This window comes from Zingiber officinale, chromosome 8A, assembly GCF_018446385.1.
Source record: "Zingiber officinale cultivar Zhangliang chromosome 8A, Zo_v1.1, whole genome shotgun sequence".
Classification (NCBI taxonomy): Eukaryota; Viridiplantae; Streptophyta; class Magnoliopsida; order Zingiberales; family Zingiberaceae; genus Zingiber; species Zingiber officinale.
The window spans coordinates 26133113-26205201 of record NC_056000.1 but is presented as its reverse complement, the minus strand read 5'-3'; the positions used below and the strand labels follow the sequence as shown (position 1 = coordinate 26205201).

At 41.5% G+C, this 72089-nt stretch overlaps 3 protein-coding genes and 1 pseudogene across 3 annotated transcripts; all 4 read right to left on the bottom strand.

Moving 5' to 3' along the window:
• Positions 1-4529: 4529 nt before the first annotated feature.
• Positions 4530-10542, bottom strand: LOC122008113 (probable cellulose synthase A catalytic subunit 5 [UDP-forming]). Its single transcript, XM_042563720.1, has 14 exons — positions 10168-10542; positions 9880-10075; positions 9385-9590; positions 9208-9310; positions 8938-9112; positions 8580-8846; positions 8158-8503; positions 7945-8082; positions 7703-7828; positions 7405-7617; positions 7017-7296; positions 6222-6418; positions 5784-6134; positions 4530-5695 (listed from the first exon to the last, which is right to left on the bottom strand). Exons 1-14 carry the CDS (start codon positions 10246-10248, stop codon positions 5111-5113), a joined length of 3264 nt encoding a protein of 1087 aa, XP_042419654.1. The 5' UTR covers positions 10249-10542; the 3' UTR covers positions 4530-5110.
• Positions 10543-62551: 52009 nt separating this feature from the next.
• LOC122010627 lies at positions 62552-63583 on the bottom strand (annotated as a pseudogene).
• Positions 63584-64254: 671 nt separating this feature from the next.
• LOC122010626 (glutathione S-transferase T3-like) lies at positions 64255-65376 on the bottom strand. The gene has a single exon (XM_042567140.1). It carries the CDS (start codon positions 65374-65376, stop codon positions 64255-64257), a length of 1122 nt encoding a protein of 373 aa, XP_042423074.1.
• Positions 65377-67360: 1984 nt separating this feature from the next.
• On the bottom strand, positions 67361-70431 carry LOC122008112 (probable L-type lectin-domain containing receptor kinase S.5). Its single transcript, XM_042563719.1, has 2 exons — positions 69100-70431; positions 67361-68462 (listed from the first exon to the last, which is right to left on the bottom strand). Exons 1-2 carry the CDS (start codon positions 70385-70387, stop codon positions 67648-67650), a joined length of 2103 nt encoding a protein of 700 aa, XP_042419653.1. The 5' UTR covers positions 70388-70431; the 3' UTR covers positions 67361-67647.
• Positions 70432-72089: the final 1658 nt, after the last annotated feature.

The window sequence follows — 72089 nt, the reverse complement described above, 5'->3', positions numbered from 1 at the left end:
TTCGTATAGAGGAATTGGTGGAGGAGCTGGGGCTAACGAATCGTCTGATTTTTGCCACATAGGTAGAAGGAACATATTTGCTGCTTCTTAGCCTCTGCAAACAGTACGAGGTTACGTCTTCTCAGGCAAATTGAACGGCAGGCACTAACCTCTTAAAATACACTTTTGGAATTCTACATTCTTAAATTATGCGCAACATTCTTTTTCTCTGTCAGCTTGCAGGACGTCAGGTGAGGTCATTATTGCTTCCTTTCTATCAATCTTCTATTATAGTTCTGTTCAACCCTCTTCGGAATGGAGGCTTATGGTACAATTGGGGAGGGTATTAAATTGCATCGTCCTGAAATATTAGTGTTATAACTAATGTTATATTTTTTTAGTAATAGGTGAATGAATTTGCCTGCTGGTTGTATTCATTCTTTGTTGCTTCTTTCCAATCATCTCGAGTTTATTGTTGTAAGTTCAATTAGAAAACATTCTTGCTGCTGATTCAGTCATACCATCTTCACTGAATGGGCTTGAAAAATAATTTTATATTTGCTTTACTTAGGGATGGCAACGGGGCGGGGCGGGGTCGGGTTTGCCATTCCCATCCCCGCCCCGTTTCCATTTTTTCGGGTTCGGGGATTCCCCTAACCCGAACCCACGGGTTCGGGGATTCCCCATCCCCGCCCCATTTGTAAATTAATTTATATTATTATTATTATTATTTAATAATAATTATTAATGATAATATTAATATTAATATCAATATCAATAATATTATTATTAATAATATTTTCAAAAATTTTAATATTAATATTAACACTATTATTAATATTTTTTTAAAAAATCATATTATTATTTATTAATATTAATAATAATAATATTCGGGGCGGGTTCGGGGATGGGGATAGTATTCCCATACCCGCCCCAAACCCGCCCCATCCCCGAAAAATCGGAGATCCCCATCCCCATTTCGGGTTTTCCCCGCGGGGCCCCAAACCCACGGGGAAAATTGCCATCCCTGCCTTTACTTATTTGGAAATGTTTCTAATGTCCACTTCTATTTACCAAGAGGCTTCTGAGTCGAGATTTATTGGGGAATTAGGATGGAGGAAATGTTGGTTGTTTTCTTGTTCGGAGATGAAATGTTTATGCTGTAGGAGTTTCCCTCTTGTTTTCCTTTTCTTTTAACAAAAGGAAAAGGTTTTTCCAATTAAACTTTTCTACACTTTCTCATATGCATTGATATGAGGATTGGTGAAGGTTTAATTCCACAAACTATAATTCTTTCAATTTGAACCCACCCTATTTGAATTATTCATGATACTCATCTATAAACTATGTTAACTGCACTCAAAAAGACAACCTTTCTTGAGATGCAATGTAACTCATACCCAAATTAACGTCTGCAGTATCTTATTGCCATCCCTAGGCAGGGCCGGCCCTGAGGCATGTCACCGGGGGCGACGGCCTAGGGCCCCTGATTTTTAAGGGCCCCTAAATTTGACATGCATATACAATATATATTATATATAATTAGATTGTTTTAATAAAAATCCAAAAAAATATATATTTTATTAGATTATTTTAATAAAGGTCCAAAAATATATATATATATATATATATATATATATATATATATATATATATATATATATATATATATATATATGTTGTTGCATTGTTTTAATAAAGGTCCCAAAAATACATATTTCATTAAAATTTAAGAAAAAAAGAAAAAAAAAAGAGTGTAAACTATCCTTTTTCCACTTTCTAAGACTTTATTTATGGTACAACTCTTTTTTCATTAATTCGTTTACAGAAGTCAGAAGACTCTGAAGAATAAAGTCTTAATCTTGGACCCTAATTTTCTCCCTTCTCCTTTGAATATCTTCTAATTAAATTAGAAAAGTCAATTATTCAATTGAAATTTTAGTTTCATCAATATAATCATTCATCAATATATAAACTTACAACGTAAGTTACCCACTTATCTATATTTTTTCTTATTGTCAATATTCAATGATTTTTAATATTATATTAGAGTTCAATATTTTATGATTTTTCTTGCAAATTTAAAAGTGTTTAAATAAATCATCCCAATTTTAATCATCATAAAATAGATTATATCGATTGGTTCGAGCACAAATAAGACTTTATTCCTCTTTCACTATTATTTTCACTGCTTATGTTTATTTCATTGCTAGCTTTGTTGCTAGTTTTGGTGTTTTATTTTTACAATTAAAATTTGTAGTATAAACATGTTTCTAAGGAAATATCATTCTGGGAGTCAAAAAAGAAACCAAAAAAAAGAATGGAATAGATTATTAAAACTTACAACGGTGTTCTTCATAAGTTTTTTAAAGTCAGCTCTTCAATTGAATGTTCAGTTGATGAATTACAAGAAGAAAGTGAAGAAGAACTAAATGATCATGCAATAAATAAACAACAATCAAGTAATCAAGAAGAACTAAATGATTATACAATCAATGAGCGGGAAGAATTGAGATAAAGTGATGATCATAATCATGCAATGAATGAGCAAGAAGAATTAAGCGAAAATGATAATAATGATTTGAATGTAAATAACTTGACAATTTTATACATTGAAAATGAAGTGTTAGAAAAATTTGATTTTGAAGACCTTATAAATGATTTTACTTCTCAAAATACTAGAAGATCTAGATTTTTTTCAATAATTATTTTATACTTTTTTTTTTTTTTTGTATTTGTAGGTATCATTCATTTTTGAAGAAACTTGGGAAACGTATTTTCTATGATGTTACAATTTTTTAAGAGTCTTGATAAATATATTTTGTATGGAGTTTATCATATTTTAAATAAAATATATTAATTTCTAAATTTTTCTATTAAATTCTATTTAAATTGTAGGTTAGTAAAAAAAATCTTATAGAGGTTGCTTTTCTCTTTTCGCCAAGGGCCCCAAAGAGGTCCCTTTTCTTTTTTTACCAAGGGCCCCCGAAAGTCAGGGCCGGCCCTGTCCCTAGGCTTGCTATCGGTGTAGAAGTAGCTAAGCTTGCAAAGAGGCAAGATATTGGTGCTGGTTCAAGCCCTGTTTAGGTGATAGTTGCAAAGGGGGGAGGTGCCCTTTTTGGCTGTGGGCACGTGTGTTATGAACATTGATTTTCTTTTATTCACTTATAAGACTGTGTATAATAATAGATCAGTCTTTGAAATTCCGTATTAACGGGAGTACTGGGCGAATTTGAATAAGTGCACCTTGATTTATAGACTACTGCAATGTTATTGGAAGATTTTAAGTCAAAATGCCAAATTTCATGTGCCGTTTGTCTTGGATAATGAATCCATGTTATGAGCTGAGTCTGAGTTTGTTCACTAAACTATCAATGAGCTCTAATGGCTTTCCTAATCAAAGTGACATGTAAACTAGGGTTAAAGTTTGTTTACTAGAAGGGAAGGACTCTTTTTAAGTTTTACGAGTCAATAAATCCATGATTTAAATTTTGAACAGTTTTACTAATGTTACAGTGGAAACTTGGATATCACTATAATTATTGTATATGAAATATGAATATAACTCATGTATTTACACTCCCAAACAAATAATTAATTAATTTTGAAAATTAGAGGCTTGGAATAAGTGTTAGTCAATGTTTAACATATTGATAAACTATTAAATTGTTTGTACCACTAACCACTGCATTCACATTCATCCTCAAAAGGGCAAAAACCTCTCTCTCTCTATAAATATATATATATATATATATATATAAAAGAATACCTTTATTTTCAGTGTTGTTATATGAGTTACGACTAATAGCTGTTTTAATGTAAAAAATTAATTCTTTTATTTTAGTCAAAATTACTATACACAATGAATTATTATATCAAAAATATTCTTTGATCAAAATTATTTAAATTTTATCAAAACCACTTTAAATAATTATAAAAGCTATTAAATAATGGTTACATTGTTACAGTACTTAAATCTCACCCTAAATCTTAAAATCTTGAATCTTAACCCCTAAACATTATTATATCAAAAATACTATTTACCAATTTAATCAAAATTATTTAATTTTTATTAATCAAAATTACTTTAAAATAGTTGTAAAAATACTTAAGTAGCTGCTACATAGTAGAATGTATTAAATATCTACTACATAGTTATAGATAAATCCTAAAACCCTAACTTTAAACTCTAAATCCTAAATACTATTATATCAAAATATTTTTGATAAAATTATTTAAATTTTATCAAAATCACTTCAAAACGATTATAGAAACTATCAATAGCTACTATAATACTACAATGGTATTATATTAGTTATTACATATTATAGTAACTAGCGAATAATTGCTACATGTTGTAACAATTACGACTAGATGCTCCAACGATCGTGAAAGTAAAGATACTCTCACAAAGTGAGGTGTCCTTTTGATATATATTTTTTGAAACGTACATCTGACAATTTAATAAATCTAGACATCCTTTTGATTTTTTCCAAGAATTCTATAGTCATACGTTGAGAGACAAGAACAAGATTCATCGAGCACATGGCTGAAGCACAAACAACCCTGCAATTTATGGGCTATAAAAGTGCAAAATACAGAAGGTAATCCCTCTGAGGGTTTAACATACGAGTACACAAGTTTCTTTGGGATAGCTACAGATGATGATGAAGGTGTAATTAAATAAAATACATACTATAAATCTTTTCTCTTTATATCGTTCTGTATCTCCATAAATAAATAATTCCCCCAAAAAAGAGGTAATGAAATCAACCAACAGAATGTTTGATGAACCTCCACCACGACGGAATCAGGGAAGGCATGCCTTATTGTGAAGAATTGATGTACAGATTAACTGAAATGAAGCTTGAAGAAGATGGCCCTTCTCTTGCCATTCGTCAGAGCTGAACTTGCAACTGCATGCTGTTCTTACACAAACAAACAGCTTCACCGATTCTGTGATACGAGTTTGTAGCTAGAGTAGAGAACAAAACGAGGAAAAAAGGAGCACACTGTCTTCCTATCGATGAACGACTGAAGAAACTGTTGTGTATCAGTGTGGATGTCCTGTAATATGATGCCAACGAGTGAACCGTAATCTAGGAACATTCTGATAGGGGGTCTCTCATGCTCAGTTGCAGTCTAGTCCACACTCCTCCAGAAGAGGGCCATCTGATTTTGGCAAGAATGGATCAATTCGTACCCAGAGCAACGAGAAAATTGATGCAAGGAGGATGGACCAGACGATGACGATTGTTGGTGTCCGGTTCTGGCGCCCAACGAGACCTTTGAGGAAAGGATATAGATGGACGATCACCCAGAAGGAGAAGAAGAGCTTCCCAAATAATGGCCCCCATGATTCATACCCATTGTTTATTGCATTAGAGACACCCGCTACGACGCCAATGAAGTTCACAATAAGCAAAGTTGTGGGAGGGATGAGCAGTGTGGTCCACTTGAACGTGTACAACTCGGAGAACTCTTCGTCATCACCGGCCTTTGATGTCACAGTGAAATTGGTGTCTATACCGGCAAGAACCTTTAGAAGCCCCTGAAACACAGCAAAGAGATGCGAGGAAACACCTCCAATAACCCAAAACTGTTCATTTCTCCACCAGTCATCAATGCCAACACCACTCCATCTCATTTCAAGGATACCCGTCGCGAAGATACAAATGAAAAGTGACAAGAACCAAAGACTCGCTACATTAGAGAGCTGCAATTTAGAACATACATTTGTAAGCCTCGGTGAAAAATTCAAATGTAAACAACAAAAAAAAGGAAAACAATAAGGGCAAACCTACTTCTGGAGTGATAAATTTTCCGGTGAGCAAGCAAACAGCAGGCAAGGTACAGTATGCCAACAGAGGAATCGAGGTCCAGGGATAGATAGTAGCATTGATATACGACATCCTTTCCAGCCATTTGAGCCCGCTTCCATATCCATACCATAGAGGGCAGTGCTTGCTCAAGAAAATTTCAACGGAACCAAGAGCCCACCTAAGAACCTGGTGAAGACGATCTGAAAGATTAAGAGGAGCAGAACCTTTGAATGCGGGTCTTGACGGTACACAATAGATAGACCTCCAACCATGGCAATGCATCTTGAAACCAGTCAATATATCTTCTGTCACTGAACCATAGATCCATCCAATCTGCAGCAAGGAAAAAAAAAAGTAGAGAAAACTAAGAAAGATGTCTTGACTTTAAACTAGAAAAATATTCAAGACGAGATGAAGCACCTCTTTTCCCCAATCTGTCTTGTCTTCGTAACCACAGCCAATAACATGGATAGCTTCCTTCAACAAAGAAGCTGGAGTAGCACCTTTCGGTGTTCCACCGTTCTCTAGGAGAGTGGATGCAACAAACACAGGAGACTGCCCAAATTTCTTTTCTAACTTCTGCTCAGCTGTCATATTGTGTTTTTCAATCCCATTGCCTGTTAATAGATGAAATATTAGCATATGGATGTTCATAAAAAGAACATAGATATAACAACAACAATCAAGCTTTTAGTCCAAGAAGTGGCTATATGATTTCTCCTACAAGATTAGGCTCGATATAACAATAACAATCAAGCTTTTAGTCCACATTTGTATGAATTTTGTCCTATTTTATTGTTATTAACCAAATCTTCTTTGGTCTCCTTCCTCCTTTACTAATGTGCGTATTTGTCATGTTCTCACATTGCCTAAGTGCCAATACGCTGGGAATCACCCTTGCAAAGATGCAATTGAAGAAATGTCTGAGTTCTTTAAGAACTACATTCTCTCCTATTGCATGCCTCTCAATCATGTCTATGACCACTTGGTTACCAAAACTAGGAGATACTATAATATGTACCCGAAGATTGCTAAATGTAAAATTATGATATAATGTACTTAAAGGTCACGGGTTAGAATCCTATAAACTGACTCTTGCAAAAAGCAGGATAAGGATGCGTACAATGGATCCTTACCCAGGACCCGCATAGCGGGAGCTTCGTGCACTGGGCTGCCCTTTTGTACTTAAAGAAATCGATTGCATAGACATCATACCTTTAGCACCTTCTTCGACACCTTCAAGAGCATATGCTGGTCCTCCAACAATCTCAGCACTTTTCAAACCAGACCTTTTCTTTTCCTGCTTACTTTTTGCGGCCTTCTTCTTCCTGCTGCCAGTGCAACAGCAGCACCATTTAGGCAAACAGTTGCAAGTCCTATTTGGAGGCTTCTTTTTCTTTGGAGCATCAGTTCCATATAGTGATTGTCTTCTAAAAGCGCATCCTGTGCCAACATAAATAGGTCCTTGAATCCCATCCAAACCTTTCATATTGATCTGCAGCATCATGTCTTTGTTTTAGTTCTCAAAGCATGTGAATACATAAACTTTTAGTTACAGATGTATGATGAATACTCAAAGGGAACTGCAGATGCCAACACTTACATCAAAAAACACAATGTTCCGATTAGCATATCGATCGTGTCGATCAATGCCATCGAACCTCTGGGGGAACTGCACATAGCACACTCTTTTTCCCACAAGTGGATCCATCATAAAACACATTGCTTCTCGTACTGCCTTGCAATTGTTGAAGTAATGATCACAATCGACATTCAGCAGATAAGGTGCATTTGTAAGTACAGCGGAGACTCGGACCTGCCAAATGCATTACAGGAAATGAGCAAACCTGCAGCGATTTCGATATTCAAGTAGGCACTCGAAAGAACAACTGGTTGCTTACCAAAGCATTCATGGCTCCAGCCTTTTTATGGTGATTGAAACCAGGTCTTTTTTCTCTTGAGACATAAACCAAGCGTGGAAGTTCATTCCCATCGACATCATGCCCACCACTTTGCCCCAAGAAGACCTTAAAGATATACGATTGTCAGCAAAAAATGGAATTTGAATTTGCAAAACAGAGAAGCCTATTTCCAACAACAACAAAAAGAAATAAGAAATGATAGAAGAAAGCACAAGATTTACCTGAATCATGCCTGGATGGTCACGGACATTGTTTCCAGGCCATGGTGTTCCATCCTGCATTGTCCACCCTTCTTCAGGTGCCTTTTGTGCTTTTGCAACCAGGGCATTTATTCGTACCTTAAATTCCTCATATTCTCTCTGAAAACAGAAGTAATTTCAGTAACACAAATTTTATACACACATTGCCAGTGATATTCATAGCTATTTTTGTACCTTCATTGCTCTTCTCTCCTTTACAAATGAAGGATGGACCTTATCCTTCAGATAATCGATCTTTTGTTGAAAATACCACTCAGGTGCACGAGGCTCTATATTGAATTTCTTACAAAATGGAACCCATTTCTTTGCAAACTCAGATGTTTCTGACAATGCTTCAAATGTCAGCATAGCGGCACCATCATCTGAGACATAGCAGGATACTTTTTCCACTGGGTAGTCCACAGCGAGGATCGAGAGAACAGTGTTTGCAGTGATTAAAGGGGGTTCCTTCATAGGATCGACTGTACTCACAAATACATCGATTGGAGCTAATTGAGAAGGTTGCCCTTCTTTTTCATACCTAAAAACATGAATGAACAATTAGGCACAAATTGACTATGCTAACAATGAGATTTCATGGTGACAGCATGAATCACCTTAACGATAATCTATCAAGATAAGTTTCCCTTTCTATTGGAAGCCACTTGGGAAACTGATCGAGAATCCAAGAAAGGGCAAACCAGATTTCACAGATGACTGATATGAGCCACAATGGATATGCATCTTTTGCAGGGTTTGTAACCCGGTAATGGAAGAAGAATCCAGCAACTACAAGTCGAATTAAGATGATCATTCTGTATGGATTTATTTTACTAGAAGGGATCGGTAGCTTTCGAGACAATGGTTGCCTAGCTTCATCCATTCTACAAAGATAAAATGAAGCAAACAATTTTAGGAAGTTTTTAGAATGTGATTCTCAAAGGTTTTAGGAGTTTAGCGGGCATTGGAGCTTACAATGGTAAATCAGACTCATCATCATGATTATCTATTCCTTTATTGCCGCCATTGCTCCTCGTCATATGCAATTTCTCTTGCTTTTGCTTCCAACTCTCCATCCGCTCCTTCCATGCCACACTCCCATATCCATAAGCAGCAAGATCCTTCGAAGGGTCCATCGATCTAGGTTGCACTGTGATGAAATTGCTTTGTTAACAATTTAGTTTGTACAAGAAGATCCGATGAGCAAGATATCATGCTAGAATATCCGAGAGGTAGTGCAAATACCTGGAAGATTGTGATCTGGAAAGGGCAGAGGATGAATCCTTTTCCCTCCACCACCCATGAAAGAAGGAACAAGGGCATGCTGCTCAGGAGGAATGTCATCAACCTGTATAACAAATATTGGAATTCATTCAACAGAACTGAAGTGTATAACCAGAGCAATGTCTGATTCAATGATACCATCTCTCCATTGGTGAGAAGTGGGACTTGGGGCAAAGGATGAACCATATAAGGGTTGTTTATGTCACCATGTCGACCATAGCTCATGTGGCCATGCAACATGGCCTCCGCCATGTACTGTGAGTCATGATCATCACCCCATTCAAATTCATGTTCAAGATCATCGACATCATCCTCTTCTTCATCTCCAGGCACACGAGGGCACCCTGAAAGTACAAGCGCACTGAATACAACAATCTGATGCAAGTAGGATTCAGATGGAGAGAAATACGACTACAAGGGAATTAAAGGATGAAACCATAGTGGAATTCAATACAACAATGATCATCAACACTAGGGCTTAGTATTAGGACTTGGGGCCAGAGGCAGATATCTAGTGACAGGGAACTTTTCATGTGTTTGATATAATGTCAAATTAAAAGAGAAAAGTTCAGGTAGATCTGGAAATAAAAAAAGCAGCAGGGAGGAGAATTAGCGTTTTCTTTCTTTATTTACCTTTGAGCCGCTTGAACCTTGTTTTGCATTGAGGGCAGACTTGGTTTCCCTCCCTGCGTTCGTACTCATAGCAAATCCTGCAAATGGGGAACGCGCACTCGTTGCAAGCGACGAAGAGATCGCCGTCGACGGTGAGGCCGACGTCGTCGCCACAGATCTGGCAGACCTGCCCGCTCAACTGTTGCAGCGGCCTCGGCTGCAAGCCAAAAAAAAATAAATCGAACAAAAGTCAGATCTTTATGAAAGAAACCGATAAGTCAATTAAAAAGCAGCAGAAGCAGAAATTACCCCCGATTCCCCATCACGGCGGATGACCACGAGCTCGTTCCGGTTGTGCGAGCCGGCGACCAGCCCCGCGCTCGCCTCCATGCGCCGGCAAGAGATATTACTTCAAATCACGGGATAGAAGCAAAAAAAGACAGCAACTTTATTCAAATCAAGGCTACTGCGGCGTCATTAGAGCACCATGGTCGCATCCCTATGCTTCTTTTCTCCGGGAAGACTCGGCACTCTCAGAGCCCGCAGCAGAGGAGGTGAAGCTGCTCTTTATCTCCTCTCTCTCCCTCTCGGATTCACACACTCAATCTCTGTCTTTCGCTAAAGCAATGTGATGCCAGCGAGACACCTTCCAACCCAACCCTCTCCCCTTCTCTCAATCCCACCACTACTTATTATTCTTTGCTTCTTACTTGCACTGCACCAACTAGGGATGGCAATTTTCCCCGTGGGTTTGGGGCCCCGCGGGGAAAACCCGAAATGGAGATGGGGATCCCCGATTTTTCGGGGATGGGGCGGGTTTGGGGCGGGTATGGGAATACTATCCCCATCCCCGAACCCGCCCCGAATATTATTATTATTAATATTAATAAATAATAATATGATTTTTTAAAAAAATATTAATAATAGTGTTAATATTAATATTAAAATTTTTGAAAATATTATTAATAATAATATTATTGATATTGATATTAATATTAATATTATCATTAATAATTATTATTAAATAATAATAATAATAATATAAATTAATTTACAAATGGGGCGGGGATGGGGAATCCCCGAACCCGTGGGTTCGGGTTAGGGGAATCCCCGAACCCGAAAAAATGGAAACGGGGCAGGGATGGGAATGGCAAACCCGACCCCGCCCCGCCCCGTTGCCATCCCTAGCACCAACCGGATCAGTAAAAACCATAAAGGAGCAGGCGAACGGGGGCAAAAAAGAAGATGACTTTGAAGTTGAAGAGGAAGAAACAAAGTAAAATAAAATAAAAAAACGGATCGATCAACGGCAATAAATAAATGGCGAGCGGAAGAACGACCGACACGGTGGCGAAGGCGACATCTGAGCTGTCTTGTGATCCAACACTGGAAGCCAACCAGGAAAGGCAGCTCGATCAATCGGCGACACCCAACACCGCAAACCAATGGATCGCTCCGATGTGGCAGCTTCCCTGATCGCCCGCCGAGTGCCCGATGTCGGTGTGGCCCGTGTATAACGCCGCCGTTCTTGCCAGGAAGCATCTGTTAACAGTGAAATGCAACGTTTAATAAATGCATAAAAATAACTTTTTTACGAAATAAAAAGGGGAAATTGGTGCGCACATTAAACGAATAATTGTAATGAAGCTGTTTCGAGGTGTCCGCCGACACAGCTGAGCTGGAAGCACGGAGCAAAGAACATGGCGCTGTCTTACAGGCGTTACAGCTAATGCATCGAACTGTTGGTGGACTCAGGAAAGAGAGAAGAATGCGCCAGGGGACAAATAACTCTGGAAGGCATTTATCTTCAGGCTTGAATTTACTTTTTTTTTAAAAAAAAAAAATCCTTTTTTATCAATGTTTTATCGATATTTATGAAGATGAATAGCATCTTGATCTAATTCACAGGTGCAAATAATTGTTTTAAAAAAAATAGTATTTTTTTGTTAAACAAAAATACACTAGCTTGGTTCTATTGTACATTTTTCTAGCGCATGAACGTGAATTGTCGTTCTCGGTCTTTACCAATTAATAATTAATTTTATTAAAAAAATACACTAATACAGTATGTTGTAAGTAGATTTACAGGTGACGTCACGGTTAAAATCAAAATGAGATAATAAGTCAAACATAAGGTGAAGTGGTAATTAGAATCAGAGAAATATGTCATTCTTACCCACACTTAGCCCTTCAAGACTTAGCCCTTCACTCATAGCACTAAAGTCTTTAATATGAATCCGGTCGACCAAAGAACTGGTCAGATCCGAAGGACCTAGTGCTCTACTTATAGCGAGACATAGCAGGTCAGCCCAAAGGCCAACAGGGTTTATCTAAGTTTAGGGGACAACTCTGTATTCGTTAAGTCACATACCATATAGTCAGTAGAACCCTAACCTAGTCAGACTTAAAGAGATTTATCGCTGCGCTCAATGCCAAGACACAAGTTAAATCCGAACTGTCGTAGCGTCGATCAAGCATATGAGGTATGGGCATATAAGGTAATGTTCTCCACTGCTATAATATAACTCAATATATAGTTGTTTGACCCAATAGTCGGTCGAACTTATGAATCTTAGTTCATTTCTTATGTGTCAGTCTCCCTATATATAGACGATCGATCATAAGATTAGTTGGATTTACACGGCTCAGTGCTACTATCTCATAGATGTATACTCAAGGTAAAGGGGCATAAAACAAATCTCATTATGAACTCGATCGGACATAAATCCGGTCAGACCTCCAGACCCTAAAGCATTTTCGAGATAAGTCCCATAACATGGGGTTGATCAACCTAAGGGTCGATCGGATATCTCGGAGCTTGGATTCTTGCTCTTCAAAGACATGCATCATAGTATATAGTCGGTCGGCTAAAAATCTGGCCAGGCTACCTCGATCGGCTAAAGATTCGGTCGAGCTACCTTATGGTGACAACATTGTTAGAAAATCACAACAAACTGTCAGAATAACATTTATTCATTAGAAAATATTCTGATATCTGACACATACGTATAACAGAACCTTCTTATGAGAATGACTATGTTATGGAGGTTATAAAAGACTGTTCATATACGTGTAACAGAAGATACCTCGAAGGAAGACTATACACATTCCATTATCCAACATCTTCTGACACCGAACATTCCTTTCACCTCATTATTATGGAGGTTATGAGAGGTAACATAAAGAGGGGTTTTCTCTGTTGGTCAGGTAAGCAAGAAACGTCCTCACGCTCACATTTTAACATACACACTTACTGTTTATCTGTTCTATTTTTCGCTCGGCCACCTTACTAATTTAAACGTCGGAGGGCCTGCACCAGAGACTCCTCTTAGGTTCTTACTTTAACGCTCCCTTTGCCCTATCTTTGGTGTGTAGAGAAGAAGAAGGAGTCTTTTTCTCCAGTTCGAGGTCTTCTCCCAGTCAACAGCAAAGCCACCTACCCAACGTGTCATCTTCATCACTTTCAAACAGGATCAAATTTGACACCATCTGTGAGAACTTTCGCATGAATCTAAAATAAAGAGATGGAAAAAGCTAGACAACTCATAACTGTCAATCTATCACAAGAAGATCTGGAGTTACTCATAGCTACATGAGTCCAGAAATGGCGCAACAACAACAAGTAGCAGTGGAGCGTCCTTTGCCTAGCGATCCGGCCCTATTGGTGATATGGCCACATGTTGAGCAAAGGACACAGGTGGAGGGGCCAACTGGGTTTCATCGGGCTCCTACTCCCCTAATTGGTTTTATGCAAGCACCCACGCGGCCAGTTAACTTGTCGTCTGTGCTACCTTTGTCAATTGCTTATCACTGGGCATTATTCCGCACACCATTTAACGAGGTGGGCTCACCAGAGCGGCCCCAAGTATCATCCTTTAGAGATGCGTCCACACAGAATTTGCGTAAGGGGAAACCCTAATGGCCAACGGCTCCCCTGAGCAGGTAAGCATGTCATTCTCTCATAAAATATTAGAGGACAAGTTGTCAAACCATTTATAACCCCTGTCGGTAAGAGAATATGGAGGGGCAACAAACCCAGAAGATCACCTCCTCAAATTCAAAAATGTCGTCATCCTCTATTAGTATACAGATGACATAAAGTGCCAAGTGTTCCTCACTACACTCTCAGGCTCAGCACAGAGATAGTTCAATTGACTCCCAGTCAAATCCATATACTGCTTCAAGGATTTCTGTAGGATTTTCCTTCGTCACTTTACCAATAGTTACTGGTACCACAAAACTATGTTGAACTTATTCTCGCTCAAATAGGGGCCCAAGGAGACACTGAGGGTCTACATCAAAAAATTTAACCAAGTGACTATAGATGTTCCCTCGGCCACCCCAGAGATTCTGGTAAGCGCGTTTTCTCAAGGGCTCGCAGATAGTGAGTTCTTTTGCTCATTCATAATGAAGCCCCCAAGGGACTAAAACCATTTACTTGGACGGACTACTAAGTATATCAATGTAGAAGAAGCTCAATCCGCGCGGAAGAATGAGATCACCACACCCACGCCAATAGTCGCTCCTGAGCACTGGGCTCCTCCTCCTCCCTTGCCACACAAAGGGCCCCGGGTGGGTCCTATTGGAGCAATCCCAATGGTTTGCGGGACCATGTGTTTTGGTGTTTGGGCAAAGGGTTTAAGTTAGATTCACCCTTATATTTGATATGTGTACTTGAGTCGTGCAAGACTACAGGATACACATGTGACTCAGGTTGATAGCTTCGGGTCCGGTGAAGGATGTCATTGAGGACGAGCCGTGGGCTTGTATGCATCCGAAAGATCGTGGACAAGGCAGCAAGAACAAGGGCTGAGGGAAGTGACTTCGAGGCATACGCGAAGGATGGCATTGGGGACGAGCCGCGGGCTTGTATGCATCCGAGGGACGAGAGCCAAAGGAAATAGGTTTGAAGGCAAGAGGTCAAGGCTGCAAAGAAGCGTCAAGTGAGTCATAAGGGTAAGGGTACGAGTGCACGAGAGATTGTACTCGGAGTAAAATCCTAGTTTTAAGGTTTTACTGTAGTAGTACTGTAGCATTATTGTAGCAGTACTGTAGCAGTCGACTGCATGTTTTAGCAGTCGACTGGTGCAGTCGACTAGGAGCGAACAGAATGCTTCTGTTCGTTCAGTCAGTGTGGAGCAGTTGACTGCTAGTTTTAGCAGTCGACTGGTATCGAGCTGTTGGGATATAATGGTCGAATTTCCACAGAAGACAGTCAACTGCATGTTTTGGTAGTCGACTGATAGGCGGGGTTTTCAACCCGCGACCTATATAACCAAGGCTTGGAAGCTTGGTTATCCCTGACGAAATTAGTGGTGGTAAATCCTAATTAGTAGTCTACTTGTTCTCAAGTGTTTGTGAGTGTTGTGGTGAGGTTTCTCCACCCATAAGGAGCTACTTGAGATAGCCGGAGTTTGCCGAGGGCTAATCCACCGACGGATCGGGATCGTTCACCTCAAGGACACGCCGTGGAGTAGGGTCCCTAATCTCCGAACCACGTTAAACGAACGTGTTAGCGGGTTGCTTGTTTTTCTTTCCTTTAGTGTTTAGCTTCCATATTTGTAGTTAGTTTGTATTTCTGTTGCGCATACTAACAAGTATAGGAAGCAATCAATTTGGGGGTGTCGTCTATCCAACCCCCTTCAAGTCGGCCACCGATCTCCTACAGGTCCTCCATCGCCTGTCCATGAGCCACGACCTCACACTATACAACACATGGGGTTGGGCGAATGCAATTTCCCAATCCCCCTAGGTGGGCTCCAAAGTTCTTCACTTATCATCGGTCAGAGACCCACAATACTCAAGATTGTTATCATTACAATCAAGAGAAGCGTCAGACGGCTAATCAAGGATCCGTCGACGCTCACTGTCTCCCAACCGTCGGCATTATCAGCAGTCAAATGAACCACCCTAAAGGAACTACCAAGGTGCCATGTGGCGCTAAAGAACTTCCCAACAGCAAGATAACCGAGCTCAGACCCCCCACCTGGGTCTTACAAGAGCATCCCCCAACACGACAAGAAGAAAACCATCATAATGTCGCTCAGGGGGATATTGGCATGATCCCAAGAGGTTTGACCGATGGAGATTCCAATCGGGCGAGAAAGAAGCATGCCCACCGATTGGAGATCCATATAGTCGACTGTAGCCAGGAACTAACACAAGGGCCTGAGATTAATTTGGATCCAAGGATTTAAAGGGGGTAGAAGTACCCCACAATAATGCTTTGATTATTAAGGTTGTTATAGCCAAATATAACATACATCATACTTTGGTTGACATAGTTAGCTCGGTCAATATTATCTTCAAGAAGGTGTTTGATTAGCTGTAGATTGATAATAGCGAGCTCCAACCGATGATGACGCCCTTGTATAGATTCACGGGCAATGAGGTTTAGCAGCTCAGTTAGATTAAGTTGATCATATTCTTAGGGGAGGAGCTCCTAATGAGGATGCTTCGGTCGACCTTCATAGTGGTGGATGTGACCTCAGCATATAACATGATATTGGGTCGGTCGACCTTAAATGAGTTTTGGATGGTTGTCTCAACTTTCTGTCAGAAGATTCAATTCCCTGTGGAGGATCAGATTGGGAAAGTTAGAGGAAGTCAACTTGTAGTGCGTAAATGCTACGTTGATATCATCAAGATTGAGGCTAGTGCTGCTCTAAAGAGCTAGAGAATGGAGGTTAACACCATCCAGGAAGCATCCCCCCCCCCCCCCCCCCCCCCCCCCCACACGCACACACACAATACTTTATGAGAAAAATGAGGAGGTGTAAATTCAGCCAACCAGCCAGAGGCTACTACCTAGATAGTTGCTGACCTATATCTAGAGCTTAAAGTTGAGCTTGTCGCGTACTTAATGCGTAATAATGATATCTTCACTTGGATGCCCAAAGAGATCACCAAGATATCTCCCGCGGTCATACAACATGTGCTTCACATCCGCTTGGACGCCCGACCTGTCAAACAGTGGAAGCATAATTTTGGGACCAAACAAAATAAAATCATCTGGATGGAGGTGGATAAATTGTTGGAGGTCGACTTTACTGACATGTCCCTTCAGGGAAAGTTTGGGATAGTGTGCCTGCTTTGAGAAGCGTGCACACATGCTACAAGAGTTCTATATAAAAGGGGGTCTAGGCATCGACGAAAGTATGCTTTTCTCGCAATCTTTACAGTTGCGCTACAAGTCCCTTTACTTCTTGCTTCGCCAGAGACTAACTTGAGCGTCGGAGGGTCATCGCCGGGGACCCCTTCCTTAGCTCGACACTGACGCTGCTTGTGTTGCAAGCAGGAGCAAATCCCTTGGATGTCAACAAGAGCGTCACGTCCACAGCATCCACCTCCTCGACTTTCGGATAGGATCAATAATAATAATATTGAAATAAGAAAATTTTGTTTTTCTCCAAACTCATGTGTTTTGATTAAAGTTTCCCAAATTCAGATTAAACTCATTGTTGTCGACCCATGAATACTCATCAATCCATTTGTTCCTATAGGGAATTTGGGAAGACGGACATGCCGATGTGACGTATCTGGAATGTTGACCGCATCTCAATGACCCAGATGGTGGGTTGTCTCCTGTGTTGACCAAGTCATCCGATGTCCTCTAGTCAACACTTCCTACAGGCAGCGACCGGGTTGCCCCGGTCTCTGGTACCCCGATGCTCGAGGTAAGTCCCACGAATATATAAGTAGCTGAATAATGATAGAACTAAATAAATACAAGACGAGTACGGTAACATACCCTAGCCCCCGGAGTGGCGCCCTCGGATGGATTGATGAGCTAATCGTGGTGTTGATCGAGTCGTCACGGCCCTGATGAATAGATGGGTGTGAGCCAGCTGAGGAGCCGGATCTGAGGGTGACAACACGAAATCTAGTACAGCAGGGATCCAAAGGGACGGCGCATAGGCCGGATATGATAGCGGCTCGCAGACCGGCACACGACACGCATGCCGGATAATACTAATAACTCACAAGCATGATAACGGTACGAAACGAAATAGAATGGCTCGATGGCCGACACCCAGCAATGGTCAGATCTGCGCAGCAAACAGTGGATACCAGTTGTAGAGCCATCGGAGTCGACTGTGGGTACGCCAGAGTCGACTGTAAGGCCATAGGAAGCGGTAGCAGCGGCTGGGAGAGGTCGTGGTGGCAGCTGTACAACGCCAGACGCGGGAAGAGGTGGCGGTGGGCAGTTGCCATGACCGCTGGAGGCGGCACCGGCCGCCTGAGAGAGAGCGGTGGTGGCCGCAGGAGGCGGCACCGGCCGCTGGGCGAGCTTGACGGCAGAGAAAAAACGAGTCATCCTCCTCCCCATTCTCAATGAACAGTGCATCTTATAAACTCAAAGCCCTAATCCTGCAAAAGACCGAACTGCCCCTCTCTTTCTCCCTAATCACTCCTACACCCCGAGCTGCATCCGCATCATAAGTCTCCCCTTCAAGTCTAGTCAAAGGAGGTGTGAGTCCGACTGACTAGACCAAGCTCAAAATAGAATCTTTACCAAACGTGAAATCGGATCACTGGGCTCGTCTTATCATGTCAAACAAGTAGCTATGGCGATGCCGAGCGAGTGACTCAAGTAGTATCGAGCGAGTGATGAGAAATAGTATGATCTAGGCAACGTAGATAATGTTGATCAGGTAGAAAGACGGGCGATCGAGCTGAGTGCATGATCGAGAAGATGCCGCTCAAGCAACCGAGAAAATGTGAACCGAGTAAGCGAGAGAGCGTCGCCAGAGAGATGGTAGCAATGCCGAGAAATAATACCAAGTTGACAATCGGGTTGATGCCAGGTGAGCGGCAGAACGTCGCGTGAGCGACGAGTAAAATAATAGTAGATCAAGCCACATGTGGGATAATGAGTAGACCGAGCGGGCGAGCGATGCCGAGCGCGCGACCGCGAAGACGCCGACCGGGTCATTGGAAGGATGCCAATTAGGTGAATAAACGCCAGGTGGACGGTGACGAGCGCGTGACCAAGAAAATGTCGGCCAGTCGATCGGAAGAACTAGCCTCGAAAAATGTCGGTCGGATGGCTGTAAAATGTGATCGAGCTATCTCAAAATGCAGGCATGGTGATCGTAAAATGTCGACCGGGAGACCACAATGATGTCGAGTGAAGCAAGCACGTGGCTAAGTGGACGATCAGGAGAAGGATCAAGTGGCTATCAAAGTGTCAACCGAGCGATAAAAAATAGTGTCGAGCGACTACCAGGCAAGCTCTCGGCCGAACGCTAAGTGAGCGCATAGGCGAATACCACACGAGCGACGAAGCAGCATTGGGCAGGAGTGGAGCCCGAAAACTGAGCGGGAGTATAGCCCGTGAAATCAAATGCGCATGGAGACAAAAGTTGAGAGTCTAACGGACGCATCGCATGTGAACTGAAATTGGAGTGTAGCCCATGAGTTGAAGGCGCATGGAAGCGAAAGTCGTGAGCCGAACGAGCGCATAGCCTATGAGATATTCTGGTCCGAAGCCAATGGAGATACTCTTGTCCACAACCATCGGAGATAGCTCGACCCCGAACGGGGGAGATAAACTGCTCCGATATACTCTATGACCAATGAAGACTTCTCGACCCCGAACAGGGAAGATATGAGATCCGATGAGCTGGTCCGAGACCAGTGAAGATCACTCGATCCCGAACGGGGGAGATAGAATATCTGATATGCTGGTCCGTGACCAGTGAAGGCCGCTCGACCCCGAACGGGGGAGGTAGAAGATCCGATGGTGACAATCGCTTGACCCCGAACGGGGGAGATAGAAGATCTGTTAATATTAGTTCGTGACCAATGAAGACCGCTCATCCCCGAACGGGGAAGATAGGAGATCCGATGGTGACAATCGCTCACCCCGAACAGGGGAGATAGAATGTCTGATAATATTGGTTTGTGACCAGTGAAGATCGCTCAACCCCGAACGAGGGAGATAGAAGATCCGATGGTGACAATCGCTCGACCCTGAACGGGGGAGATAGAAGGTCCGATAATACTGGTTTATGACCAGTGAAGATCGCTTGACCCCGAACGAGGGAGATAGAAGGTCCGATAATACTAGTTCGTGACCAGTGAAGACCGCTCGACCCCGAACGGGGGAGATATAAGATCCAATAAAACTGGTCCGTAACCAGTGAAGACCACTCGACCCCGAACGGGGGAGATATATGCTCTAATAAGCTGGTCAGTGAAGGCACGGGTTTATAGTCGTCGCTCCGACTCTGGGATTTAATGTCATCGTTCGATGGTCTTCAAGGCAGGGTTTTTATAATCTCTGCTTCGACTCTGGGGTTTAACGTCGCCACTCGACGATTTTCAAGGCAGGATTTTTATAGTCACTGCTTTGACTCTGGGGTTTAACGTCGCCGCTCGACGGTCTTCCAATATAACTCAAACCCGGTCGATCGACACGGGAGTCTTTGATAACGAGCTCATGGCTCTAATAAATTATAAGCTTGGTCAATCGACACGGGGTCTTCGACAATGATCCTGTGACTCTAATATGATATAGACCCGGCCGATCGGCACAGGGTCTTCAACAATGAGCCTGTGGCTCTAATATGATACAAACCCAGCCGATCGGCACGGGGTCTTCGACGGTGAGCCTGTGGCTATGATATAATATAAATCCGGTCAATCGGCGCGGGGTCTTCGACAGTGAGCCTGTAGCTCTGATATAATATAAATCCGGCCGATCGACACGGGGTATTCGACAGTGAGCCTGTGGCTCTGATATAATATAAACCCGATCGATCGGCACAGGATCTTCGCAATTATAATCTCGGTTGATCGGCTCAAGAGTCTTCGCAAATATAATCTCGGCCGATCGGCACGGGAGTCTTCGAGATCGAGCCTATGGCTCTAATGTAGGACAAGCCCGGCCGATCGGCACGGGAGTATTCGACCGGAGAACTATGGCAAATCCTATGATCGAAAGAGAAAATACAAAGGAAAAACTGACCTGTCGTCCAGCAGAGGATCTGACTCAATTCCTTGACTCCCGAATACCCGTGGAGTGAGGAGAATATGATATAATCATCGAAATCCATCAAGGTCATGAATATGCCAGAATTTTCCGACGTCGTCCATCTTCACGTTCCAGATCAGGTGCGTTCCCATAGACGACATCAATTATGTTCCTGTCGAGAATTTGGGAAGACGGGCCTGCCGATGTGATGTGTCTGGAATGTTGACCGCATCTCAATGACCCGGATGGTGGGTTGTCTCCTATGTTGATCAAGTCGTCCGATGTCCTCTGGTCAACACTTCCTACAGCCAGCGACCGGGTCACCCCGGTCTCTAGTACCCCAATGCTCGAGGTGAGTCCCACCAATATATAAGTAGCTGAATAATGATAGAACTAAATAAATACAAGACGAGTACAGTGACGTACCCTGGCTCCGGAGGGGCGCCCTCGGATGGATCGATGAGCTAATCGCGGTGCTGATCGAGTCGTCACGGCCCTGACGAATAGATGGGTGTGAGCCAGCTGAGGAGCCGGATCTGGGGGTGACAACATGAAATCTTGTACAGCAAGGATCCAAAGGGACGACACACAGGCTGGATATGATAGCGGCTCGCAGGCCGGCACACGACACGCTGGCCGGATAATACTAATAACTCACAAGCATGATAACGGTACGAAACGAAATAGAACGGCTCGATGGCCAACATCCAGCAATGGTTAGATCTGCGCAGCAAACTGTGGACACTGGTTGTAGAGCCATCGGAGTCGATTGTGGGTACGCCAAAATCGACTGTAAGGCCACAGGAAGCGGCTGGGAGAGGCGGCGGCGGCCGCTGTACAACACCAAACACGGGAAGAGGCGGCGTTGGGCAGTTTCCATGGCCGCTGTAGGCGGCACCGGCCGCCAAAGAGAGAGCGGTTGTGGCCGCAGGAGGCGGCGTCGGCTGTTCGGGGTAGAGGTGGTGGCCGCCGGAGGCAGTGCCGGCCGCTGGAGGTAGCGGTGGTGGCCGCAGGAGGCTGCGCCGACCGTTGGAGGCAGCGGCGGTGGCTGCAGGAGGCGGCGCCGGCCGCTGGAGGCAGCGGCGGTGGCTACCGGAGGCGACGGCTAAGCTCTTGGGCGATGCCGGCATAGAGAAGGGACTCGTCCCCCACGTGCGAGTTTGGTGGCGGAGAAAAAAGAGTCGTCCTCCTCCCCATTCTCAATGAACAATGCATCTTATAAACTCAAAGCCCTAATCCTGCAAAAGACTGAACTGTCCCTCTCTTTCTCCCTAATCACTCCTACGCCCCAAGCTGCATCCGCATCACCATCCTAAATTGATACAGTTGGTATCTGGGTATTTGATACAATAAGGAATGTGAAAATACCTCACTAAAGGTGTGATCTCGCTTATGTATAGGGTCATTACACTAAAATAAATATCATTGATGATTTACTCCTGTATAAGACCAGTAAGTGATGATCTCACTTTTTGATCTCCATCCATCCAATCAATGTGAGTACTCTATTGTTAGTATAATCATGTTGGTAAAAAGTGGTTGTACTCATCCTCAGTATCCTTGTTATTTCATCTTAGAGTTAACATGAAAAAGATAAATTATGGGTGACTACTAACTCCTTAGTATACTCGTCAATCCGTCACAGGGTCAACACAAAAGACATAAATCACAGGTGACTACTAATAGCCCTAGTCCTAACATTTAGGAGGTCCGGGGCAAAACCATAAAAAGAGGCCCCTAAATTTTTTTTAATAAAGTAAAAAATCACAATGACGTCTTCTAACTTTTCTAGATACAAAATCATCTATAATATTATTAATTTCAAAATTTTCAAAAATCTCTTTTTCAATAGATAAAATTGTTAATCCATTCAATTTTTTTGTGACATCGTTGATCTCATATATATTTTCAACAATTTTAATTTTGAGAAACTTCTTTCAGTCGATCCTACGGTAACAGGCATAGTCAACAATATTCTATAAGCAATTACAATATTTGGATAACAATCTATATTTTTTACAAAATTAATAATATCAACCGCCGACATTATCTCATTTGGTAAAGTCAATTGTAATATTTTTAATTCTGTAAACAAATCATCTAACTCAACATCTAATGAATTATCATGCGTAAAAGTAGATGTTAGATTTACACAATATTTTCTCAACTCATCATTATCCAATGATTTTAATGTTTTCGAATCAAACAAAAAATCAAATATATTTTCAAATGTTTTTATTTCATCAAATCTACATTTAAAAGAAGAAATTGTCATGTCTATAATAATCACAAAATAATTAATTCTAAAAGATTCTTCAGGTGATACTAAAATTTCATCATTTTCTTTCTCATCAAATTATTTTTTTCTAAAAATACGATGTTTCATTGAAAATGTTGGCTCTATATTCATATCAGATGCAAGACTTTTAGCAATAGACAAACTTGTTGCAAAACCATCATTCCTATACTTTTCAAAATATGATATTACATCATCTAATTGTTTCATAACAGAATCAATGCACATAGATTTTGATTGTAACTTCTTACTTATCATGTTTATTGCAAATAAAATATCATACCAAATAACCATATCAAGTAAAAATTCAAAACTATCAATTGAGTTAACTATACTTTCAGTTTCACTCTTAGACTTTGCATCATCACAAATGTTATATTGTTAGGTCCCTTGGCGGTCGGCTAGAGAGGGGGGGGTGGGGTGAATAGCCCCTGCACAAATTAAGCAAACGAACCTTTCTCGACTTATAACTTAATTAAAATAACACTTGCATAAGAATAATAAAAGAGACTAAAAAGGAAAGAGACACAGCAAGTTTACTTAGTTACAACCAGGGAGGTTGTTAATCCAAGGCAAATAAAGTCGCACTAATTTCTCCTTCAGACGGAGAAGCCTCTTTATAGTAATGAACGCATAAAAATAGAAGCTAAACAGAAAACTGAACGAGTACAAGTGTTGTTTCTCTTTTTCTTATTGTTTTTAGCTTCTGGGAGCAGGGCTGCTTATATAGCCCTACTCGGGGCACATGGAAGGGTTCCAGGCGCCTGGAATGGGATAATATTTTATCCCCGATGCAATGGTACATGCCACATAGAATGTTACTAAGTTTCAGGTTCCGGGCGCCCGAAGTCTGGGCGCCTCGAGCCCCAGAAGTTAGCCTTTTGCTGACTTTTGGTCTCGACCTCCTACTTTGGTTCCACTCGCAACGGTCCGGGTCTTCTGCACCGGCTCCTCTCGCTTGGGTGATTTCGTCCATCCGAAATAGGGCTCACCCGAACCCAACTTCTGGCCTTCTCAAGCAAGCTTCCGCTCTGGCTTCTTATCCCTCGAAAATACCGCGCGCCTCCTTCTCATCAACCCGCATACTCTTCCACAGCACCTCGTCCCTCAGACGCACCAAGTCCATCGGCTCTCTCCCGTGTCGTTCTTCTCGCTAGCTGCATCTTTTGCTCGACGTCCTGTGCTCCTAAGTTCCTGCACACTTAGACACAGGGTTAAACACAACAGGACCTAACTTAACTTATTTGATCACATCAAAACTACCTTGGGGTACCAATATATGTAACTCTAATAAAGCACTTCGCACTTCACGAGCCTGAAATCTAATATCTTGAACACTTTTAATATGACTTTCCCAATGCGTGTTTGAAAAATATTTAACAGTTAATCCTTTCACATTATCAAGTAAAACTTTCCATCTTTTAGGAGAACATGAAAATAATGTATATATGCGTTGAACTACTCCAAAAAAAAGAAACGGCTTTAACACAAGAATGTGTCATATCACTAAGAGTCAAATTAAGACTATGACAAGCACATGGCATGTATAACGCTCTTGGGTTTATTTCAAGCAACCTCTTTTGAACTCCTTAGTGTTTTCCTTTCATATTAGAACCATTATCGTAACCTTGACCTCTAAAATTTTTAATACTAAGATCAAGTGATTTTAATACATTTTTTAATTCATTAAAAAGTTCAAAACTAGATGTATCATTAACTTTTAGAAACTCTAAAAAATACTCTTCTATTTTCACATTGCTAGATGACATATTAACACATCGTACTATGAAAGTCATTTGTTCTTGATGACTTATATTTGGAGTACAATTAAGAATTACTGAAAAATATTTTACCTCCTTAATTTTCTTAATGATAATACTTCTAACATTATCAGTTAAAAGAGAAATCAACTCATTCTGAATTTTATAACCAAGATAATGATGATGAATTTCATGATTTTGAATGCGTCTAATATGATCTTGCATCACAATATCAAATTCAACAATCATTTTAATTAACCCTAAAAAGTTTCCATTACTTTCTTGATATAGTTTATCATTAGATCCCCAAAAAACCAAACAACGTTTAGAAAGGCATTTTACAATTGCTAATATTCTTGTAAGAACTTGTCTCCAACGCTCTCTTTCTTTAGAGATTTCTCGTCGTAGATTTTTATCAATTGTTTCATTTTTATCTAATCTCATTTTTAATTCCTTCCAAGAGTTCATATTAGTTATATGTTCAATGGAATTTTTCATATTCTTTAAGTCGTTCACTGATATGTTTCCAATCTCTAAACCCATCATTTGCTAAAGAACTTCTATTTTTTCAGATTTAAATAACTTACAACAAAAGCAATAAACTTTATCTACATGTTTACTGTATATCAACCACTTTCGATCTCTTACCTCTCTATTACTTAACTTTTTAAGATAATGAGTACTTGAAAAATATCTAGAGTAGTGATCAAAAGGAAATGTGAGATTCATTTCTCTTATAAGCCCCTTTTCAACTAAAATATCACGTGCATTGTTATCAAGATTATCCCAATTCCTTGAATCATATATATCAAGTGGAGGAATAAATTGTTTATCAATATTAATAATCTCATTATCTACTACATTAGTAACATTTCATGCTCTCTTAAATTATCTTTATCCTCATTAACATCATGAATTTCATTAGACTCATCATTAACATCATAAATTTCATTAGACTCCTTGTTAACATCATGTATTTCTTTAGAATCATCTATATTATCCCTGTTTAAAATTTCTATATTTTCATTAGAACTTGTACTTTTAACAAAGAATTTATTAAGAGCATCTCTTTGTGATTCAATTATTTGTTATAATCTTTTTCTTCTTTTTTTTTCCCTTTTTTCACATCTAGAAATATGTATTTTAGGCAGCATATTATAATTCACAAAATCACAATAATTGTAAAACTATAATTTAAATCAACTCAGTCTTAGTATAAAAGGAAATAAGGAATAATAACACCTGGACTGAAATTATTAGGAGGCTTAGCAGCTTAATCACCTCGGACTTAGTAGACTATAGTATAGTAGTTGGTAGTCACTGACTCAAGACACAACTAACAACTCAAAAGACTTAGCACCTGTTTGTTAATTTAACAATTAATTCAACATTAAATTCCAAATTTACAATTAACTAATTAACAAAAAAAATCATATTCTATAAATAGATGTGAATAGATGAACAATCAAGTTAATAACCTTGTCCAATTGTCCTTGAATTGATTAAGAGATGAACAAAGCCAGCCAAAGCCTCAGCCACTAATGATAGAGAATGAAGGTGCAGACTGTGTAGAGTCGTTGACTGGTTGTTACTCGCAAGTCGCAACACAAGCCGCAGAGGTTCAAAACCTTCAAGTGTGGCGTGTAGGAGGAGCAGTCGTGTAGAGCAGAGGCAAAGGACTAAAGGAGCACTAGCAAAAAACACGGCAACCTCACGGAGCGACAGAGACACGGAGTTACAGGCAGAGCAGACAATTGAAAAAATGATTAATTAAACTTGTTGGGATTCTTGGGAAAGAGAAGACTCAGGAGAAAGAACAGAGAAGCCAAGAGAGAATCTGAGAAGAGAATGAAGGAGACGAGGGCAAAAATCAACAAAGGAGCGACAACCAGCAGATGAAAATTTGATGGAGAAATTACAAGCTTTAAAATGGTAAAACTTAACCTTATATATATATATATATATATATATATATATATATAACAATCGGTTATGCCAATGAGATTTTACCTTTAACATTTAAGAGTTAAGTCATAGTATTAAAATAAAAAAAATTCAAATCAAAAATTTTTTTGGGTGTACACGTGGTATACGATATAAGATCCTTATGATAACAATATATATATATATATATATATATATATATATATATATATATATATATATATATATATATATATATATATATATATATATATATATATATATATATATATATATATATATATATATATATATAACAAAATATTAAAAAAAATGAACCTTAATCATGGATGAGTCCTAACATTTTTATTATATATACATTTACCTATATAAAAAATTTGGACCCCTAAAACTTTGGGCCCTGGCAAGTCATCCAGGACCGCCCAACCTCTGGGTCAGGCCTGCTTAGCAACTATTTGTTAATTTAACAATTAAGTCAACATTAAATTCTACATTTACAATTAACTAATTAACAAAAAAATCCTATTCTATGAACAAATGTGAACAGATGAACAATCAAGTTAATAACCTTGTCCAATTGTCCTTGAATTGATTAAGAGATTAACAAAGCCAGCCAAAACCTTAGCCACTAATGATAGAGAAGTAAGGTGCAGACCGTACAGAGTCGTTGACTCGCAAGTTGCAATGCAAGCCGCAAAGGTTCAAAACCTTCAAGTGCAGCGTGCAGGAGGAGCAGCCATGTAGAGCAGAGGCAAGGGACTGAAGGAGTACTAGCACAGTCGCGGCGCAACGCCGCAACCTCACGGAGTGACGGAGACATGGAGTCACCAGCAGAGCAGACAATTGCAAAAACAATTAATTAAATTTGTTGGGATTCTTGGGAAAGAGAAGACTCAGAAGAAAGAACAGAGAAGCCAGGAGAGAATCAGAGAAGAGAATGAAGGAGACGAGGGCGAAAATCGACAGAGGAGCGGTAGCCGTTAGATGAAAATTCAATGGAGAAATTAGAAGCTGTAAAATGGTAAAACTTAACTTAATTCCTATATATATATATAAACGTTATGTTGGGACCAAATATGTAGCTAGGGGGGGAGGAAGGGGGGAGGGGGGGGTGAATAGCTCGGCGTGATTTCGTGCTCGTCGTTGCTTGTTTCTTGAGATGATGTGCAGCGGAAAATACAAAGAAACAACACTCAACGCTAACACTAGGGATTTACTTGGTATCCACCTCAAGAAGAGGTGACTAATCTAAGGATCCACACACTCACGCACCCTCCACTATGTAAACACTCCTTTTCGGTAACTACCAAAGGCGGAGAAGCCCTACAAGCTCACAGTACAAGAATAAAGGGAAGGGAGATACAATACAAGCAAAAGCTTACAAGAGATGCACAAAAACCCTAACCCTAGCTTCTTCATCGCCTCTTGACTTGGACGTGCACCAGCACAAACCTCCAAGAACCTTCAAGATCTAGCGTGAGAGCTTTGTGGAGTCGCTGTGAAGATCTGGGATGAAAATCGTGAGCTCTGGAAGTTGTACCGAAGACGAACGCACGCCAACAGCTATATCCTGCGCCAACGGTCAAATCTCAATCGATCGGATTGCTCCCAATCGATTGGGGAGGCTTTGGATCGATCGACCGATCGATCCAAAGCGCCTTTGTGCTCTCGGGAATTGCCTGGATTGATCATCCTATCGATCCAGGGCTTATCGTGCGAAATCACACCTCCCAATCGATCTCCCGATCGATCGGAGGCTCCCAATCGATCGGCTGATCGATTGGGAGGCTTTCTGTTCACGCGACACTTCTCCCCAATCGATCCACTGATCGATTGGGAGAAAGCTTGTCGCGGGGACTCTACCAATCGATCGGCCGATCGATTGGGCATGAGCCAATCGATCGGCTGATCGATCCAGCTCTTGTTTTTGTCCAAAAACAAGTCCAAAGTCCCCTAAACCAACATCCGGTCAACCATGACCTGTTGGTACATCATGCCTAGCATCCGGTCGCCCTTGACCTGCTAGAACTCCCTCACCAAGTATCCGGTCAATCCCTTCGACCCACTTGGACTTATCTCCACCAAGTGTCCGATCAACCTTGATCCACCTGGATTTTCCGTGCCAAGTATCCGGTCAATCCCTTTGACCTACTTGGGCTTCCCAACACTAGATGTCTGATCAAACTTGATCCATCTGGATTTTATGTGGCTGGCTTCACTCATCAGGACTTTCACCTAACTTTACTCACTAAGATTTTTCTTCTGTCTGGCTTCACTCACCAGGACTTTTCATACTGCCTAGCTTCACTCACTAGGTCTTTCACCTGGCTTCACTTACCAGGATTTTCCAGCTGTCCGGCTTCACTCACCGGGACTTTCACCTAACTTCACTCACTAGGATTTTCCTTCTGCCTGGCTTCACTCACCAGGACTTCCCAGCTGCCTAGCTTCACTCACTAGGTCTTTCACCTAACTTCACTCACTAGGATTTTTCAGTCTGCCTAACCTCCCAGTTAGGACTTTCATCTGGCTTCACTCACCAGGATTTTCCAGTCAAGTATCTAGTCAACCTTGACCTACTCGACTCTCCTTCACAATCTCACCACATAAACAATTGCAACTGCAATCTCCATGTCTTGTCTCCATGTATTGTCAAATATCGAAACTCAAACATCAAGCCTCGACCTAGGGAAAATTGCACCAACAATCTCCCCCTTTTTGATGTTTGACAATACCACTTGTAAGTTAGGCTAATCCCATAGCCTCAACTCATCCTTTCATGCCAATGTAAGAATGATGGTTTCCTTCATTCTCCTCCTTTTCTAGAGGGCAACCTCCCTCTTAGGTAATGAAGGCCTAACTTAACCACACATTCTCCCCCTATTGACACACATCAAAAACTCTCCCCCTGAAGAGTTACCCAACGTTGTTTACAACTTCACTCATTGTTCACAACACATACCCTTCGTCATTCTCAATGCTCATCCTTGAGCATACACCACATGAATAATGAAGATATCCACTCTTCATTACAATCAAATGCCCAACCTTGAGCATTTTTACTAAAAAAGGTTAACCACCTTCCAAGGTGTATGAAAAATAAATTCGCATATCCTTAAAGAGTAACTCCTCCTAAAGACATGCACGTAACTTCTGTCATTGCACCAACAATGACTTGGAATCCCTAAACCTTTAGGAAACCCAAATTTAGAAGTTTTGAGGTTCAAAAATTCAATATTGAAACCAAACCTCAACCTAAACTTCTACTTAGTCTTCCTTAACCAATCCATCCTTGTTTTCATCATGAAAACTCGCCCTAAATGTATACAAATGTGTTTCGAGGGGTTAGGAGTGGTTACCTAGACTAAAGGGGGTTCAACATGCTGAAATCAGGCTTTCCCAGCCAAAATCAGCATCCCCAATTGATTGGAGTTGGGTCTCAATCGATTGAACCCTGCTGAATCGATCCACTGATCGATTCAGACTACGTGGATCGATCTGCTGATCGATCTAGCGAGCTTCTGCTCGCGAGAAATGTCTTCTCAATCGATCGCCCGATCGATTGAGGCACTCCAATCGATCGGTTGATCGATTGAAGCTCTGAAAAGGCTGAAATTCAATTCCAGTGAATTTCAGAAACTCCCCAAAAATTCTACAAAATTCGAAAAATTATGAAAATTCATGTAGACATTTCTTAGGGCATATATTATCATGAAAAAATAGTTTTCTAAGAAAATACTTCATATTTTCCAAGATTGACACAAACTAGAAAACTTGTAAAAATTTTAGTGTTTTCTTCTAGTTTATGTCTAACTTTTCATGATAAGTACTATCAAAAGATAGTCTTCACCAAGGTTTTCCAAAACATATTTGAAATCATTTTCAAAACCAATTTCCAATCATGTTCTTTGGGCTCAATCCACATGACTTGTACATTAGCTTTCCCAATGATTGGAAAACACATAGTTATGTGTTTTGATGAACCTAAAACTCACAAAAATGCACTAAATCAACATCTTGAGTTTTGTTCATCATCCTAACATCTCACTCGTATTTAATGTGTACGAAACCACACACAAGTCACCTTATAGTTCTTAGTGAGATGTAAACTTTGGTTTTGCCCTAATCTAGGGATCATGCATATCTACCTAGGCATTTTGAGGTTATGAACATCCACCAAGGATGTTACTTGTTAATACATGTCATTTGTCCTTAAATTGCAAGGGATTAAAATAATGCATGATATGTTATGGCATACAACAAAAGGAATAATTTTCAAAAGAAAGTTTCCTATAACTACATGATGTATGTATGACATGACATGATATTTTTGTGTTTTTCATAATAAGACATGAATGCAAAATATGATGTCATGGCATATGATGGGCAAATAAAACATGGCAAATTAGCATAAAAGAAATACCTAGATGATCTCTCTAAGTATCCTTAACCCTTAACTAAATTCAAATTTTAAACCCTAGATTGCCCACTATTTCCTAAGAAAATGTCAAAATTTAATATTGACATTTCTTTTGATTTTCCTAATTTTGTGCCAATTTAAATTAAGCATATTCCTCAAATTTTGACACATATTACTCTTTTAAAGAGTAACAAATTAAATTAAGGCTTAGATTTGCCTTTAGCTTCCCAATAAGATGCCAACATCCCAACTTGGCATTTCTCTAGACTTGATTTCTTCTGCCAATTAAAATTATACCCACATACTCAACTTATGGCACATCTTACTCTTTCCAAGAATAATCCATTCATCCATATCATTTTCAAAGGTTAACAATAACCTTGAAAATGCTCTTAGAGTGTCAACTTCATCATGATTAGGTTAACTACCCTTTCAATTAGAGTTGACACTCTCTAACCCATCTAAGGGGTAGAGAAAATGATCCTAGGAACCCAAAACCTATTGGTGCTCTTTAGATGCTCTAGGTATTCACTAGGGATAACTTCCCTAGATACCTTCCTAGTGACCTTGTTAGGCTTCTTAGAAGCCTTGGTCACATTTTCTAGATCAACTCTAGGGATTTCTTCCCTTGTGACCTTCTTTGTGACTTTCTTGGACTTCTTAGAAGTCTTAGTCACATTTGTTGCAAAAATACTCTTAGGGATGACTTCCCTTGTACTTTTGACTTGACCCTTTGACCTAGAGTTGGTTCCATAACTATATGGAACCCTATGGTAAGAAATTACATCCTTCTTAGCCTTAGGTTTGTATCCCAAACCTCTATGGCCATTGGATGACTTTTGTACCCCTAGACCTAGGCTATGCTCATTTTGCCCTTTTAGGATATTTTCCATCCTTTTTAGGGTCTTTTCTAATTTATCAAGTCTTGACCTCAAGATTTGATTTTCCACCATTAAGAGTCCTTAGTTTTTGGTTTATCTATCATTAAGTCCATGAGCATTTCTATTTCTAGGCTTATAACTAAAATCCTTAGAGTTATTGCCTAAATTCTTATCTACCTTCCTAACCCTGGGTGTGGTAGTTTTAGTATGAAGAGCCATATGATTTCCCTTAATGCTATCATGCTTCCTATGTTTATGGTAAATAGCATTAAAATGATATAAATTAGAACTAGCATGATTTTTACCATTATTTAAAGGGATAGGCTCAATAAATGATACCTTTCGTTTTACCTTGGAGGCTCCCCCTTGACTTGTGCTTCCTTCTTGAGCCTTGACCGCTTTCTTCCCCTTGGGACATTGACTTCTATAATGTCCCTTTTGGTTACACAAAAAACACACAATGTGCTCCTTGCTCTTCTTTGTTGAGGGAGCGGTCTCTTTGGGCTTCTCCTTACCCTTTGGTGCCACTTGGCTCTTTTTCTTGGTCAATTTAGGGCATTTGCTCTTATAATGTCCATGCTCCCTACACTTAAAACATATGATATGATTTTTATTTTTATTTGAAACATTTATACCTTCATGTGTAGGGATGACATCTTCTCCTTTTGATCCGGAGGTAGAGGCTTCCTCTTGATCTGATAATGATGCTCCTCCAATAGATTCGACTCGACTTGTGCAGGTGGAAGCTTCTTCATCCTCTTCTTCTCTTGACCCGGATGTGGAAATTTTTCCTTCTTCTTGATCCGGGGTCATCGAAAATTGCTCCCCCTCAATTCTAGAGATGGAGGCTTCTTCATCTTCATCTTCTACAAGAAACAAAGAGTATGCACCCTCTTTGCCCTTTTCGTTGCATTCCTTTGAAGATGAGGCATCTTGGACTTCTTCTTCTTCGGAAGTTGAGCATCTCTCAACTTCGGAGTCCTCCTTCTCTTGGTCTTGCTCCAATGAGTCGCCCTCTTTGGATTTATCTTGATTTGGTACAATGGAGGGTTCTTCATGAAGTTTGGTCAACTTGCTCCACAATTCCTTTGCATCTTCAAATTCTCCAATTTTGCAAAGAATGGTGCTTGGCAATAAATTAACCAATAATTTGGTTACCTTGTTATTCGCCTCACACCTTTGAATTTGTTCTTGGCTCCATTTGCTCTTCTTGAGGATTTTTCCCTTTGAATTTCTTGGAGCCTCGAAGCCTTCCATTAGAGCAAACCATTGCTCTATCTCCATCATCAAGAAATTTTTGATTCTTGATCTCTAAGAATCGAAGCTTGTAGATACATATGGTGGAGGCACCCTTGTGTCGAATCCAAGTCCGTCTTGGAATTCCATGTTGAAGTTGAGCTTGAAGAAATCTTTGACTTGAAGAATTTTGCTCCAACTTCTTCACCCTCTAGTTCTTTGCCCCTTCCGGCGATGATTCTGGTAAAGAGCGGCCTTGCTCTGATACCATTTGTTGGGACCAAATATGTAGCTAGGGGGGTGAATAGCTCGGCGCGATCTCGTGCTCGTCATTGCTTGTTTCTTGAGATGATGTGCAGCGAAAAATACAAAGAAACAACACTCAACGCTAACACTAGGGATTTACTTGGTATCCACCTCAAGAAGAGGTGATTAATCCAAGGATCCACACACTCACGCACCCTCCACTATGTAAACACTCCTTTTCGGTAACTACCAAAGGCGGAGAAGCCCTACAAGCTCACAGTACAAGAATAAAGGGAAGGGAGATACAATACAAGCAAAAGCTTACAAGAGATGCACAAAAACCCTAACCCTAGCTTCTTCATCGCCTCTTGACTTGGACATGCACCAGCACAAACCTCCAAGAACCTTCAAGATCTAGCGTGAGAGCTTTGTGGAGTCGCTGTGAAGATCTGGGATGAAAATCGTGAGCTCTGGAAGTTGTACCGAAGACGAACGCACGCCAACAGCTATATCCTGCGCCAACGGTCAAATCTCAATCGATCGGATTGCTCCCAATCGATTGGGGAGGCTTTGGATCGATCGACCGATCGATCCAGAGTGCCTCTGTGCTCTCGGGAATTGCCTGGATTGATCATCCTATCGATCCAGGGCTTATCGTGCGAAATCACACCTCCCAATCGATCTCCCGATCGATCGGAGGCTCCCAATCGATCGGCTGATCGATTGGGAGGCTTTCTGTTCACGCGACACTTCTCCCCAATCGATCCACTGATCGATTGGGAGAAAGCTTGTCGCGGGGACTCTCCCAATCGATCGGTCGATCGATTGGGCATGAGCCAATCGATCGGCTGATCGATCTAGCTCTTGTTTTTGTCCAAAAATAAGTCCAAAGTCCCCTAAACCAACATCCGGTCAACCATGACCTGTTGGTACATCATGCCTAGCATCCGGTCGCCCTTGACCTGCTAGAACTCCCTCACCTAGTGTCCGATCAATCCCTTCGACCCATTTGGACTTATCTCCACCAGGTGTCCGATCAACCTTGATCCACTTGGATTTTTCGTGCCAAGTATCCGGTCAATCCCTTTAACCTACTTGGGCTTCCCAACACCAGATGTCTTATCAAACTTGATCCATCTGGATTTCATGTGCCTGGCTTCACTCACCAGGACTTTCATCTAGATTTACTCACTAGGATTTTCCTTCTGTCTGGCTTCACTCACCAGGACTTTCCATACTGCCTAGCTTCACTCACTAGGTCTTTCACCTGGCTTCACTCACCAGGATTTTCCAGCTGCCCGACTTCACTCACCGGGACTTTCACCTAGCTTCACTCACTAGGATTTTCCTTCTGCCTGGCTTCACTCACCAGGACTTCACAGCTGCCTAGCTTCACTCACTAGGTCTTTCACCTAGCTTCACTCACTAGGATTTTCCAGTCTGCCTAACATCCCAGTTAGGACTTTCACCTGGCTTCACTCACCAGGATTTTCCAGTCAAGTATCCAGTCAACCTTGACCTACTCGACTCTCCTTCACAATCTTACCACATGAACAATTGCACCTGCAATCTCCATGCCTTGTCTCCATGTATTGTCAAACATCGAAACCCAAATATCAAGACTCGAGCTTGAGCCAAGTCAAGCTCAGTCAACCAGGTCAACCTTGACCTATGGAAAATTGCACCAACACGTTAGTCGTGGATTACGAACTCGTCCGCATGCTAACATTCATTTTCTTTTTGTAGTTTTTGATATTTTTTGGTTTATTTTTTTTTGAACAATCGATTATGCCAATGAGATTTTACCTTTCACATTTAGGGGTTAAGTTATAGTATTAAGAATAAAAAAAATTCAAATCAATTTTTTTATTCGGTGTACATGTGGTATACAGTATAAGACCCTTTTGATAACAAATATTTATAACAAAAAATAAAAAATGAACCTTAATCGTGGACGAGTCCTAACATTTTTATTATATATACATTTACCTATATAAAAAATTTGGGCCCCTAAAACTTTGGGCCCTGGGCAGCCGCCTAGGGCTGCTCGGCCTTTGGGTCGGGCCTGCTTAGCATTTGTTTGTTAATTTAACAATTAAGTCAACATTAAATTTCAAATTTACAATTAACTAATTAATAAAAAAAATCCTATTTTATGAATAGATGAACAATCAAGTTAATAACCTTGTCCAGTTGTCCTTGAATAGATTAAGAGATGAACAAAGCGAGCCAAAGCCTCAGCCACTAATGATAGAGAAGTAAGGTGTAGACCATGCAGAGTCGTTGACTCGCTGTTACTCGCAAGTCGCAACGCAAGCCGCAAAATTTCAAAACCTTCAGGTGTTGCGTGCAGGAGGAGGAGCTAGCCGTGTAGAGCAGAGGCAAAGCACTGAAGGAGCACTGGCACAGTCACGGCGCAACACCGCAACGTCACAAAGCGACGGAGACACGGAGTCACAAGTAGAGCAGACAATTGAAAAAATGATTAATTAAATTTGTTGGGATTCTTAGGAAAGAGAAGACTCAGAATAAAGAACATAGAAGCAAGGAAAGAATCAGAGAAGAGAATAAAGGAGACGAGGGCGAAAATCAACAGAGGAGCGGCAGCCGGTAGATGAAAATTTAATGGAGAAATTACAAACTGTAAAATTGTAAAACTTAACCTAATCCCTAAATATATATATGCAAAGGTTCATAACCTTCAGGTGCGACGTGCAAGAGGAGCAACCGTGTAGAGCAGAGGCAAAGGACTGAAGGAGCACTGGCACAGCCACGATGCAAAGCCACAACCTCGCGAAGCGGCGAAGACACGGAGTCACAGGCAGAATAGACAATTGAAAAAATAATTAATTAAATTTGTTGGGATTCTTGGGAAAGAGAAGACTCAGAAGAAAGAACAGAGAAGCCAAGAGAGAATCAGAGAAGAGAATGAAGGAGACGAGAGTGAAAATCAATAGAGGAGCGGCAACCGGCAGATGAAAATTTGATAGAGAAATTACAAGCTGTAAAATGAACTTGACCTAATCCCTATATATATATATTACGGACTCATCTGGAGGCTAATGTTCATTTTCTTTTTATATTTTCTTATATTTTTTTAAACAATTGATTATACCAGTTAGATTTTACCTTTAACATTCAAGGATTAAGTTATAGTTTTAAGAATAAAAAAAAATCAAATCAAAATTGTTTTTTGATGTACACGTGGTATATGATATAAGTGTTGGATCATGATGAATCGATAAAATATTGATAACAAAAAAAATGTCGAGTAAAGTACGCAGCGGAAAGTAAAAACAATGCTAACACAGGTCGATTTACTTGGTTCGAAGCCTGTGTCGACTCCTACTCCAAGGCCCGCACACAAGGGTGCTTTCGATGGGCAATTCACTAGCAATTCAAAAGTTTATTACAAACTAAGTACAGAGAAATGCCAATGAAAAAATTAAAGCAATATCGACAAAGTAAGAGACTAAAAAAGAGAGGTGCGTCGTCGGAGAGCTTCGTAACGTCGCAGGAGCACAGGAGAGTGAATTCTTAGTTGTGTTGGAGCTTCAGCCATGACCCTCCTTATATAGGACGTTCCGGGGCGCCTGGAACCTTCAGAGCGCCCCGGTGTGACGTAGCTGACCCAACCAGGAGCCTCCATGTGGCATTGACGCAAAGGGGATAAAATTTTGCCTCCGGGCGCCTGGGTACCTCCCGGGCGCCCAGACCCAAGTTTTCAAGCAGACTCCTTCCTGCAAGAAACACGTTAGTTTGAGGCAATTATACTCTGCAAAACAGATTGTTAGCACAATTCATTGTTTAACAGAAATGAATATGACTTAGATTCCTTCTTTCCGACACCGGAATCTAGTCACGATCTCAACTTAGATTTTTGAAATGGATCTAAGTTGGATCGACGCCTAAGTTTCCTTCCCGGGAACACGTCCTCATAGTCACTCCCCTCAGTGACTTACCTTTACTTACCTGTCAGACGTCCGGTCAGCCCTTTGACCTATCTGGACTTCACGCCAGCTATCCGATCAGCCCGTCGACCTAGCTGGACTTCGTGCCAAACGTCCGGTCAGCCCGTCGACCTGTTTAGACTTCGTGTCAGCTAGTCGGTCGGCCCGTTGACCTAGCTGGGCTTCGTGCCAGACATCCGGTCAGCCCGTCGACCTGTCTGGACTTCTCCTGCACACTCGGTTAGAGTGTTAGATCAACAACAAAACTAACTTAACCTATTTTGTCATTCATCAAAACCTGGGTTAGACCGTTAGTGTTAACCGCACCAACAATCTCCCCGTTTTTTATGAAATGACAACTTGGTCAAGTTAGTATAAAATGCAAGTAAAACAAGCATTAACAGGTTTTTAAGTTAGTTTTTATTTTCAATTTGTTTTAGCTGACTTAACCACCTAACCCTCCCCCTTTGGCATTCATCAAATGTAAACAAGGATCAACTAAACATAAATGCAAAAAAAAAATATTTTGAAAAAAAATGTAAACACTAATCAGATTGACTCAGGGGAGTAAATATTTTATGCTAAAAGTATCTCTTAACCTTTTCAAAAATAACTAAGTTATAAAAAAATTTGAAAGAATAACTTTTAACAAGCTTTTCAAAATAGCTAGATTTGAAAAAATGGTTAAGTAAAAAAGATTAGTTTTAAAGATAAAATTTAAACAGTTAACCAAATTTTCAAAACCTTTAAAACATGAGTTTAATATAGATTAATTTTCAAAATAGGTTGACACGATTCTAGTTTTAAGGAAGAGTATTTTGAAGGAAAACTTAGTTTGTAAATTTAAACTCAATATTACAAAATCCAACTAAGTAAAATTAGATTTTGAAAAAAAACTAATTTTTAAAAGAATTTTAAAAACTAACTTTAGCTTTTAAACCAAATTAATTTTCAAACACTAAGTTAAAGGTAATCTTTAAATTTTCACACACTAAGGTAGACCCAATTTTCAAGTTTAATTTTTTAAAATAAAAAACTTTTAAGATTGAAAAACGAGCTAAGTTTTGTAAAATTTAGTTTCAAAATGTTTTTAAGAAAAATAATTTCTCCCCCTGAACCTGATATACAAAATCTGTCTAACCATTTAGTTATTTACTGACTATTCAGAGGATAGCAGCCTTCACTTGATTAGTCAATTTAAGTCTAAGTATCAGTTAGTGTTTGACTACACTGAATGAGATCATCGTAGGGGATAGTGTCATATCTGTACAAGCTACCCTAGTAACATAAGTGAGATCATCTACCCTAACTAAGTTATTATAAAATTCAGCATATAAATCTATGTTTACTGAATTGGTACAGTAAACAAGGTTCCGTAAGTTATAGTGGCTAATAACCTCTATAACTGGAACACAAGAACATAAGAAGAACGATCTATCTAGACACTTAGTCCTAATAGCTACGTAAATGGTTGACTCAAACTTAACCCTAAGTTCATCAGTGGGGAACCTAGGGTCTATACTGGCAGTCGAGGACCCAACATCAGATCTAGAACATTTTCTATCATAATAATTAAGAGGAAAATATAATAAGCATAACTAAATGAAATATTTAAAAGCTTAGGAGGAAAGGTTTTACCGAGACATCGTGATTGATCCTGTCCGAACGCTGAATCAACGGACGCTGGGCACGTGGCGCTCTCCGCACGGATGACGTAGATCTCCGGTCGGTCGTACAGAGCTCCGGCGAACCTGCAAAGAAGTCGGGCCGGGAAGGGGTTCCCGGCGACGACCCTCTGACGCTCAAGTCAGGCAAGTGGACAACAAAGGGGTGGCTTTTTAGATCGTAGAATGCGTACCTCCGGTGAAGTGCAAGGCTCCTTATATAGGGCTGGGAAGGAGCTCATGCACACATACCTAGGCAAATACATGTCCTCAGCCCATACCCCAGTAAGGGCTTGCCAGTAAGCTTACCTGACACCATACTGCTACAGTCCGAGAAAGTCTTTGATGGGACCGCGGAATACTTTGTCGTAAGATTTGGAGTATGGTCTGGTCATAGAGCATGCCCGCTGTCAGAAGATGTTCCTTGTCCTTTCCTCTCCTTACTACAGGCCGGGCGTCCGGCCGGTCGGCACTCACCCCACGTCCGATCGGTCATATGTACTGGTCTACTTGGGAGATTCCCGGTAATGGGCTCTGTGGAGACTGTTCGCAGTATGCCACTTTATGCCTTCGGCCGAACGGGCTATCCGCTCGGTCGTATGATTCTATTCAATCCGAGCGTCGGAACCCCTAGTCGGGTCGTCTTTGGTTCAGCTAGGACCCCGTCCAGCCGACCGGTCTACTCTGTCTCCGGTCGGACGTCTAGTATTTTGACCTCCACGTGGCGTTGACTCCCCAGAAAGGGGGTCCCCCGTTCTTACCGCCGGATCACTTGCCTCCCCTTCAAGTCTAATCGAAGGAGGCGATTAGTCCGACTGACTAGACCGCCAGTTGTGCCGAGCGGCGTCCTGCAACTACCATCCGCTCGGAAACCAGGGGCATCATCTTTAGGATATGATCCCTTACAGGAGTACCCTCTTGCATGGTGGCTGTCATTATCTTTCTCATGGCTTCTTGCCTAGAAGCCCTATCCTGATGACCAAAGAGTTCCTTGAGATTGTTCATAATATCATAGGCTGTTGGTAAATCTTGATGCTGATGTTGCAATACATTTGACATTGAAGCCAAAATGTAACACCGCGCCATCTCATCTGCTTTTACCCATTTCCTATGATATTCAATCTCCTCTTGGGTAGATTCACCAGTAGGTGCATCAGGGCACTGCTCAGTCAATACAAATTTATAGCTTTCAGCAGTAAGAACAATGTCCAGGTTTCTTTTCCAATCTATGTAGTTTGGTCCAGTAAGTCTATTCTGTTGAAGTATGATGGACAGTGGGTTGAAAGACATCCTAAGAATCACAAATAACTTTTGGTCAGAACTCTAAATTTAGAATAATATTGATTCCTCAAACAATACTATTTTAAATTAACCAACACCTCAAAACACCGTGAATTTTGTATGCCACGTTAGTGTGGACGTATACAAATTCAACATTTGTAAAAGGAGGGTTTTATCCCATTAATTTTATTATCTTGTCAACCTAACTTTTTGACAAATAAAATTAATAGTTGGTGTCTTTTGGTCACACAAATAATAGCAGTGACTCCGATGGAGAGGATACTATTAGATGTGTCTAAGTGTATACCATTACTTGACACTAAGTCCATTAATAAGATTATGCCCCTTCCGTTGGGGAAGATCACACGCTCTTAATTAACTTCCTATAGTCATCCAAAAATGGAAGTCTGTTCTAGTGATCCACAAACAAGCTCATCCGTTATGGAGGAAGGCACTCAGAGCCAACGCGCAAGCTTGTTTGCATCACTTACAAACCAGTAATGGAGACCATGGGATTTATTTAAAAATCCCTCTCCCACTTAGTTATTTATAAATGAGGAATTTTAACTATGCTAGCCTACTAAAACTTGTAAACTAACATGCACACACAGCATTATATAAAAGCAATAAATAGAAAATTTAATTTTCAACTATTATGGCTTTTATCTCTAATTGTTCTCCGTGTGTTGTCATCCCAAGCTGCTGCCATATTTGGCCACCGCCACCGGGTCTAGCTGTCGCATCTATCTTGCTCCTAGCTGCGCCTCTGGTCCTTAGAAGGTTCCACGCTTTGCAAGATTCGATCCGCGACATAAATAGAATTTTACATTTTGATCCTATATTCCATAAAAGGAATGTACATGTATCTAGATCAAAAATAAAATCCTAATAAAACTAAATACAGCTCCTGCTGTATTTTAATACAATCATGCACACACAAATAAATGCCCTTGACATGTCCAAGGGTCCAATCACACACATAATAATTAAAAGCCATAATAGTTGGATCCTGCATCCACAAAGTTAGCACATCCTACTATTAACCTGCCTAAATTATGTATGACATGTGCATAATTAAATTAAATACCAAATACACAGAGGCAAAACCCTAGCTCTGATACCAATTGTTGGTTGCTACTCGGAAAACCTATAGGTTCCACTGTACAAAAAATTTTGTACAAAGGTCTGAACCTTTTCCTAGCTACCATGTGTTCTTTTAAATTAAATTTTGGATCGCCTGCGGAACTTAACACGTTTGATCCAAAACTTAATCTATTTGTTCTTTTAGGTTTTGACTTGGATCTCCTGCAGAACTTTACACGTTCGACCCAAGTCTCCTTAAGTTATTAATTCCATTAAATATTAATTTCCATAATTGGTTCCCAGTACTGACGTGGCGAGGCACATGGCCTTCTTGGATATGGGAGCAACCACCACCGACTAGACAAAACCTTTTATAGAAAGCTAATATTTAATTTCCTAAAATAACTTTAGGTTAACCAAAGAGAACAATCAAATCACAAGGAAAAGAAAAACAAAAGAACACATCGAAAAACATTTTCGAAATTCTAGAACGTAAGCCTCTTGTATTTGGTATTATTTCCATAAATAACTAGCATGATGCGGAAATAAAAATTACTAGTTATACCTTGTAGAAAAACCTCTTGATCTTCTACCGTATTCCTCTTCTAACCTCGGACGTTGTGTGGGCAACGATCTACCGAGATGAGAAACCACCAACCACCTTCTTCTCCTCCAAGCAAGGTTCGGCCACAAAGGAAAAACTTCACCAAGGAGAAAAACCAAAATACTAACCAAGCTCCAAGAGATGCTAGCTTTCTCTCCTTCTTCTTCTTCTTCTCCAAGTAGTATCCGGCCACCACAAGAGCTCCAAGGGAAAGAGAGGTTCGGCCACCACAAGAGGAAGAGAGGGAGAGGATGGCCACACCAAGGAACAAAAGAGGGAGAGAAATAATAGATGTTGTGTCTCATGAAGGCACCCTCACCCCTTCTTTTATATTCCTTGGCCTAGGCAAATTAGGAAATTTAATTACAATAAAATTTCCTTAATTTCCTTGACTTGATTTAATTGAGAAAAATAAAATAAAATTTCCCAATTAAAATCAAGTGGCCGGCCATATCAATGAAAACAAAATTGGACAAGTTTTAATCAACAATTAAAACTTCCTAATTTGTTTCCGGAAATTTTAAAAAATAAAATTTCTCTTCAAATCTCTTCATGGTTGATAAAAAGGAAATTTCTATAATTTTAATTTTACAACATGTGAATAATTTTTAAAGAGAAAATAAAATATCTTACCAATCTACAAATAAGGAAAGAGATCTAATCTCTTTCTTTAATCTTTTGTAGATCTTTTACAAGAGAGATATTTTAATTTTAATTCTCTTTAATAAATTTTATCTTCCACATAATAAAAATTAAAATTAAATTTCTTTTTTAATTTAATTTGGCCGGCCCCCACTAGCTTGGGTTCAAGCTAGGGCCGGCCACCCATGGCCGGCCCTAGCTTGTTCCCAAGCTAGCTTGGCCGGCCCCTATTGGGTGGGTATAGAAGGTGGGTATAGGTGGGTATAGAACTCTATAAATAAGAGGCTACGATAGGGACCGAGAGGAGAAATTGGTTTTGGTCTCCCGATAAAATTAAGCATCCCGTGTTCGCCCCGAACACACAACTTAATTTTATCAATGATAATTCATTCCACTAGAGAACTATCATTGAACTACCGCACCAATCCCAAATTACATTTTCGGGCTCCTTCTTATTATGAGTGTGTTAGTCTCCCTGTGTTTAAGATATCGAATGTCCACTAATTAAGTGAGTTACTGACAACTCATTTAATTAATATCTAAGTCCAAGAGTAGTACCACTCAACCTTATCGTCATGTCGGACTAAGTCCACCTGCAGGGTTTAACATGACAATCCTTATGAGCTCCTCTTGGGGACATTATCAACCTAGTATCTCTAGGACACAGTTTCCTTCTATAATCAACAACACACACTATAAGTGAGCTTATTGATTCATCGAACTAAACCTCACCCATTGATAAATTAAAGAAATAAATATCAAATATATGTGCTTGTTATTATATCAGGATTAAGAGCACACACTTCCATAATAACCGAGGTCTTTGTTTCTTTATAAAGTCAGTATAAAAGAAACGACCTCAAATGGTCCTACTCAATACACACTAAGTGTACTAGTGTAATTATACAGTCAAGATAAACTGATACCTAATTACACTACGACCTTCTAATGGTTTGTTCCTTTCCATTTTGGTCATGAGCTACTATTTATAATTTATAAGGTACTGATAATATCATCTTCTGTATGTGACACCACATACTATATTATCTTCAATATAAATTAATTGAACAACTACAACTAAATATAGAAAATTTGACCAAATGTGATTCTTTATTCATAATGAATGTTTACAAAGCTTAGGCTTTCAGTATACACTCCAACACAGAGGACCGAGGGCCGAAGCAATCCGCTCCCCCCATGCTAGGTCCCATGTGCAAGAGGTAGCTGCAGAACGGCCCAGACCGAAGAAAAAGGTGTGGACCCCTATGTTTTGCTCATTCCATCGGACGGACACGCACAACACAAGAGATTGCCGGAGTCTTCCCTTGATCGCTCATCCCGTTCCCCGGAGTGGCGGCCGTCGATCGCCATCATCCGACAGGCGACAGAGAACTCATGAAGCCGATCGGACTATATCCGACCGCCGACAAAGACAGACTCCCGAGCAGCATCACACTCCGAGGCGTGAGAATCCCCGGATGTCTAGGGAGCGGCCCCGACCGTCCGCTTGGGAAGAAGAAAATAGAAATAACACTTCCCGAGGCGAAATCAACATTATAGTTGGCGGGCCGACCGGAGGCGACTCTAACCGAGCAAGGAAGGTGAGCGTCCGGCAGCTCCAGATCCATGCGGTCGGCTGCAGCCAGGAACGGGTGAGCGAACCCGAAATCAGTTTCGGGCCCACGGACTTGGAAGGAGTTGAAGTCCCCCACGACGACGCTCTTCTCATCAAAGCGGTAATAGCCAATTACAATATTCACTGCATTTTTATTGACATAGGAAGCTCGGTCAATATCATATTCAAAAAGGCCTTCGATCAACCACAAATTGATCGAGCCGAGCTGCTGCCCATGACAACCCCCCTCTACGGGTTTACGGGCAATGAAGTTCAGCCGGTCGGACAGATCCGGCTGGCCATATCGCTGGGAGAGGAGTCGCTCAGAAGGACGCGGACTGCAAATTTCGTTGTGGTGGACTCTCCGTCAACGTACAATGTCATATTGGGGCGACCGGCGCTCAGTGAGTTCCGAGCGGCCGTCTCCACCTTCCACCAGAAAATCAAGTTCCCGGTTGAAGACAAAGTGGGAGAAGTACGAGGAGATCAACTAGCGGCTCGGCGATGCTACGTCGAGATGGTCCGAGCAGAAGCCAACTCCGCTCGGAAGACGCCACGGATCGAGGTGAACTCTATAACTGAAAAACCTCCCTCTTTGGTTTATGAAGAAAAAGAGAAAGTGCAGATTCACCCGACCCGATCGGAGGCCACAACGTTCATTGCGGCCGATCTGGAGGCAAGCCAGAAAGAGGAAGTGATCAAATGCCTCCAGAGAAACCGTGATGTCTTCGTCTGGTCAACGCATGAGCTGCCTGAAATTTCACCGAGTATAGCGCAGCATGAGCTCCACGTCCGACCGGACGCTCGGCCGGTGAAGCAAAGAAAGAGGGACTTCAGCGCCGAACAAAATGCAATCATCCGAGCGGAAGTCGAGAAACTTCTAGAGGCCGGCCACATACGCGAGGTCCAGTTCCCCAACTGGATGGCGAACGTGGTACTAGTCTCCAAGCCGGGCAACAAATGGAGAGTGTGCATCGATTTCCGAGATCTTAACAAGGCGTGCCCAAAAGATTTTTATCCTCTGCCCTGGATCGATCAACTGGTGGACTCCACGGTCGGCTGCGAGTTGATATGCATGCTCGACGCATATCAAGGCTACCATCAAGTGCCGCTCGCCCGAGAAGATCAAGAAAAAGTCAGCTTCGTCACAGCAGACGGCACCTATTGCTATAATGTGATGCCGTTTGGACTGAAGAATGCGGGAGCCACTTATCAGTGCTTGATGAACAAAGTGTTCAAAGAGCAGATCAGGTGAAATCTGGAAGTATACGTGGACGACATTCTCATCAAGTCCGTCCGAGCGGCCGATCTCTTTGAAGACATGGAAGAGACTTTCCGAACGCTGCGGAAATATGGAGTTAAGTTAAACCCTCAGAAGTGCCTGTTCGGAGCAAAAGGCGGGCGTTTCTTGGGATACATAGTAACCGAGCGGGGCATCGAGGCAAATCCCAGCAAAGTGAAAGCATTACAAGATATGCCGCCCCCAAGAAATCTGAGGGAAGTGTAGCGCTTGATTGGTCGGATAACTGCTCTGTCCAGATTCATCTCCAAAACCGCCGACCGGAGCCTACCTATTTTCAAAATTTTGCGCAAAGCCACTAAGTTTCACTGGGACGAAGAATGCGATCGGGCATTCGAAGATCTGAAGACATACTTGAACTCTCTGCCGGTGCTAGCCAAGCCAGCTGTGGGTGAGCCACTTTGTATCTACTTATCTTCCACCGAGCAAGCAGTCGGCTCGGCACTAGTAAGGGCGAGCGGAGAAGAACCTGTATATTTTTTAAGTCATATTTTAAAAGATGCTGAATCTCGCTACACTGTGCTTGAGAAGCTGACTTTCGCTCTGGTCCTCGTCGCTCGGCGCCTCCGTCCCTATTTCTTGGCTCATACTATCATAGTCCGGACGAATAGCTCATTGGGAAGAGTACTATTGAACCCAGAAGCGTCCGGGCGGCTCATCAAATGGACAACGGAGTTGAGCGAATTTGACATTCAATACCAGCCCCGTCCGGCGATAAAGGTGTAGTCCTTGGCGGATTTTGTCACCGAAGTACAAAGGTCAGAACCCGAAGCCATGTGGAAGATATTTGTGGACGGATCGTCCACTCGGCTCGGGAGCGGGATTGGTATATTATTGCTCTCTCCCCAAGAAGAAAAGATGCATCTATCCGTCCGGCTTGATTATAGAGCTACGAATAATGAAGCAGAGTATGAAGCCCTTATAGCCAGCTTACAGGCCGCCCGGCACGTGGGGGCCGGACGGGTGACGCTGCATTCAGACTCTCAATTGGCCGCTCAGCAGCTCTCTGGTACTTTTGATATTAACAACGCTCGGCTCAAACTCTACACCGAAGCCTTTGAAAAGCTCAAGGCCAACTTTAGAGAGGTTATTATCCAGAAGATACCCCGAGCGGAGAACCAGGCTGCAGATGAACTAGTTAAGCTCGCAAGTTCAATATCCCCGGTCGTCATCCAGAGGCCAATTGAACAAGTATCTTTAGTGGCGCACGTCGACCGGATGGAGGGTCTCACATTTCCGAGCGATTGGATGACACCCATCACGGAATATCTCCGCTCGGGGGCTACGTCATCCGATCGGGATGAAGCCCAGCTGTTAAGGAGGAGAGTCGGTCGGTTCACACTCATTGGAGACCAACTATACAAGAAGGCTTTCTCCCGCCTGCTTTTGAAATGCGTGAGTTCGGAAGACGCAGCATACATCCTCCAAGAAGTGCATCAAGGATCATGCGGAGGGCATCCGGGCGGACGATCACTGGCTATAAAGATTCTGTTGGCCGGATACTTCTGGCCAACCCTGCAAGCAGACGCTGCTCGGACCATTTCGACGTGTCTTTCTTGCCAAAAGTATCATAACTTCTCACACCGACCGGCGGAGGAAATGAAAGCAGCTACGGTGTCCTGTCCATTCGACCAATGGGGAATGGATATTGTGGGTCCGTTTCCTATGGCGACCGGGCAGCGGAAATTTCTACTAGTGGCGGTCGATTATTTTTCCAAGTGGGTGGATGCCGAGCCGCTAGCCAAGATCACCGAGCAGATGGTCAAGAAGTTTATCTGGCAACATATCATCTGCCGGTTTGGCATCCCTCGTCGACTTGTTTCCGATAATGGGCGGCAGTTCGCGGGAAAGTTGCTCGAAGATTGGTGCAGAAGCTACGGCATCGAGCAACACTTCACATCCGTGGCGTATCCCCAAAGCAATGGTCAAGCCGAAGTAGCCAACCGGGAAATTCTTCGCATTCTGCGCGCTCAGCTCGACCATTTGGGAGGAATCTGGGTGGACGAAGTGCCTGGCATCTAATGGGCCATCCGCACGACCCCAAAGGAAGGAACGGGCGTCACGCCTTTCCATCTGGTGTACGGCGGCGAAGCGGTTATTCCTGTCGAACTCGGCGTCGAGTCCGTCCAGATCCAGAACTATGATGATGGCAACGCCGAGCGGAGGAACATGGAGCTGGATTTGGTCGACGAGGAGCGAGCCAAGGCATCCGTCCAGCTGATGGCGTACCGGCAACGGATGAGGCAAAACTACAACTGGCGCGTAATCCCCAGAGCATTCCAGGTTGGCGACCTTGGCTGGAAGAAAGTAAAGCCGGTCGGCGACGCCGGCAAGCTGGAAGCTCCTTGGGATCGAAAAGCTCCGCTCGGGTGCTTATTATTTGGAGGATGAAGACGGGCGGCAGCTGGATCGACCATGGAGCGCGAATCATCTCCAGCCGTACCGAGCTGGGTAAGAGGTGCGCTGATGTAATTTTGCATATGTTTTGGTCGCCTATGTACTTGTAATGCAGGCAGCAAAAATGATAAAGGATGACAAATAACTTGAACGGCGGTGTTAAAGTTAGCCTTAAAGGCCGTCGAGCTCGACGTTAAAATCGAGAGAGGCGGCGTCTATAAACCCTCCGGCGAAGACCGCCGAGCTCCGGCGTTAAAAATCGAGGAGGCGGCGTCTATAAACCCTCCGAGCGGACGCCGAGCTCCGGCGTTAAAAATCGAGAGACGAGCCGGCATCTATAAATCCTCCGAGCGGAAGGCGTTAAAAATCGAGAGACGGCAGGCGTCTATAAACCCTCGAGCGGAGGCAAGCTCCGGCGTTAAAATCGAGGCAGGCATCTATAAACCCTTGAGCGGAGGCCGTCGAGCTCCGGCGTTAAAAATCGAGAGCCGAGTTGGCATCTATAAACCCTCCGGGCGGAAGACCGCCGAGCTCCGACGTTAAAATCGAGAGCAGGCGTCTATAAACCCTCCGAGCGGAAGACCGCCAAACTCCGGCGTTAAAAATCCGGAGACGAGCCGGTTTCTATAAACCCACCGCGCGGAAAGTCGCCGAGCTCCGGCGTTAAAAATCAAGAGACGAGGCGCCTATAAACCCTCCGGCGGAAGGCCGTCGAGCTCCGTCGAGAGACGAGCAGGCGTCTATAAACCCTCCGGCGGAGACGGAGACGAGCCAACGTTAAAAGGCGAGCCGGCGTCTATAAACCCTCCGAGCAGAAGACCGTCGAGCTCCGACGTTAAAAATCGAGAGACGAGCCGGCGTCTATAAACCCTCCGAGCAGAAGACCGTCGAGCTCCGACGTTAAAAATCGAGAGACGAGCCGGCGTCTATAAACCCTCCGAGTGGAATTTGACAATAAAAAAGACTTGCGAACACGTATCCAAAGGTATTCGTCATCGATAATCATTCGACCGCCTCTACGTCCCGCTCGGCCCAGTACCCAAAGGTACTTCAATATCCAGCAAATAACCTCTTCTGTCGAAGCAGTTCATATTGAGCCGAGCGGAATACTTACTCAAAATACTCGTAAAAATCCCTTTCGAACATGAGAGATAGGATAAGAGGCGAGCGGACAGCACGCATATTGATTAGGAAAAGGACAAAGCAAGCCAACAGAGATTATATTAAAGAAACTAAGGTCGATCGGCCGAATTACAAAAAGGGGAGTCTTTGCCAGAGCAGCCGAATTACATATAAATTTCTTATTCAAGATAATCGTACAGATCCTTCGGGATATTGTCGAGAAGAGCCACTTGATCTGCGGCCAGGATGTTGGTGGACTCGGGAAGGTGCCCCTTTGACTTCAAATAGGTCATCGTGGCGGCCATAGCAAGGTCAAATGCAGTATACATCCGCTCGCAAACCTTCTCCGAAAATTCAGGCGAGCGGATGTAATTCTGTCTCAGGGCGGCAACCCAGCTCGGCTCGGCCTCCTGATATTCTGTGAAGACCGCTTGGGAGGCAGCAAGGGATTCCTGCAGAGTTTTCAGCTCGTCCTTATGCTTGATTGCGTCGGCCGAGCGGCCAGCCTTCTCTTTATCGAGCTGCTCCATCAACTCCTTGACTTTATGCTCCAACCCCCGAACCTCGACATTCTTTTTCTTCAGATCGGAGATGGCCGTGTTTTTTCGAGCGGTGGCTAGGGTTATTTTTTGGTCGAGCGACTTAACTTGCCGCTCGGACTCGGCCAAGGCGTGGGCCTGATCGGCCGTCTTCTTCTGCTCGGCCGCTAGCAAATCCTGAGTCTTTTTGAGCTCCTTCTGAAGCTCGGCATACGAAGGGCCTTGGGGAGGAGCGCCGCCCGAGCTCTGTAGCCTTTTAAGCTCCTCGTCCACCATTGTGAGCCGATTGGAAACGGCGATCTCCTCCACCCATCTCTGACAAAAGAAAATTTATTATAAGCCGATCGGAAAGAATGTGTGAGGGAGTTGGAGAAAATACACCTACCCCGGTGCCCTGTTGCATGTGGTTGTCGGCCAAGTTGCGAAGCGGAATCAGCGCCACACGCGCCCGAGCGTCGGCCCACATTTCAGCTAAGGGCCCCTTCATTGTGATCATGTGCTCGGGCACGGAGGGTCGATCGGCCTCGGGCAGCAATTCTTCGGTAGGGAGGTGAAGTGAGACTCGGATAGTGCGGCGCCGACCGGGTGTCGTCTGGGCGGAAGCCGGAGAAGGAGCGGAAGCCGGAGAAGGAGCGGAAGCCGGCGCAGAAAATTGGGACAAAATTGTAGAACGATAGACCTGGCAGGGAGCGAGCGGAAGGACGCTGACTGGAACTGCCTCGAGAGGGTCCGCAGACGCGTCAAGTTGGGAGGGAGTCCGATCGAACGAAATCACCTCGATCTCTGGAGCTTTACCTCGAGAAGCGGCGGTAACCCGCTCGGATGGATGTATAGCTGAAGCAGCCGAGCGGAGTGGCGTTTCCTCCCTGCGTCTTTTTTGTCGGAGGGGGCGTTCTTCCTCTTACGCTGAGCCCTCATCCCGAGCGGAAGGCTCTCGACCGACAGATGCGCCAGTCGCTTGCCCTGGAAGAGAAGCCTGAGTGGTCGACTCCCCAGCATGGGTCCCGCTCTCCCCCTCATTAGATCCGACCGGCTGGATGCCGAGCGTCTCCATTTCTTTGGCCGCTGCGGCTTCGAGCGCCGCCGCTCTTCTCTTCAAGATGCCAGCCATCACCGACTCCATGATGGTGTTAGCTGCAAAGGAAAACAAAGAAAATCAGTTAGCAATTAAAATGAATTTACGAAGTGGAATTCTTACCGAAGCCGCTCGGGAGTGAAGTTCTGATCGGACTCAAGCCGAATATGTACATGACCCCTTCTGGAAGGAACTTGTTAATGTCAAACCGCAGACCGGACAGCATGTTGGCGGCGTGGAGATAATCCGGTCGGGTCTTGAATCTTTTGAGTTCTGGAGAGAGTGGATTTCCGACCTGCCATTGGGCTCGGAAGGGAGCCCGCTCAGGAAGGCGAATATAGAAAAAGAATTATTTCCAATGCTTATTGGAAGAAGGAAGTTTATTGAAGAAAACTAAGCCGGGCCGAGCTTGGAACATGTAAGTGCTCGGCTCGGACTGCTTAGGGTAGTAGAAATAGTAGAAAACCTCCGGTCGGAGGGGAATATTATGGATTTTAAACAGGACGACAACACCGCACAGAAGGCGGAAGGTGTTGGGAACTAGGCTTTCGAGCGGAACGCCAAAAAAATTGCAGACATCGATGATAAAGGGATGAAGTGGAAATCGCAGACCGGCCGTGAACTGGTCGTGGAAAACACAAAAAGCTCCGCGCGGCGGTTTGTTTGGCCGAGAGGAGTCTGTGGGTAGGATGATTTCAAGGTTGGAGGGGATGTTGAAACTGTTAATCAAAACATCAGTGTCGCGCCGATCGAAGCGCGACTCCATGGTAGTGTACCATGGGCCGAAAGTTTCGTCTTCGGGTTGGGAAGATTGGGCCATTGTCCGAGCGGATGAAACCAAAAAAGACCGAGGCAGAGGACAAAAGCAAGAAGATGGCAACAGAACAGTACCCCGAGGACGAAAACTTGGAAGAGAAGTGCAAAGAAAATGCTAGAACCAAAGAGAGAAAGAAAAAATCTTGCAACGAAGAGGAAGGTCGAAGAAAGAGCACCGAAGATCGCCGAAACCAGAGGAGTGAGATCGCCGGAAAGCTGGAACGCGAGGAGCCGGGGGAGCACGCAAGAGCGAGATTGCGGCGAAGGGAGAAAACGGAGCTTTTATAGGGTGGAGCCCGAGCGGCCTCCACCGTTGGATCCAGGTCGCGAGAATCGGAGCACGCATCGCGTCGTTCATTTCGAACCGCCTCGATCCCATCAGAGCACCACGCCGCCGCCGTACAATGACTGCAGCATCGCCACGTGGCATTCAACCACTGGAACGCATTTAATGAGCGCGTGCCAGACCTTAATGATGGAGACGGGCGGAAAATTCGAAGAGATGCTGAGTAACGGTGGCGTTGACTGACGTTTTGGCTGCCCCTGGTTTCCGAGCGGATGGTAGTTGCAGGATGCCGCTCGGCACAACTGGCGGTCCAGTCAGTCGGACTAATCGCCTCCTTCGACTAGACTTGAAGGGGAGGCAAGTGATCCGGCGGTAAGAACGCGGGACCCCCTTTCTGGGGAGTCAACGCCACGTGGAGGTCAAAATACTAGACGTCCGACCGGAGACAGAGTAGACCGGTCGGCTGGATGGGGTCCTAGCTGAACCAAAGACGACCCGACTAGGGGTTCCGATGCTCGGATTGAATAGAATCATACGGCCAAGCGGATAGCCCGTTCGGCCGAAGGCATAAAGTGGCATACTGCGAACAGTCTCCACAGAGCCCATTACTGGGAATCTCCCAAGTAGACTAGTACATATGACCGGTCGGACGTGGGGTGAGTGCCGACCGGCCGGACGCCCGGCCTGTAGTAAAGAGAGGAAAGGACAAGGAACATCTTCTGACAGCGGGCATGCTCTATGACCAGACCATACTCCAAATCTTACGACAAAGTATTCCGCGGTCCCATCAAAGACTTTCTCGGACTGTAGCAGTATGGTGTCAGGTAAGCTTGTTGACAATCCCTTACTGGGGTATAGGCTGAGGACACGTATTTGCCTAGGTATGTGTGCATGAGCTCCTTCCCAGCCCTATATAAGGAGCCTTGCACTTCACCGGAGGTACGCATTCTACGATCTAAAAAGCCACCCCTTTGTTGTCCACTTGCCTGACTTGAGCATCGGAGGGTCGTCGCCGGGAACCCCTTCCCGGCCCGACTTCTTTGCAGGTTCGCCGGAGCTCTATACGACCGACCGGAGATCTACGTCATCCGTGCGGAGAGCGCCACGTGCCCAGCGTCCGTTGATTCAGCGTTTGGACAGGATCAGTGACAATAATTTTTAGAGATAACGACCCCGGTTGATTCGCAGCAACGAAGTAACCGTGGAATAAAATTTTAAATTTGATCACTCTCGAGGTAAAGCTCAAAACGAGTCGTAACAACAGTGAAGAAAAGTGGTGCAAAGGCTGAGGGCGCCCCTAGCCCCCTATTTATAGGGGGCTTCGGGCGCCCGGATCGTTCTCGGGCGCTCAGGGTTGGCTGGGGCGGGGCGTCCGGAGTCCCTAACGGGCGCCCCTGAATTTTGACTTTTTCTTTTTTGGTTTAGTTTTGAAAATTTTTAAGTAAAATGAATTTAAGTTTGAAAATAAGTTTAAGTTGAAAATTTTAAGTTTAATTTTTTAAAATATATTTTTTTTAAGTTTAATTTTTAAAATATATTTTTTTTAAAGTTTAATTTTTTAAAATATATTCTAAAGTTTAATTTTTAAAATATATTTTTTTAAGTTTAAAATACATTTTTAAGTTTAATTTTTAAAATATATTTTAAAGTTTAATTTTTAAAATATAATTTTTAAGTTTAATTTTTAAAATATATTTTTTAAGTTTAATTTTCAAAATATATTTTTAATTTAATTTTAATTTTAATTTTAATTTTACTTTTAATTTAAATTATTTTATTTTATTTTATTTTTAATTTAATTTAATTTAATTTAATTTAATTTTAATTTAATTTAATTTAATTTCAATTTAATTTAATTTAATTTAATTTTAATTTACTTTAAATTTAATTTAATTTTAATTTACTTTAAATTTAATTTAATTTAATTTTCATTTAATTTAAATTTAATTTTAACTTAATTTAATTTAATTTAATATTAGTTTAATTTAAATTAATTTTAATTTAATTTTAATATGATTTAATTTTAATTTAAATTAGTTTTAATTTAATTTTAATTTATTTTAATTTAATTCCTTAGTCATCTCGCCCGATCTATGTTTTCAATCAGGGAATCCTATAATTTTGTGAGATGAGTTAGGTTCAATTTTAGGATTTGGTTTTAACTTGTGTTAGATTCAAGTTTAGCTTTGGGTTCAACAGATAGACATTCTCTGGATAAACTTCTAGGCTATGGTGAGTCACTTGGACATCATTAGAGTAATCATGCCTTCGAGGTTTTTTAAATAGTCATATCCACTGGACTTAGTACAAAACCTTGGTCTAACTGGTTAGGATCCATAAACGGTAGATTTGGTCCATTCCACTTAGCCAAATACACCAGGTCGAAGTCATATCTTCCTAAACATGTATAGACTAAGTTTCCCTAACGTACTATTATCCAAAACTTCACAAGTACCATTTTGCAAGTTAAACTTGAGTCTCCTTCTCTAATTAATCCTAAGTCGGGTAGATTATTTTGAGTTACCCTTTCGGGTATGTTAGTTTTGGAGGTGCCAACTATTCTGGTGTCTCCCCCTGAATTATTGACCTTTAATTTAATTTTTTGTTTTGGGTTTATGTCTATTTCTTTTATAGTTATAATTTACTTAATGATTGGTCGAGTTTTGGTGAGTTTTAAAATATTTAGATTTTGAGTTTATTGGTCTAGGTTTGTATTCTGGTTTTTGATTTGGTTTATTTGACTTTACGTACGTAATATATTTTATCTTTAGGTATGTAATATTGGTTAAGTCCTACTTGCGTGGTTAAGCACGCTTTCGGAACCCAAGCTTTTCTTGTTGGTTTGTGTTGGGTTATTAATGAATTAAATGTTTTATTTGAACTTGACTTATAGCCAAGTCCTGTTTTGTTGTAAGTTGCTTTTTGATTATTTGAGATTAAGTCTAAATTTTTTGATCTTGTCGTAAATTTTTCTAACATACTTTTTAAGTTGTTAATTTCTAATTTTAATGATAAATTCTCCTCCTCAAGTGTTAGATCTTGAGTTAGTTTGTTATTTGTGATTTGTTCCTTGAGGTTTTGATTTTCCTCAAGGAGCAATTTATTTTCTTTTTCAATTTTCATTAATTTATTATTTAAACACGAAATAATTTTAAAAAACTTTTTGTTCAAATTAAAGTATACCTCTTCAGAACATTCGGAAACGAGTACGGACTCGTGGCTCGATTCGGGTTCAGACCCGTCTTCTGATTCGTCCTCCGACTCTGCTTCGCGGGTCATCAGCGCGAGGTAACTTTGGTTCTTCTGATCTTCGTCCTCCGATTCTTTTGAAGACGAGTCATCCCACGTTGCTTTGAGGGCCTTCTTTTTAGTCGGCTTCGTTTTGTCGTTCTTCGATCTCGGACACTCATTCTTGTAGTGCCCCTTTTTGTTGCATCCGAAGCACGTCACATTCCTCGATTTGGTTGGAGTGTTGATCTTCTGAAGATCCTTCTTGCTGAAGCTCCTTTTCTTCCTGGTGAACATCTTCCTTACCAGGTTCACCAGGTGCTCTTCATCTTCGGAGTTCTGGTCAGAATCTTCTTCAGGTTCAAGCTTGTTCTTCTTTTCCTTGGAGGAACCTGCAAACAAAGTTATACCTTTCTCAGATCTAGCATTAGTTTGTTCGTGTAACTCTAATTCACAAAATAATTCATCTAATTTAAGTTTAGATAAATTCTTAGAAATTTTGTAAGCATCCACGATAGATGCTCATAAATTGTTGCATCCAAACACGTTTAATGCATACTTGATTAGATCTCTGTTTTCCATTTCGTGGCCTATCGCGTGGAGCCTGTTGAGGATATCCTTGATCCTCGCGTGCAACTGACTCGCCATTTCTCCTTCCTGTATTTTTATATTAAATATTTTATTTAACAACAAATCCCTTTTTGTTACCTTAGCGTCGCTAGTTCCTTCGTGCAGCTCGATCAATTTATCCCATAGCTCTTTCGCGTTCTGATGCGGTCCGACCTAGTTCAGCTCTTCCCTTGTCAATCCGCATTGTAACGTGTTGATCACCTTGTTTTCCATCGACGCTTTCTTCTTCAAGTCTGAAGTCCACTGTTCCGGGTCTAGTGGAATTCCGGAGTTGTCAACGGGTGTTTTGTAGGCTTTTGTGACGCTGAGCCACTGGTCGAAATTCGTCTTGAGATACACCTCCATCCGCTTCTTCCAGTACGAGAAATCATCCCCGTTGAACAGGGGAGATCGCACTGTACTGAAGCCCTCAAGTTGCAACATTTTAATCTGCACACAGGAAAATAAATAAGAGAGGTTCCAAGATTTGGTCTTAAAATAGTAGTGCGGGAAAAAATAAAAAAAACTAAATTGGTGTTGCACCAATTTAAATTTAATTACAACGGAAAGAAATTTTCAAAAAGGTAATAATACCAGTTTGGAATTATACAAAAAACTGAAAGTCGAAAGAAGAAAAAAAATTTTAAAACAGATCACCCCCTTGTTTGATTGGTGGTTGCACCAAATCAGAGCGGTACCTGCTCTGATACCACTTGTTGGATCGTGATGAATCGATAGAGGGGGGGTGAATATCGATAACAAAAAAAATGTTGAGTAAAGTACGCATCGGAAAGTAAAAACAATGCTAACATAGGTCGATTTACTTGGTTCGGAGCCTGTGTCAACTCCTACTCCAAGGCCCGCACACAAGAGTGCTTTCGATGGGCAATTCACTAGAAATTCAAAAGTTTATTACAAACTAAGTACAGAGAAATGCCAATGAAAAAATTAAAGCAATACCGACAAAGTAAGAGACTAAAAAAGAGAGGCGCGTCGTCGGAGAGCTTCGTAGCGTCGCAGGAGCACAGGAGAGCGAATTCTTAGTTGTGTTGGAGCTTCAGCCTTGACCCTCCTTATATAGGAGGTTCGGGGGCGCCTGGAACCTTCAGGATGCCCCGATGTGACATAGCTGACCCAAACAGGAGCCTCCATGTGGCGTTGACGCGAAGGGGATAAAATTTTGCCTCCGGGTGCTCGGGTACCTCCCGGGAGCCCATACCTCCCGGGCTCCCAGACCCAAGTTTTCAAGCAAACTCCTTCCTGCAAGAAACACGTTAGTCCGAGACAATTATACCCTGCAAAACAGATTGTTAGCACAATTCATTGTTTAACAGAAATGAATATGACTTAAATTCCGTCTTTCCGAGACCGGAATCTAGTCACAATCTCAACTTAGATTTCCGAAATGGATCTAAGTTGGATCGACGCCTAAGTTTCCTTCCCAGGAACGCGTCCTCACAATCACTCCCCTCCAGTGACTTACCTTTACTTACCTGCCAGACGTCCGGTCAGCCCTTTGACCTATCTGGACTTCGCGCCAGCTATCCAGTCAGCCCGTCGACCTAGCTGGACTTCTTGTCAAATGTCCGGTCAGCCCGTCGACCCGTTTGGACTTTGTGCCAGCTATCCGGTCGGCCCATTGACCTAGCTGGGCTTCGTGCCAGACATCCGGTCAGCCTGTCGACCTGTCTGGACTTCTCCTGCACACTCGGTCAGAGTGTTAGATCAACAACAAAACTAACTTAACCTATTTTGTCATTCATCAAAACCTGGGTTAGACCGTTAGTACTAACCGCACCAACAATAAGATCCTTATGATAAATAAAAAAAATAAAAAAATGAATACATTTACTTATATAAAAAATTTGGGCCCCTAAAACTTTGGGCTCTGGGCAGTCACCCTGGATCGCCTGGCCTCTGGGTCGGGCCTGCTTAGCACTTGCTTGTTAATTTAACAATTAAATCAATATTAAATTTCAAATTTACAGTTAACTAATTAACAAAAAAAATTCTATTCTATGAACAGATGTGAATAGATGAACAATCAAGTTAATAACCTTGTCCAGTTACCCTTGAATTGATTAAGAGATGAACAAAGCCAGCTAAAGCCTCAGCCACTAATGATAGAGAATGAAGGTGCAGACTGTGCAGAGTCATTGACTCGTTGCTACTCACAAGTCACAACGCAAGCCGCAAAGATTCAAAACCTTCAGATGCAACGTGCAAGAGGAGCAGCCGTGTAGAGCAGAGGCAAAGGACTGAAGGAGCACTGGCATAGCCGCGGTGCAACGCCGCAACCTCGCGGAGCGACGGAGACACGGAGTCACCGACAGAGCAAACAATTGAAAAAATAATTAATTAAATTTGTTGGGATTCTTGGGACAGAGAAGACTCATAAGAAAGAAGAGAAGTCATGATAGAATCAGAGAAGAGAATGAAGGAGACGAGGGTGAAAATCAACAGAGGAACGGCAGCCCGTAGATGAAAATTTGATGGAGAAATTATAAGCTGTAAAGTGGTAAAACTTAATCGAATCCTTAAATATATATTATATATATACATAAACGTTAGTTGAGGATTACGGACTCGTCGGTACGCTAGCATTTATTTTCTTTTTTTTTTTTCTTTATTTTTAAACAATCGTTTATGTCAATGAGATTTTACTTTTTAATATTTAAAAGTTAAGTTATAATATTAAGAATAAAAAAAATTTAAAATCAAAAATTTGTTTAGATGTAGTTAGGAAGGATATATATATATAACACGGTATAAATTAACCAGTAGACCGTCTAATAACACTGATCACCTTATGTGAGTGACTCTATTGCTAGTCGTTAGTAAATAATAAATATACTCGTAACCCCACGTGATTGCTATATATTTCTTATTCGCCACCATACGACGAACATTTCATTTCCATATAAAATGTCAATTTCAGCTGATGTCTTATCGTGGAAGACAAAATAACGATGATAAAATTATATTCCAAATTAGAGACCTCAAATGGTTAACGAAATTTAAATATTCCAACAGAAATCCAATTTTTTATATATAAAAAAATAAATTAATAAACCATTTGGTGTCACTGTAATTAGTTGCTTAGTCATGTCAGATTAGGTTCAACAATAGAAGATTAATAATTGCTTAACTTGGTTGATTAAGACTATCCAACGCATCAGTTATTGTTTGGAAGCTATTACACATACATCAAAGGGAATCGTTGATGGCAGCTGTTGTATTAGTTAAATCACACTTAATATAATTATTTCTATTTAAAATTGGAAGCCGCCTCTTATTACTTTTTATTGAAAGCACATTTTTTTTAAAATATTAATAAATTAGCCTTCAATATATTTTTTTATTTTGAAAATGTCTTTAATTTAATATTATTATATGACAAAGGCGACTACGCTCGCGCCCCAGTACTCCCGTCAATCCGTTCTAGGATCAATACGGAGGAAATAAATCACGAATGATTAGTAATCTTTGAAATAATGATTGACACATGAGGAGATAATATGATGTGCGCACCAAATAGAGCTATTAGTTATAATAAAGACAATTGATGCTAGAGTCTTAAGTAAGTCCAGATCTATCCATATCATATACTTATAGTCATTAAAAAAAAATTATAGATCAATCCCAATAGGATTTTAAGAGTGTTTGTATGATATCATCGTGATGTACTACATTTTGTGTGATTTCAATGATCTTTTATGTGCTTTGAATTTGTTATCTTACAGGTAATTGAACTTGAGAGGATGCTGATGCTATGAAGGGTCCTATTAAACTATGGTTTTAAGGCTAGGCCTCGTATTGAGTCGAGATTTGTATACTGCTATTGAAACCATGTACAAATCTTTGGGACATTTTTTTTATATACCATGTATCCATATTTTACAATTTTCGGTCTTATATTTTACCTATCAAATAAATCCAGAAAATATAATGGTCCAACAACCCAACATAAGCACCAGACATCCAAAATACGTTACGTTAGAATCGAACTCTTAGTGTTGAATTTATCCTGCCTTACCATGAACATCTCACCATGTCCCAGGGCCATCTTTGGAACACTACTTAATACTTAGCAACGAGATGCGGCTACAAAATTAATAATGAGCTCGCTACTTTGTTTGACATTGGATTTTTTTTTTTTAAATGTTCTTGTTCATTTTGGCATTTAAAAAAAATCGTGAGAAGGTGATGAAAGTTTTAAGGGGTGTTCTTGAATGAAGGATCTACGCCCCTGGTTTGGTATAGCAGCAAAGCGTTCAACCTACTACTTCAGTATTTATGATTTAAATCTCAGTTATGATATATTATAGAGTATTTTATTTTAGTGGAATGAAAAATCCAAAACATTGATTGCGAGATAAGAAGTTGTTTGTATTTTTGGATTTATCCTATTGATGAACTAAGAGAAAAATTGTCCGCCTTCAAGATTAGTTGTGTCAAAGCTGAGATATCCGGATAATAAAAAAATTAACTCAAGTATCTATTAAAAAACTTATTTTAGTAAGAGATTTTTGATATATTACTCACCTTATGCGTCCCATACTGATCATGTGTGCAGTATATCATTCCTAAGATTAGGTGAAATTTATATTTATATTTATATCCAAGCCTCCGAAATTTGGAAGAAACTACATTTATGCTGCACCAAGGATTCAAAACTCAAGCCGAAATTAAAAAAATAATTATTATTATTAATATGTATTGTATCTGTACGAAAATGTGAGGTTGGAAAACTGAGTATGTGGTGATTATATTAAACCTGACTCTTCTCTACAAAATAAAATCAAATCAAGAAAGGGATTATTGTTGATCCTCCAACGTTCAAGTTAGAAACAGAAGAAAAAAAAAACAAAAGTAGTATTAGGGACAGATTAATCCTGCCTTTCTTCATATCTATCATACTCTTTTATATATATCTTAGTGATCCTTCATATTCTCCTGTTTAATAATATTAATTGCAAATAGTATACATCTTTGTCTTGATTTATCCGTATTCAATAAATGAAGTATTCTCTTTTATTTTTTCTTCCTCTTATTAAGTATTTTTTTCCTCTTTTATTATATCGGTTCATTATTCACTATTAATGGCGTACCCCGAGCCGAACGGATGGTCCACTCGGCCCACTCTATTGTCGATCGTGTTGACCAGACGTTGTTTCCTCCAAACGGCCGATCAGACAACGATTCTTCCGATCAGACAGCGATTCTTCCGATCGGCCTATGTATCCCCCTCTCGTTCGGGTGACGAGGTTGAGACACATTGATTATCTTGACTTTGACCTTACATCATGACTATTGCCCTGTGTCAAATGGGCTCCTTCTTTCTACCGCATTATTTATAAGTAAGGATAGAGTTAAAAATTTCATATCGAGAGAGAATGAAATATATATTTATACTAAAAGGAGGTGATCATGTCGTTGCTCATTCAATTCTCTTTTACACTTATTTTTATATCTTATATATATATTCTTATACTTAAAAATGGAAAGGAAAGAAAGCGGCTGTCGCTATTGCCCCCTATAGTTCCGTCCCTGTGTATAAACACTTAATTGCATATGTCTTGAGCAATGTCAAATAGTTGTACAAATCAAAAGACAGCCAATTCAAGCCTCCGAAATTTCGAAGAAGTTTCATTTAAGCTTAAAATTACATAAAAAATTTATTAGTTTCGTGTCCATTAGCCAACTTAATTACAGAGGATCAAGAAATCCAAACGATAATAATCAGATTTAATTAAACAAATAGAATATCTTCAACAGCTTTTATTAATAGAGATTTTCTTTTTGGACGTTTTCCCGTCAGGTCATTGGCACCTTGCGTCATTCTGTACGTCAAAAATAGGTTATCCAGTCCCACCGACTGCTGTGATTGCGTTTTTAAAATTTTACACTTTATCCCGTTTATACCGATAAATGAAAAAGCAAATTATTCGGCATACAATGAAAGGAAAAAGTGAAATCAGTCCCTCCCACAATTCACTACGATTGTGCAATTATCTAGCAGAAAATAAATCAAAAAATTATAATTAATCCGTATGGAGAGAATTTTTTTTCTCGACTTTATTATAATTCGAATTCTTATCCCAACACAATCATTATCAGGAAGTAATTAATCAGTCTACAACGGATTAATTACTGATTAATCTCAAAAAAATTGCGAAAAATAATCTTCCCACCATAAGAGCATCCACAATGCTCCAGCATTATAACACCCACCACATCATCAAAAAGTATGGGGCCCACTACCACATATTCATTATAACAACATTCTTCTTTCACCCACATCCCTTTTAACGTTAATACCCATTATTCATGGGTCCCACCGTCCACTCACTCATTTTAACATTATATCATATTAAATAAATATGTATTAAATATGTTTTAAAATATTTAAATTATTATTATTTTTAATAATAATTTTACGTTTAAAAATAAAATTTTATTATTTTTCAAAAATAATATTAATTTTCTAAATATATTTATTAAATAAAATAAATGTTTGTGAGAAAACGAAATTAGAATGTTAGGAAAACGAAATTGTAAAGTTAGGAAAACGAAATTACAACTGAACACCTAAAATTATAAAGTTGGGAAAATGAAATTACAACTGAACACCAAAAATTATAAAATTGGGAAAACGAAATTACAATTGAGCGGCTAAAATTACAAAGTTGGGAAAATAAAATTTATTTTAAATATTAATTCACTGATTGTTGTTGTATTGCCCCCAGATATGCTCAACTAAGTCAGCGCGAAGTTGGTGATGAACTTGAGTGTCACGTAGCTCGGAATTTGTTCGAAAATAATCCTGAAATCCTCGGTTTGAGCCATGGATAGTTTGTGCGGGTTCGTCACCTTCATCGTTGTACCAATTTGTCACGTGACCTCCCTTATCCTCAACAATCATATTATGCAAAATAATGCATGCTAACATAATTTGTTTTAACTTTTTCCTATACCAATAACGAGCTGGACCTCTGACAATTATCCATCGAGATTGGAGCACCCCAAATGCCCGTTCAACATCTTTTCTTGCAGACTCCTATCTTTCCTTAAACAACTTCCTCTTGGGATCCTCCGGGCAAGAAAAAGCCTTAACAAAAGTAGTCCATTCGGGATATATTCCATCTGTTAGATGATAGCCCTTCGTATATGCAGTGTCGTTCACTGTGAAATTAATCTTCGGCACATTTCCTTGTAAAACGTTGTTGAATATGGAAGATCCATATAACACGTTAATATCGTTACGTGAACCGATGACCCCAAAAAATGCATGTCATATCCACAAGTCATGAGACGCGACCGCTTCAAGTACGATTATTGGTGACCCATGTCCCCTTGTAAATTGACCTTTCCAAGCAACTGGACAATTTTTCCATTTCCAGTGCATACAATCAAGGCTACCTAACATGTCAGGAAAGTCATGTCTCTCATCATGCATTTGAAGAAGACGTTGAACATCATCAACATTTGGCCTTCTCAAGTACCTATCACCAAATATTTCAACAACGTATTTGCAGAACTTGAAAAGGCACCTGATGGCAGTTGATTCACCCATACGTAGGTACTCGTCAAGATGATCGGCGGGGACTCCGTAAGCCAGTTGACGAATCGCAGCGGTGCATTTTTGTAGGGGTGACAACCCTTTTCTTCGTACAACATCGTCCCTTTGTTGAAAAAATGCTGAATGATTCTCTAATGCATTCACTATGCGGAGGAATAACTCTCTTCGCATTCGAAATCGTCTTCGAAATATTTCATCGTGATATACCGGGGTTATAGAGAAATAATCATTGACAAGTCTCTCATGCCCGGCTTCACGATTTCTTTGGACGAACCTTCTTCTGCGCATGTCCCTCCTCTGATATGCTTCCATAAGTTGTTGGTGTTGTTGAAGAACCAATAACATAAGTTCTTCACCCGGATCATAAGCTTGCTCATCGATTTCAACATGGACTTCGTCTTCGCTTGTCGAGCTGGAACTTGAGCTAGAGCTGCTTGTAGAATGAGACATTTTTGGAGGAAACACGTTTTAGTATATGTGTTTGAGAAATGGGATGATGGTCTATATATATTGTTTTTCTCATGCAACGGCTAGTTTGCAATGATGAGTATGCAACGTCGCGTTGCAACGGCTAATTTGTAACGGTAAGTTTGTAACGCCTAGTTTGTAACGGCTAGTTTCCAACGGCTAGTTGTAACAACTAGTTTCCAACGGCTAGTTGTAATAGCTAGTTTCCAACGGCTAGTTGTAACAGCTAATTTCCAACGACGTGTTTATAACGACTATTTTACAAAAATATAATAATTAAAAATCACATTAATCGAAATGAGAAATACAATAATTAAAAATTACAATCATTCGAAAATATAATAATACTAGAAAATGAACGTTAAGTAAACAATTTAGATATTCCATCTCGACCTAATATCCTTGCATAGGCATTCATGTATGATAAGCTGCTCCTTTGTCATCTGCGAGGTGTCTTTGTTCAATATTTCGTACTCCTTCAACTTCAAGCGACGATTCTTAGCTTCAGATTTGGACAATGCAGCTTTTGCATTAATCTCCTCTACTTCAAGTTGTTTTTGTTTCAAATCGACTTCGGACTTCTTCACGCTTGTGTACTCAGTGAACTTTGTGATAATATTGTTGTAGTTTACTGTCAGATCCTCCATGGTCGATTTTACTTTGTCTTTCCCCTTTCTTTTTGCTGCCTTTTGCCCCATTGGACGAGTATCTTCATAATCCAGGTCTATACTCACATCTTGGTTGGAGGAGGTGTTGCTTGCTCCAGACTCTGAGGTCCTCGTCTTCTTTGTCGCCACAAAGTGATCAGCGGACTGTGGAGTAAACATTGGACGGTCTTTGACAATTCTCCACACATGTTCGAGATTGAATGCAACACCATTGTTTTCAGATAGATATTTTTCATACGCAAACCTCAATATATCTTCATCACTGTGACCACTTCGATATGAACTATAAATACTATTGTAATTTGCGTTGAATCGATATACCTTCTTTTGGATTGTATTGTGCCAATGTGACCGTATAACATTTGCACTTATGGTGTTTGAACCTTGGGGAAGATTCTCATTGTAGTAGCTTGCAACCCGTCCCCAAAAAGCATCCGCCTTTTGATCATTGCCGATTATTGGATCATCACTGATAGTGACAAAACTTCTCGCTAAGACCTCGTCTTCAGCCTTTGTCCAACTTGAACGCTTTCTTGTACCCTCAGCATTTGAAAACGTCTTTTCTAAATTGACCACCTCAATTGGGGATTCACGGTCGGAAAGTTGAGTTTCCGGGACAAAAGTCGGAGTTGCAGGTTCATTCGACATTGAAGGAGTGAAAGACATACCAGTTGTGTGCGGGGTATCATATCCATGAACAACCAACGGCGTGAAATATGGATGACTCATGTTTTGCCAATATTCGGCTGGAAGCGGTTGATATGGACCTCGAGGGGCATAATTTCCAAACCCTTGGACATTTTGAAGATTTTGTGGAGGAAACGGCATACTGGGAAATGGATATGGGTATTGATAATTTAGTGGAATTTGTGGATTCTGGGAAGATGAATATTCTTGCGAGTTGTTTGTAGAATTCAAGAAATTGGAAAAAAATGCCCTATTATTTTCATCCATTTCGGATAGAAAATAAGATGGTAGGAACTTGAAAAAATAGACGGGGAGAGAATTTAGAGAGTGAAATTGAAAGAGTAGTGAGTGGGAATGAAAATATGTGCACATATGGATGGATATTTATAGTCAAAATTTCAAACTAGCCGTTAACTAGCCGTTAAAAAGTAATCATTTTATTAAAAGTTTTAAATTAAATAGCCGTTTTTTTTTTAAATTAGCCGTTGCTTTTGTTTTTTAAATGAGCCGTTGTCTTCTGTTTTTTTTTTTTTAATTTTAGAGTTTATATTTTTATTAAAAATAAAAAATAAAATATAGCATGGGGTGGGCCAGCCCTGGCCCACCCCAATGCTGCTTGAATGCGTTCAGAATACTGAACGCGTTCAAGCGGTTTGAACGAACGCGGCGTTCCACAACGCCGCGTTAAAGCAACAGTGGCGTTATAACGCCGCTTTAATGCGGCGTTGTGGATGCCCTAACAAACGTCAAACGGTACAACACTTTCGTATCAAAACAACTCCTTTTTTTTTGGCTGGACGATTACATTTGGACAGCTAATAAATACTGATGCTGTGATAAAAGAAGTCCACTTTCGTATCAAGTTTTTTGGCTGGACGATTACATTTGGACAACTAATAAGTACTGATGCTGTGATAAAAGAAGTCTGTTAAGTATAGATCCCAGGAGGAAGATAGTAAATTATGTGGAAGTTAAAGTCAAGAAGATCAACGTCAACTACATACTCATCAAAGGGTAGCATCAGAGGTCGACCAGGCATGTGTTGCTCCACCGACCAAGGGGTGGGCCAAGCGAAGCGTTCGTACAACTAAGATCACAAGAAATTTGTCACGGAACAAAGGAGTCTAGAGATGACCGAAGCGTTATTCCAGTCAGGCAAAAGCATACTATCAAAACTCATCGTCGTATGGAAGAACAGCCGAGTCTTTCCGAGTGGAGAAGTACTTGGTCAAGCGACTATCCCACTCGAGCGATTGGCGGGCACGCTGACGTATCTTTGGATATACTTTTGGGAGATGGTGTCGTCGATATAGAGCACGGCCAATAGACGAATTGTACGACAGATAAATCGGAGAAAGTGCTCACAATCAATTGGAGAACGTGTCCATGACCAATTAGAGGGCATGCCCATGACTAATAGAAAAATGTGTCCACATTTTAAAAAGCATGCACATTATCTACCAAGATATTATGTAAAGGGAAGTCCGTAGATCGACAAAGGTACATATTTTTTATTTTTTATGTTTTACACTTGCACTATTAGAGTACCTGCAATGGTGGGTTTAGTTGGGTTTTGTAAATCCAATGACATTGCAGGTATGGTAAAAATTGTGTGATTTTTAATTTTGGATGCTAGATTCATAATGATTTTTAATAAAAAGTTAGTGGGCATGAGTCTACTGAATTGTATACTACTTGTTTTTTTTTTAATTAATGAAGAAGACTAATATATATTATCAATAAATTAATTAACATGTATATTATAAATAAATATTTATCATAATATATAAATAAATAGTAAATAAAGATAGTAAATAGAAATATAAATAATGATGTAGTGGGTTTAATATAAAATTATTTTTTTGATTTATGATTGTAGGAAGAAGTTTATAAGAATTATAGATTTTTTATTTTTATGTGACAATGATATGATATAATAAATTTTATCATGAAATTGGATTTATAAATTTAAGATTACGGTTATCCTATTTCATTCTCTTTCTCCTTCTTATCAATGATTGGCTTGACATTTCTTATGACTATACATCGACGTACGATTTACTTCTAGTTAACATAATAATCGCATCTCCAATTTTTTTTATCTTTATGATTTTTAGACAGGATAAATATAAAATAATTTTTTATACAAAATAGTATTAAAAATTAAAAAATAAGAACAAAAGGGAATAATGATGAATCCCTTTGTACGAAAAATAAATAATAAAACAAATAACGAACAAATAAGAGAAGGTGGCATGAAGCTCCAACCATCGGCCAGATGACCACGTGGCTATGGTTCCACCAACTTGTCGTGCTGTGTTCACGTTTCCTCCTTCCGCCCCTCTCGGTATTTACACTCCGAAGAGACGGCCGATTCCGCTGGACGGGAGGGCGTCATTTGGGTACCACGTGTCACACTCGGTCGAAGGGCCGTAGGGTCGACTCCATGGATGATGCTTCGCGCGACGACGTCCCGACCGACACGGTGGTCGACCGGCTCGAACTTTCCACCACGGCAGGGGCGGCTGGCCACATGAAGGCCGGCTTGAAGTGCGGGACCACCGGCGGAGCCATTGCGCGGGAAATTATCTGCACGGATAGCTCCATCTTCGGCCGCTCCGATGGAATGGGGTGGCTGCAGGCCAGGGCGAGGAGGAGCAGCCGGCGAGCGTCCTCGGGGTCGTAGTCCTCCTCCAGGCGAGGGTCGACGGCCTCCAGGATGCGTCCTTCCCGGTAGAGCTTCCACACCCAGTCGCATAGGAAATGGAATCCGTCGATGTCGCTCCGGGGGCGGCGGCCGCAGACGACCTCCAGCACCACGGCGCCGAAGCCGAAAACGTCCGACTCCCGGGTGGCCTTGCCGGTGTGGAAGCACTCCGGCGCGATGTAGCCCATGGTGCCGGGGACGCCGGGCATCTCCTGCTCGGCGTAGGAGGTCTTGTCGGTTTCGAGCGCGCGGGCCAGGCCGAAGTCCCCGAGGCGAGCGTTGAAGTTAGCGTCGAGCATGATGTTGGAGGCCTTGAGGTCGCGGTGCACCACCGTCTGCTCGTACTCGTTGTGCAGGTAGTGGAGGGCGGAGGCGACGCCGGCGATCACGTTGTATCGACGCTCCCAGCTCAGAGTCGTCGTCGGCTTGCCGCTGGGGCCCTCGAACAGGTGGTGGTCCAGGCTGCCGTTCGGCATGTACTCGTACACCAGTAACAGCACATTGTTTGTGTGGCACCATCCTGCGATCAATCAAACGATAACGTCGATCAGCACCAAATCTAAGGATCTTTATTGCAAGATCATCATTTTGTAACTCGATACAAAATCGCCATTCTCTCAACATAAAAAGGCAGTTTTCCAGTACCACTAAAATGATTAAATGATCATCGTTATCAAAATTAGGGAAGAGTTCATGCATCATCTTGCATACGAGGCACCTTTTCTTCTACCGTTCAACATCAGAAACCATCACATCTTGCCAGGTTCAATGTTGACCAAGTAATTCATTTGCGATCGAGATCAAAAGTCAACTAAAGACAATACCAACAACTCATGGAGAAGGAATTGGTTAATACGCAAGGAATTGGTTCAAATTTGGCGTCTTGAACCTTTCTCACTTTCTCAAAAACACATTGGCACAGTGATATAAATCGCCATGGACAAGGTTAACAAAATCAGAGGTCTTCTAATCAAAACGGGACAAGGTTAACAAAAAAAAAACTCGAGATAATTGACAATCGAATCGTGTTAGAAATGTAGTGAAAACTCGAGAAATCGATCTGGACGATGCATTCCATTTCAAAAACAGAGTAAATCGGTCAATTCTTCGTCTAATGGTTAAGAAAATATAGAAAGAGGAAGGCGAGATGTACTGACCGACGAGGGGGACGAGATGCCTGTGGCGAAGGCGGTTGATGATGATGAGTTCCTTGAGGAAATCGTGGGGAGCGCTGGTGGCGCCTCGGGAGAATCGCTTCACGGCCACCTGTTTGTTCTCCCCAGGCAGCACTCCCCGGTACACCTCGCCGAAGCCCCCTTTTCCCAGCTTCAACTTCTCGTCGAAACTGTTGGTCGCCTTGTAGAGGTCCTTGAACTCGAACTCCCTCGGCGTCCCCGGTAGGCTCTTCAGCGTCTCTAGTACCAGCGCGCTGCTGCTATTGGCGGATGCATCCCTCTCCATCTTCCTCCTGGCCAGCAGCCGCGCCCACAGACCGGCCCCGAGCGCCAACACCACGGCCACAAACACCCCACCGGCGATCGCGCCAATCTTCCACGCCGACATGCGTTTTTTGCCCTCAGGGAAGGTCACCACGGTCAGATTCCATGCCAGCAAGCGATTGACCTGGTAGGTTATCCCCGTGGAGGCGGCAAACCCGAAGTAGAACGTCTGCTCCAAATAAACGCTCAGATCGATCGCCGTTTCCAGGACCGTGGAGTTCGGCTTCGGATCGTCGCCGACCACCATGTAAACCCTCAAATAGCGCGCCGCACCATCGTAATCGATCCAGACGGTGTGGTTGACAGCGGTAGTGGACGCGATCGAAAAATTCAGAGAGGACGTGTTCCTGGAGATAACACCGTTGATGTCGAGGCCAACGTGGTTGTCGTCGGGGTCACCCAAATAGGCCTGCCTGACGGTGTCGAACTCGATGGCGACGAAGTGGTTGTCAGGGTTCCCGTTGAGGGTGTCATTGGTGAGGCCGAGGAAGCCACCGTAGCTCCCCGGCGGCGCCGATTCGAGGTGGGAGGAGAGAAGGAAGGACAAGCCCTCGCCAGGAGCGGTGTTGTTCCCGTGCAAGACTTGTATTTTGAATGTGGTGTTGAAGGAGGCGATGCGCTTGGCTGTGGCGTCGGAGGTGGAAGAGGAGTTCAGCTGCCAAAGTGTGAAGGGCCTGTTGAGGAAGGCTCGACCGGATTTGTTTATCATGAAATTTTGGGGAACGTTTATGGAATTAGGGGTGAGCTGGATGACCCTTCCGTTGATGTCGGCATCGAATAGCTGGAGATCGGTACGGTCGTCGTTGATGTCGAAGTAGGGGAAGGCGGCGGAGTAGATTCCATCAGCGCCAGTAACAATCTGAGTTCGGACGGAGTGGAGAAGGAAGAGGAGTAAGAAGGAGGCGGCAGGGAGGCGGAGGAGAGGCGGAGGAGGGTAGCGGTTCATGTTCTTGGGAAAGGAATAACGAGAGAGAGAAATGGGCGGTTGGCTTGGAGACGACGCGGACATTTTTATAAGTACACGAGATGGTCCCACCGGCGGTTCCTTCGACTCTCTTTTATTATTAAAATATTGGCGGACTCGAAAGCAACCAGGAAACTACAGCTCAGCAGGGCAAAGCCGATTTAATAATATAATATAGATAAATTTTCATTCTACTTCTTTTCATTCCTCTCATTTCTAAAAGTACCCTCTATTGCAGAATCTTTTCATGTTTTTAAAATTTCAAAAGATATTTTTAACAAAATAAAATTTAGTGGGTGATATGGGAAAAAAATAAATGGGATAAAGTTTCTGAAAAGGTCCTTACATCTTAAAGGCCTACATAAATTTATTTTATTTTATTAAATGTGCTTCGGAATTCAACTAAAATTTTGAGTATTTGAAACGTGGTCATCGAATAACACATCACTGTCAAAATTCAACGTGTTGACTGTTGACCAACTCCGAGCCACGAATAATTCAATTTTCTATTTATTTTTAGTTTAATTTAATTTTTTTAATTACAAGATTATTAACGAGATATATATTAATCAAAGATTGAATGTTTCGGGAAGTAGGATAATTTTGTAGCCAAATCAAAGCTTGAAAATTGTTATTGTAAAATTCAGATGTTTAATCTCGAGCATGGATCTAGAATTTTAAGTTTGAAGGGCCTTCTACTGAATGACTAAGTGGTAGGATGATCCTTTTCTTGAAAAGTTGTTTAAGAACTTTATTTAAAAATATAGCTATAACTAATAAATCAACTTAAATCTAGGTACGTAGTTAAAGAAAATATTTTGAGCCTGATATATAAAAAGACTACTGTATCTCCAAAAGTTATCTAGAACTACATGAGTAATGACGTGTTTTTTCTTAGAATATGTGATCTTCAAGTATGAGAGGTTCAATTCATAATTAGAAACCTCATGGGAGGAATAAATCGAAATATCTTTAAAAATAAGGTGATAACATTGTAAGGGTTGAGGATCTTTGGCCGGTTAGAAGGAATTAAATAATTCATTACCCTGGATTATTTACTTTTCTACAAATCGTTAATTGCATAGCGAAATAAAACTAAAATAATGAAAGTAATAAGAATGAAAATAACTAAACTCTAATATATTTTTTTTATGTGGTTCGGAGACTACTTGTTGCTATTCCATGACTTGTCCTTGAGATAGATGAACCCTCAATCCATCAGTGGATTAGTCTCTGGAAATATCTGACTAGAACTTGCTCCTTCTCGATGGCGTGAAATCTCTCACTAGACACTCTTCTTTTTTACAAGATGGAGAATTAGAGTAAGAAGAAGAGTGTAGGCTTTGAGAGCTTGATGCAATTACTCAGGAGTTATTCAACAGGTATGAGTAACATCCTTTATCCCTCAAAGCTCTTTTAAATAGAGAGCAAAGAGTTGATCCCTAATCAACTCATTTTCTGTACTAGTTAACTGGTCCATACACTTGTCAACTGTTGTAACCGTTGGGCACAACCAACGGTATTCTGCAAAATCTAGGATTCTGTTAACACCTGTCAACGGCTTTCTACCAGTTGATTGGTGTTATTACCAGTCGACTGGTTTTCACAACCGTCGGCAGCAGAACCATTCTGTGCTCTCGTGAATTTGGACCAATCAACTAACCTCAGTACCAATCGACTGATC

Coding starts and splice junctions, on each gene's coding strand:
- LOC122008113 (XM_042563720.1), bottom strand. CDS start 10,248: ATGGAGGCGAGCGCGGGGCTGGTCGCCGGCTCGCACAACCGGAACGAG. Junction 9,311..9,384: donor TTCTCACCAATGGAGAGATG/GTATCATTGAAT, acceptor TTTGTTATACAG/GTTGATGACATTCCTCCTGA. Junction 8,847..8,937: donor GATGAGTCTGATTTACCATT/GTAAGCTCCAAT, acceptor TTATCTTTGTAG/AATGGATGAAGCTAGGCAAC.
- LOC122010626 (XM_042567140.1), bottom strand. CDS start 65,376: ATGCCGTTTCCTCCACAAAATCTTCAAAATGTCCAAGGGTTTGGAAAT.
- LOC122008112 (XM_042563719.1), bottom strand. CDS start 70,387: ATGAACCGCTACCCTCCTCCGCCTCTCCTCCGCCTCCCTGCCGCCTCC. Junction 68,463..69,099: donor GCATCTCGTCCCCCTCGTCG/GTCAGTACATCT, acceptor GATTGATCGCAG/GATGGTGCCACACAAACAAT.